This window comes from Henckelia pumila, chromosome 3 (genome assembly GCF_033568475.1).
Source record: "Henckelia pumila isolate YLH828 chromosome 3, ASM3356847v2, whole genome shotgun sequence".
NCBI lineage: Eukaryota > Viridiplantae > Streptophyta > Magnoliopsida > Lamiales > Gesneriaceae > Henckelia > Henckelia pumila.
The window spans coordinates 176,094,284-176,166,372 of NC_133122.1; the positions used below are offsets into that span (position 1 = coordinate 176,094,284).

Here is a 72,089-nt window from a genome sequence, read left to right on the forward strand (position 1 = left end):
AATAACTAATGGAAGCCCATGCCCCAATTCATCTCTCATCCTACATTATTATTGTTTAAAGGTATGAATACGGAGGATTATATGTTATATTTGATATTATATAAATATTTTTGATGTATTTTGAAAATAATTTTTTCAAATAAAATAGAAGGATAATTTTGTAATTTTATGTAAAATGTATAATCCAATGTGTAACCTTTTATGTACATGTAGCATTTTTCTTGTACAAATAAACCGAAAGCTTTCCTCCCTTAAACACAACACCCTTGTATAAATAAACCGAAAGCTTTCCTCCCTTAAACACAACACCCCAATTATTCCATTAAGCCATGGCCTCTCTTCAACTTCCATGCACACACTCCCCTTCGTGCTCCGACCACCGCCGCTCAACTCCTCACCGGCTCTTCCCCAAGCCCTCACACTTCAACACCCACCCAAAGCGCAGCCACCGCCTGCAAGTTTCCTGCACCGCCGCCCCAGACGGTGGCCAAAACCAAAATGTGGAAGGGAAGGTCGACAGAAGGAACATGCTTCTGGGTTTAGGCGGCCTCTACGGCGCCACCAACCTGGTTCCTACCCCTTCCGCCTCGGCCAATCCCATCCAATCGCCGCAACTAGACAAGTGTGGCGCCGCTACCAACTTGAATACCGGCAAGCAGCTAGACATCAATTGCTGCCCCCCGACTTCAGAAACTGTCGTTGATTACAAAATCCCTCCTTTTCTCCGCACCAAAACAAGGCCAGCGGCTCATAGAGTTTCACCCGAATACATTTTCAAGTACAACTTAGCCGTTGATCGGATGAAGCGTCTCCCGGCCGACGATCCACGTAACTTCATGCAACAAGCTAACATCCACTGCGCTTACTGCAACGGCGCTTACGATCAGCCCGGCCAAGGCACACTGGACCTTCAAGTCCATAATTCCTGGCTCTTCTTTCCTTTCCACAGGTGGTACCTTTATTTCTACGAGAGAATCCTTGGAAAACTCATCAACGATCCCACTTTCGCTTTACCATTCTGGAACTGGGACAATCCTAAAGGCATGACCATCCCACCCATGTTCGTCGATCCCAAATCTGCCATCTACAATGCCAAACGCAACCCGAAAAATCTGCCTCCCGCTGTGATAGATCTAGGCATGACTGGGAACACCGACACTCTTCAAGTTGTGGCCAACAACCTCACCGTAATGTACACCGAGATGATTCGTGGTAACTCCGACGCGTATGATTTCATGGGCAAGGCTTATAGAGAAGGAACCCCTGTCAATCCAGGCCCTGGTGCTTCCGAGCGTGGCTCTCACACAGCTGCCCACGTTTGGGTCGGAGATCCCAGAGAGCCCAGCGGAGAAGACTTGGGTAACTTCTACTCAGCAGGCAGGGACTCTTTATTTTACTGTCATCACGCAAATGTAGACCGAATGTGGACTCTATGGCAATACTTCTTGCCCAGCGCCAAAGTTCCAGACAAGAAGATCACAGACCCTGATTTCCTCAACACCTCGTTCCTGTTCTACGACGAGAATGCGAAGCTCGTTCGCGTGACTGTGAAGGACTGTTTAGATAATCTGAAAATGGGATTCGAGTACGAGAGAATCGATCTCCCATGGCTGGACTACAGGCCTCCACCCCAGACTGCCAAGGCTAGAATCGCCAGAGTCGCCTCCACGGCACCAAAAGCAGAGACTCTGTTTCCATTGGATCTGGACAGAGTGGTGAGGTTCGAAGTTTCCAAGACCAAGAAAGGGAAAGCCGACGAATTGCTGGTGTTGGAAAACATAACGGTGGACACATCCAAATTCCTCAAGTTCGACGTGTTTGTGAACGATGAAGACGACAATCCAGGGGAGCTGGACAAGGCCGCTTACGCAGGAACATACGCGCAGGTGCCGCACAAAACGAACAGCCCATCGGCCGCCACTTCGATCCGGCTGAAGCTGACGGATTTGTACGAGGACATGGATATCGCGGACGATGACACCATTGTCGTGACCTTGGTGCCCAGACATGAGGGTCCTGGTGTCACCATTGGTGGTATCAAAATCATCGAGAATCCTACTCCTACCACATCCAGTTAACTGATGTCCAGGTTTCCTCGGATCATTAATGTTTGTATGAATAAGACTTCGTGCAGTACTACTGGTCCTCTCTTGTTTTCTCCAATAAGTTCATTTCCATTGGCACAATGCAGTTCAGGTGCTTTTGTTTGATTCTGTTTTCTGTATCGATCGTTTTCTCTCGAATTAATGTTGCACTCTTCTACATATGTTGCTCCACTTGTCTGATGTTGAAATAAACTTTGGATTATTGTGCTCGAATTAATCATTTTGTTGCTAAAATTGGAATATCTATGTATTACTTCTTGGAGGAGTGTACTATAACCGATCTTTACTTTGAAAATGAATTAAGGGTTTCTTTAGATATTCTATGGTACGTCGTTCTTTTGTTTTTTCTCCATGTGTTTTTTGTGAGACGATTTTCTTGTAAACGTTTGGAGAAATATAAGAAATCATTGGGTTTCTTCCCGATCTTAGGATAGAAAATTCGACCCATGAGACATGAATATTATTCATGGGTATTGTCACCTACTCCGTTGGTAAGTTTATCCGTGAGTATTTCAAGTTTTCAACAATATTTATTTGATCTATTTCATTTTGATTAATTTATTCATATCTATGAATATATAGCTTTCATCATCGTGAATTTCTTCCCGCTTGTTATTTATGTTATATTTCGTTTTGTCTTTTCATCTGTCTTTAGTTATATAGTTTTATTAAGTTTACTTTATTAAATTAATATCGATTGCTACATGTATATTTTTCTTTAAATTATTTATATTTTTTTTTGTTTTTGAAATATTATTTAAATATTTTTTAAATAAGGACAAAATTTGAAATTACTTTATAAAATTTAAAATTCAACAATTTCTTAAACTGTATGAAAATACACACGTCTAAATGATCAATGAGATGGAAGGAATAATATTTGAACTCGCTAGATGTTTTGGCGATATCACACTTGATACTAATTATGTTGACATTCTTTTTTCAAGTGTGATGTAAGGTGTAAAATAATACATCAAGAGAAAGCATAGAATTAGCCGAATCGACATATATATATATATTTTTTTGAAGCACGTAGAATCAACATATAAATATATGCATGTATGTAAGTCAAATTAAAAGCAGAGACAAAAATTTCTCCACAATTCCAAATTAATATATTGAGCCATCTTAGAGTTTTCACATGCATATATATATATATATGCTATAATATATTATCAGATTTCCGTCATTCTTGACAGTTGCTAAGCGTGCTAATTAATGGTTATTTATATATTTGCTTCGGAGTACACAACCACACACCCCAACAGTTCATATACATATTTCTTTTTAATTCAATTTCGGGGTCGAAATATAAAAATTATAGATATTATTGAACCAAAACGTAAACCATATATAAATATATTTCTATGTTCTCTATTCAAAATATCAACATTTTTAGATGTTCGTAATATTTCATGGAAAATGGAGACGTAACATAAGTATATATAGGGGTGGTTTTTCGGTATACCGTACTAAAATACCGATATTAATTGAAAAAATTCATACCGATATCGATATCGAAATTCTGAAATTTTGATATTAAAAAAATCCATACTAATATACCGTACATATTTTAAAATAATTCGGTATACCGAATGCATGCATGTCATTTTTAAACGGCAATTAAGCTATAATAATATTTAAATTAATCACCTTCCATTATGATTAATATATGGATCATTTTGTTTTTTAAAAACTGGGAAGGAAAAGTGAATCGGAGTCACAATTGTAATGTGCAAAATAGGGCCCCCGTCACCTTTTTTCGAACAAATTTTTTTTATAAATTTTTTTTTCTGTATAATTCTTTAGATATATTAAAGTTTTCACTATATTTGTTTTTTTTAAAATAATTAGTTAACTTATTTGCAGGATTTTTAAGTATAATATCGCATTCATGTCGGTGGAGCTAAAACACGGTAATAAATTGGTAATATCGAAATAGGAAGGTTACGTTGCAAATTGAATTTAATGTGAATTTGTTTTAACTTTAAAATATTTTAGATAACGCGGCTAAAAACGGCTCAACATATAAGTCATCCAAGTCGATAATTTATTTTTTTTTTACTAAAGGGTGGGGTTAGTGGGCATAAATCGAAGACCTCTCCCAATTGTGATAGAGGTGATGCCCTTTGACCAAGAGGTTATTGGCCAAGTCGATAAATTAGTTAAGTAATGTTTTTCACTTAATTTATGTCCAAATAAATTGCTCGGGATTCGAGCTAGGGGGTTAGGTGGGGGACACTTTTATCTCAGGGTAGTTGTGTGCGCGATCCTAGCTAGCTATTTGTTATAATAATTGAGGGGATCAATTTTTATTTTATGATAAATTATAAAAAAATAGATAGATTATATTATTATAAATAACACTTTAAGACAATATCACAAGTTAATTTATGAGGTGGACTTCTTATTTGACATGATAAATGAAACAATGAAAATTTACTTTTCATCATAAGTGTTATATCGATCAATGTCAGATATTCACCCAACATTTCATATTGAAAAATCAAGAAAAAAATAATGAATTAATAAAATGAAATAATATCTCGATTGATACGAATTTTTTTTTTTGAAGTACAAAAACAAAACATCATTGTGTATGTTTAAAATAGACAATATTATATATCAAGAGATATCTAGTTTCCGTCGTATTGTAGAGGGACTACTCAACAAACAAATGTACTCTGTCACCAACGGTGCTTAATAATAACTTTGTGATTGTAAAATTTGGCAGATGGAGTATTAATGTAGAGAAGGTGGATCTTGACAAAAAATAGGGGAAATCTGTTGATTGATGGTGATTGGCTTGCTAGGGTTAGTGTAGGAGTAAAATGCAAAAGGATCAAGTGGCCGCATCTCACTTGTCAATTCTTCGCTTCTGGAATCGTGCCCATTATATCTAATAATAAAACCAAACTTTATGACCTTATCCATTCAATAATTTAAAGTAAAGTGCACCCGGTGTAGCATCTGACCTTTATTGGGCATGAGATTCATATAAATGTGTGAATTTCATACCCAATGAAGGGTCAAGATCTATCGGGTGAAGAGCACCCGGTGGAGCATAAAACATCCCGTTCTTATATCTTCAATATTCTTCTCTAGTTCTCTTTTTTTTAACGGATCATTCATCTTTAATTTGTTTATAAATTTTTATAGTAAATATTTGTACACACTAAATTCTTAATATCCATGTATGATGTACCAGGTTCATATATATATAACATGTATTCTTCATCCACTAACTTACATATGGTGTACACACACAATTTTATGTCGATACATTAAAAACAAGACCGGTTAACTTGATTGGTAGACATATAGAACTGATCAAACATCTAAGGTGATAGATCTTTTTCTTTTCTTGATCTTTATTTATATTTTTTATTTTGGCAAATAGTGTCCTAATTAATTGATATGCCAAATTAAACACGAACTCAGAAAATAAATAAATTTATAAAATATCCTTAATCGAACATTTTATTAAAATGATATGGCATCGTGATGAAAATTTAATATTGCATAGTTTATAAATAAACAAAACACGTAACGAAGCGTTCAATATAAAAATCCTAAAAACACACATGTATTTCAAATATTTGACCAAACCGCGACAAAAATAAAAGTTTCAAAATTTTGTTTAATATATATTTCTAAAACAAAAATTTTGTTTAATCAAAAAGTGTACACGTGGGTATGCATATCCACCTAACTCGGTCTATGCACGTGAATTCCCCAAGTGAAACCTAACTCCAATACATACATACAGACTATATATATGTATATATATTTTATTTTTTGAATATCGTACATAGTAGTATAAATTGAATGATAGTAATGGCCAATCGATTCAATTTTCAATGCACATGCCTAATGCCTTTACTAGATATTATTATTATTATTATTATTGAAAATGCCTAATGCCTTTACTAGATATTATTATTATTATTATTATTATTATTATAAGGTGAGAGCCCACAGACACTACATTTCGATGCGCACAGGATAAACTTTGGACTAGTGCAATAGTTTGCAAACTACATTAGCTAGGTAAATCGTGCAGACATTATCTTTCTATGTGCACTAAATAAACCGCACATACGCTATCTTTCGTGTGCACTAGATAAATTTTCAAACTAACGAATGCAATAGCCTGCAAACTACATTAGTCAGGTAAACCGATGACAATTCATGCGCGAGTCTGCGACAGACTAGTCCAAATAGATGTTGATAGTGGAATCGAAGTCCTAGCCAATGGCCTCTGGTCAAACGCTCACATGCTTCACCAACTCGAACACCCTCTTAAAGTCAATAATAATAATTATTATTATTAGCCATATGGTCCACAATTCTTATTATTCTTATTCTTTTTCACATAAATTCTTATTATTTTATTTGACATATAAATTATATGATACATATATTTTATTCAACATGATTCATGAAAAAATATTATTATGCATATAAAAAGTACTATTATTTATCATGGAACAATATATTAAATCGATCCCTTTGTGAGACTGTCTTGAACAACACTGTCAGCACATACTATTTGTTGTTTTCCCCACTCCAGAACATATGTTTCTTGAATGAGAAATTTGTACGGATGTAAACGAGCCGAGCCAAGTTTTTAAATGTTCAAGCTCGTTTCATTTATAACGAGCCGAGCCCGAGCTTATTTAACGAATATATTAATAACTCACGAGCTTATTCGAGCTTTTATCGAACCTAAACGAGCTTAATATATTTAAACTATAAATTTAAATATTCATTAAATTAATTAAAAACTAAATTATATATTTGAAAAAAAATATAATATTATTATTAAAATTTGTAATTTTATTCTAATAAATTAATTTTTATATATTTTTCAATATTTTTCATAAGTAAAGTGTAAATTTATAAATTAAATATCAATACTATTATTTTTTCGTCTAAGAGATGACTTACGAGCTTGTTAACGAGCATGTTCACGAGCTAACGAGCCGAATATTGTAAAGCTCGAGTTTGGTTCGTTTGCCTTAACGAGCCTCATTAAACGAGCTCGAACGAGCTTTTAACGAGCCGAGAGCCGAACAGTTCGCGAACTGTTCGTCTCATTTACATTATTAGAAATTTGGTTAAAATATTATGTCATGTTCTTTATTTTCAAGATCTCAATTTATGTGCATGCAAATTTGCTCAACGTTTCTAGTGGGGGAAAAATCGTGTTGAATTATTCAAAACTACGGACCTACATGTTTAAAGTTCATGTTTTATATATGTTAGATACATAATAAAGGGGCAATAGAATATGTAGATTGTTATATCACGAAAACTTTTGTAAGGGAATAGGGGTTGTACATAAACAGTTTGAGGTGTTGTCACAAGTTGTTGACAATACCTACAATAACACTTTGAGTAATTTGCAGCGAAATATAATTAAAGTATAACTAAAATAAACAAGCAACCAATAAACATACTCAATTGATTTAAGCAAGAGTATAAAATACTCTTGCAGCGCTCAGGGCAAAACTTCAGTAGAAAATTTTCAAAGAGTTTTACAAACCCTAACACTAGTGATTATTGTAAAATTTAATTTCTCAAAACAAGTGAGAAAATAAATAGTAAACGTTCTCCTAAAAATATTCTATATGAAATAGAATAATGAAAACACAGTAAGAAGAAAAACTATGCTGAAGCCAAAATCACACGAGCAGCACACTTCTTGATCTCCAATCTTCAAGTGTTCTACAAGGCTTCAAGTTGTCACAGCTTCAACTAAGCTTCAGAGAGATCTTCAGCTTTTCACAATGTACGTACTTAGGTTCTCACGTTTTTCTCTCTATCAATCTCTCTCTCTTGTGTACGCCTATCTCAAAATAAATAGGCCAAGAATCCTTCTTCAATATATTTTCTTGTAGGCATAGCATTCCTTTGATTTGATCATATCAAATCTACACAAATAAAGAATGATAAATATTAGATATGATATGTTAAATATTCTAATCAGCTTATCAATATCGCAAATAGGAAATAAATCACATAAATAAAGATTACTTCATGTCCAAGAAAGGCAAAAGATATTAATAAAATCTTTTTCAAAATATGATGATTTTAAGGAATAAAATATTCCTTTCAATCTCCCCCTTTTTGCCTTTCTGGAGAAAACATATTTAACTCACAAATATATCAACTAAACTCCCCCTTAATCAAAACTCCTCCTGAATAGATTCTTCCCCTAAGTATATCCAGAGGTGTTGTCGCGAGATGTTGGCAACATCTAGCTATGACACTTTAAATCAGAAATCATAAGAGCAAGGAGAAACACAATCAAGAAATCATATCAGAGTTAACACCACATAAAAGACAGTTTTGATTATGATCAGGAAAAAAACAAAACTAAACAAATAATAAACAAAAATCTAAACTAGCAAAACCAACAAAAACTAAAAACGAAGATTAAAATTGATTGCTCTCAGATTCAGCTTCTTCTGCTTCACTTTTTTCTCTCCCTTTTTGTTCAGAAGGGTCAACTCCGCTTAGTAGTGATTCATAGTGAGCCTTTAACCCTTCATAATAGGCCAGGTCAGCCTTTGCTTGTGCAATATTTTGCTCAGCATGTACCAATTGAGCTTGTATGAATGCAGGATCAACATCATGAGCAGTAGAGGGGGGGGGGGGGTACAAAAACAGAAGTGGCAGAGGAGGTGTTGGCAGCACCTGCCACAACACCCGCGGCATCAGCAGACTCAGACCAAGGAAGGTCTATCTTCCGATTTCCTTTGAGCAAAGCAGGTGAGATCTTTAGCAACTCTCCTGGAGCAATAAGTGCTTCATCATCATCCTTCTCAATCTCTTTAGATAGCAGCATAGAATAGATGAGTGATGGATAAGGCAGCTTCAATATAGGTTGAGCACCATCTGCAAAATCCATGACAATGTCATACACGAGTCGGCCGTAGTTGAATGCAATTCTAGTACCAACAGCATACAAGACAGGGGCTTGATGCTTGGTAACCACACTGGAATTTCCGGATGGAGTCCAAGTCTTCACGACAGTTTTATGGAGGACAGAGTAAAAAGAAGTGAGCTTGGCTGCTGGCAATTTCTTAGGATGAGCTGGGTAAACAGTGACATGTCCTCCAGTGATGACAGATGTCATCTCATCCATGGTAGGCAGAGCAGCATCATCAGAGGACTTTCCCATTTATAATGGCAGGGCTGAAAGAGAAGATCTGCCCATGCACATAAACTTTTCCATACTTCATGTATCTAGGATCCTTCACAGCTTCAGTGAGATTGCAGTAGAACTCAAGCACCAGTTCTCTGCAAAAAGGACCAGCAGTAGTAACAGTAGACAGTATGTTCCTTACCTCGAAAAATCTCACCATGTTCTGAGCTCCATAGCTCTCAACATCAATGTTATGCTCCTCCAGAAACTCTCGATCAGCATAATTCTCCCAGCAATCAGCAATCTCCTTGGAGTAAAAAGCAGATGAATAGGACGAGTTTACCTGGTATTCTTCATCTAAGGTATTGTCCAGGGTGTCGGCAACACCTTCCTCAGCACCTTCCTTTTCTTCTTCAGAGTCAACAGAATCGTACTCTTCTTCTAACTCCTTCTCAGCATCTGAATCTTCACTCGAATCAGAGCTGGAACTATCAGAAGGTTGAGGGCGGTTGTCAGCAAATTCTGCGAGCATCTCCTCGTCTGGTTCATCCTCAGATTCTGGTGCAGAAGCTGTAGCAGTGAATGAAGGCTTTTTACCTTTAGACTTCTTCATTTTAGCCATGAACTAGGCTATTGACATTTCTTATTCATCGGACATAACAGGAGGAACAATAGATGTCTCCTCAACAGTAGGACAGATACAGGTGCATCTTTCTTATCAGCCGCAGCAGCAACAGGTGATGAAGTTTTTGACTCTGTGGAGTCCTTATCAGAGGAATCACTTGCTGATTTGCTTTCAGCAGCAAAAGGAACCAGAATAGCATCTCCAGATGGTTCCTGGGTACTCGATTTTCCCCTTTTTCAGCGGACTAGATTAAAGTCTTCATCAGAGCTCTCATCTCTAGAGGTGAATTCAGTGTCCACCAGAGATGGTCTTGACGGTTGTCCTTTTCCACGGAATCGTTTGGAGGCAGTGTAATCTGGGTTGTATCCAGCTTGTCTCTTGGATCGACGAGTTAAGGGTTTCGTGGGAAACACCTTATTCACCACGATCATGTCTGGAAAATTCTCTACATCGATGGCATTGCCAGGCTCTCCTGGAGCGATGGAGTCCAGAGGCACAGGTTCCTCGGCAACAGGAATGATTGCTTGCTCAACCACAGGGTGTGGTGATGTAGGTGTTGTGACACCTTCCGCAGCATCTTCCGTGTATCCCATCTCAGAACGAATATCGTGTAAATCAAAACCTTTTCCTGCCATTAGAATGTGAAAGAGTGAACAGAGAAGAAATTTTAGGCAATGGAAAAACAGGGAGTACGGAGGATACAAAGGTGCGAAACAAAGCAAGGAGATAATATCTTTCCTTAAACAGATAAGTACACAAATATATAAGGCACCAAATCTTTTTCTATTCTAACTCGGATTCTGAGTAGACCCCAACGGTAACAAAATCTCCAACGGTAACTATGAGGAGAACGGTAATAAATCCGATTTAATTTGGCAATAAATATCTTCGATTTTCTCCGATAACTTCGGCCCAAATATTTCACCAAATATTTCCAAATTTAACTCCTCATCAGAATATAACACCACTGAAACAAAATCCAATCACATTCAAATTCAAAAATTCAGAGGATAGGGCAAAAATCACAAATTTTGTTCGATCAGAATTTTTAACCTTTTGGCTTAGTATATTCACAAAAATTAAATATATGCATGACCTAATTATGTCTAAAACAAAGTGTGACAAAAAATTAAAATGCAAAAAATATGCGCAAATAAATGTTGATACATGAGGTGTTATCCACGATGTTGGCAACATCTCCCAGCAGCACTTCAGGATTCAGAAAAATTTTGATATTTAATTCATTATTTTACAGAAGTGGTAGCCTGCACACTAAAGGAACGATCTTCATATGGACCCCTTTAGGTAGTTTTTTCCATTTGTTTCTGATTATCAATCAAATTTGATGATTGATTCAACTCAAGTTTAATCATTTTTTGTTCTTTTGTTATTCTGATTTTGCAATGTCACTTTTCATTTGGGACAAGATCATGAAATACACGAACGTCCCTTCACTACTTTGTGACAAAGTCAGAACTCTTCTTTGATTAATCCACATTAAGCTGTAAAATATTTTGATGAGAATCCTGAGTGAAAACTAGTCAATGGTTACAAAGTATCCAACACATCACAAAACAAAATGAATGCATGAATGCAGTATGCCTAAGATCCAAAAAAAAATGAACATGCATAAAAAAGTGTTGACACAGGGTGTTGGCAACACTCCTGACAACATTTAAGTTTTGTTTATAATGCACACATACTGAGAGACTTCCTTAGATTGAAAAATCTCTCGAAATCCAAAGCTTTTGTGAATATATCAACTAATTGGTTATTAGTTCCAAAAAACTCAATTAAGATCATGCTTTTCTCGACCAAATCTCGAATGAAGTGATGTCTAATGTCAATGTGTTTAGTTCGAGAGTGTTGTACTGGATTTGGATATATCAATGACACTAGAATTATCACAGTACACAATAGGAGTATCACTCTTAACACCATAATCATTTAGCATTTGATTTGACAGTTTTTCATTAGACCTCATAGGTATGCGCATGTGTTTAGTGTTGTCATTCAGAAACTTCTTTACAAGATTTTTAGCATACTTGTTTTGACACAAAAATATACCATCATGCATTTGTTTCACTTGCAAGCCCAAGAAATATGTTAACTCACCAACCATGCTCATCTCAAATGTAGACGACATGCACTTCACAAAATCATCAACAAGTTTATCATTTGAAGCACAAAAAATTATATCATCCACATAAATTTGGAAAATTAATATATTACCTTGAGACTTTTGCACAAACAAAGTCTTATCAACTTCACCTTTTTTGAAGCCAATATTGAGCAAGTACTCAGTAAGTCTCCCATACCATGCACGTGGTGCTTGCTTCAATCCATACAATGCCTTTTTTAACTTATACACATAATCAATATGATTTGGATCCTCAAACCCTTTGGGTTGTTTCACGTAGACTTCTTAATTTATGATCCCATTCAAAAAGGCACTTTTTACATCCATTTGATAAAGCTTCATTCCCATGTTACATGAAATAGCAAGAAAAAGTTGGACTGACTCAATGCGGGCTACAGGAGCAAAGGTTTCATCAAAATCCATCCCTTCAACCTGTGTGTACCCTTGAGCTACCAACCTAGCTTTATTTCTAATGATGTTTCCCAACTCATCAGTTTTATTTTTAAAAATCCATTTAGTTCCTATGACATTACCATGAGCAGGACACGGTACCAAGTACCAAACATCATTCCTAACAAATTGTTCTAACTCTTTATGCATAGCATTGACCCAAAATTCATCTTTTAAAGCCTCTTCAACCTTTTTGGGTTCAATATTTGACACGAAACAAGAGAATCTTACCTGAGAATATGTAGAACTCATGCACAACAAACCTGCCATCTTTCGATAATCCACTTTCTCTTTCCTTCGAGTTTGCAAGTCTCCATGCACATCTCCAATGACCTGTGAGGTTGGGTGATTCTTTTGAATTCTGCTTGAAACGTTCTTTCCAGCTTCATTTACCTCACTGTTCTCATCAATATTCTCATCAGTAGGCTTTTCAACTTTTGATTCTGCATTTTCTATAGGAGGTGTTGTCAGAGGTGTTGGCAACACTCCTTTGATAGCATCTAAATTTCCAAAATTTTCAAGCAGATAATTAACTTCATCCTCAGCTGTTTTCTTTTTTAGATCTGCAAAATCATCAAAAACAACATTAATTGACTCAAAAATAGTCCTTGTTCTCAAGTTGTACATCCTATAGGCTCGACTATTTGATAAATATCCCAAGAACATACACTTATCACTTTTTGCATCAAATTTAGCAAGATGATCTCTATCATTCAAAACGTGACATACACATCCAAAAACATGAAAATATTTAAGGTTTGGCCTCTTTCCCATGATTATTTCATAGGATGTCATAGTAGTACCATTCCTCAAATAAACTCTATTTGAAATATGACATGTAGTATTCAAGGCTTCAGCCCAAAAACGTTTTGAAATATTTTTCGAACTCAGCATCACTCTTGCCATTTCTTGCAAAGTCTTATTTTTCCTTTCAGCAATTCCATTTTGTTGTGGAGTTTTAGGAGCAGAAAATTCATGAAAAATACCTTTCTTATCACACAGACTAGTAAAAGAAGAGTTTTCGAACTCCTTACCATGATCAGTGCGAATACGGATTACCTTCAGATTATGTAGATTCGTAATCTTAGTGAGCAGTTTCTTGAAGGCATCAAATGTGTCCGATTTTCCTCTCATAAAATTTACCCAAGTATATCGTGAGAAATCATCCACACAAACAAAAGAATATTTCTTACCTCCAAAGATTTCAACATCCATTGGATCCATCAAGTCCATATGTAAAAGCTCAAGGCAACGTGTTGTCACAGATGTTGGCAACACCTCGTGTGACACCCTAGTCTGCTTCCCTTTCTGACATGCTTCACACACAAATGGAATACCAGATTTTAAGTTAGACATACCTCTGATAGCATCTAATTTACTTAAGTTCTTTAAAGTCTTGAAGTTTGCATGACCCAATTTTTGATGTCATAGATCAAACTCATTCAATTTTGTGTGCCTACAAGCCATCTCTTCTCCGAGTTGATAGCAGTTATCCGATGACCTTGTACCTGTCATGACACACAAATTTGAATCATCAAAAACTTTGCATAATTTCTTATCAAATTGCACATGCAAATTATTATCACAAAGTTGGCTTATGCTTATTAGATTTGCGGTTAATCCTTCAACATGAAGCACATTGTGAAGCTTGGGCAGACCAGCAACATCCAGAGTTCCCTTTCCAACAATGTTTCCCTTTGAACCTCCACCATAGGTTACTTTTCCACTTTTCTGCTCAACATAGTCAGTGAGAAACTTTTTGGAACCTGTCATCTGACAAGAGCTACCGCTATCAAAGTACCATGCACCTGAAACATTAGTTCTCAAAGCAGTATAAATCATATGACATTGAATATCAGCTTTTGGTACCCAAATCTTTCTTACATAAGATCTGTTTCTAAGGATGTTGTGGGGAGGTGTTGGCAACACCTTAGGCAACACCTTTGATGCAGATCTATACCTGTAGTCTTTCTGCAGCTTAAAATAGTACGGTTTCATATGACCAGGTCTATGAGAGTAGTGACATATGTACCTACGTTTCCTTCTAGACATTGAAGGAGTAACAGGCTGTGGCTTTGGTTTTGGAGGATCAATAGGTAAGGCCTTTCTGCTTGAGCTTTCTGTACTACTTCTTTTCTTGACAAACACAGGGCCTTTCGAACTATCACCAACCTAAAATATGCTGTTTTCAAAACCTAAACTAGTCGTACCATCTCTTCCCATCATGAGTAGCGAATCAAGCTTGGAAGTGCTTGAATTAAACTTGGCCAAAGTAGCATTTGCTTTTCCGAGTTCTTTCTTCACTTGGCTTAATTCTATGTCTTTCTTACTCAGCATGACTTCCAGTCTTGACACATCAGCCTTTAGATCAGAATTTTCCTTTGAAAGAATAGTATTCATCTTATTTCTTTCAACCCAATCAGTATGTAATTCTTCAAACATCATCCGAGCTTCTTCCATGGACATTGTCTCTTCATTTGTATCATTATCACACATATTATCAATAATGGAGGAATTCAAACAAACTGACCTTTGGGAGATGTTGTGGCCAGGTGTGGCAACACCTGCGGCAACACCTAAAGGATTGACTTGAAACTTTTTTTTGCTCTTCAGTAGGGCAGATAAGGCAGTATGGCTTTCTTCATCTTCTTGTTCTTATTCTTCAGACTCTCCATCACTCAAGGACGTGTTCATCCCTTTCCTAAGCGTGTTGGCACACTCATTTTCATAGTGTCCAAAACCTTGACAAGCATGACATTGAACAGTGTCCAACTTCTTTGACACAAACTTCTTCTTCCCTTCCAACATCAGTCGAGGCTTAGGAGTATCAACAGGTTTCCTTGGTGATTGTTTTGGTCCAGTAATCCTTAAAGGCTTGTTAGAGAACATTGGAGCCTTGAGTTTTTGATCCGTCTTTCTTGATTCTTTCATCTTCTTCAGATAATCATTGAATTTCCTAGTCATAAGAGAGATCGAATCATCTTCCAAGTCAGATTGATGAACTTCTTGATGAAATTGAACATACTCCTCGTATGAGGGTTTCGAGGTTTAAAGGGCTATTGATTTTCCTTTATCCTTCTCTTGTTCTGAATTGTTCATCTCAAAAACTTGAAGGATGCTAATCAGTTCAGTCATCTTCATCTTTGAAGTGTCTTTAATTTCTTCAAGCGCCCAAATTTTCCCATTAAATCTTTTAGGCAAGGATTGATAAGTGCATTTTATGCACTTAATTTGCATATGATTTGATTTGGCTTTTGTGATGTATCGAGTAGATTTTATGCGTATTTGTTGTTGTTTTTGTGAGATGCAAGGATTGGAGGAAAAGTAACGAGAAGAGATAGAAAAAGTAATTACGGAGATGCAAGTTTACAAAATTACTGGAGCTGATAGATACATCCAAATCCAATCTTCACCGTTCACAATGAAGTTTGGGATGATTTAAAGCTGTTGTCAAATTTCAGCTCAATCCAACGGCTAGAACTCAAGTTATGATTTTTGCAAGAATGCTGCGCGAGCTGGATGCGCTGTAGCGCACCCGCGCCCGGAACCGGCGCACCCGCGCCCTGTAGCTCTTATTTTGAGAAAATTATCGGCGATCAGCGCCCCTGCACCCTAGGACAGCGCACCCGCGCCTTGGAATCCAAAAACGCGGCGCACCCGCGCCTGACGTGTCGTATTTTTGGAAACTTTTAGTCTCGAACTTTAAAAGGACTCTTTGGCATATATCAGATTATTATCGAGGGTTTTCATTAGTTTTTGAAGGCTAAAGACGGCTAGAGACCTAGGAAAATGGAGAAGAAGCATTCTTGGCACGAAGACGGACGAAGCGACTACCGGAGACGGAGAAGCATCATCTACCTTCGTTTTTATTTCATTCATTCTCCTAATTTTTGAATGATGTTCAAGAACATGCTTTGTTTGATTTTTATTTTCATTATGAACTAATTCCTTTGTCTAGAGGGACGACGTAGCTTGACTTGAAACCATGTTTTTGATATTTTGATTGATATATTAGAATTATTCATTCGATTTATTTGTGTTTTCCTGAATTGATTGCTTCAATTTACTGGCCATAGATTGAATGATATTTTATTTAGAATCTATCACTCGAGATAGGAGATTTTGAATACGATATAGGAAAATACATCTTTGGTGTTTATATTGTTCGAGAGGCATATAACTCCATAGAAGTCATAGAAGAATTCTTGTGCTATTTACCGGATTTAATAATTGAACTTTGATAGAGATATTGAATTTGCTATTGAATACGAATTTCTGCTTGACACTCGAGAGAGGTAGTAGAAAATAATATGAATTCTTGGCTAATAAACTAGAAGAATTTATGATATAGATTTCTTTATGAATTAACATGATGGATGGTTAAGTGATGTCGAACCTCTAGAATTTGTCTCTCATTGAATTTTCGTCTTGTGAACTCGTCGTTAATTAATTTTATTTATTGCAAATTTTAGTTTGATATAACTCAAATCATTCTCGTAGCTCTACATAGGATTAAGATTTGATTAGTTGCAAATATTTAATATAATATCATTTTATTCATTCTCCGTGGGATCGACTTGGACTCATTTTCTATATTAAAACTTGACACTGTGCACTTGCGGGCACAAAATTACGCAACAAGTTTTTGACGCCGTTGCCCGGGAGTGAATTTTATTTGATTTATATTAAATTGTGCTAATTAGTCTTAATTTTGATTTAGAGCATTTTATTTTATTTTTTTGGTTCTAATTTTAAATTTTTCCTCTCTATGAAGTTTATGCGAAAAAGCCAAATGTTCGACTCACTGCTCTTTGATACGGAAATCGAGAAAACTGCCAAAGCTTTGAGAAAAGCTAGAAGAGAAGAGTTGCAACAAATGGCTGAGGAAAGGGAAAGAGCTGTCAATAATGCTCCGGTGCCGATCAGAGATAACTTTCGACCGGTGATCAATAATCATTATTCTGGGATAGCTAGGCAGAATATCACAGCAAATAATTTTGAGTTGAAGCCAGCTTTGATTAATATGGTGCAGCAAAATCAGTTCAGGGGTGTAGCTACTAAAGATCCAAATTTGCATCTGCGCACCTTTCTGGAGATTGTTGACACAGTGAAATTCATGGTGTTACTGAAGACACCATCAGAATACGATTGTTCCCGTTCTCTCTTAGGGACAATGCTCGTAGTTGGTTGCAGTCATTACCTCCTGGGAGCATCACTACATGGGAAGACATGACATCTAAATTTCTGGCTAAGTACTTTCCACTTGCCAAGTCTGCCCAGCTGAAAATTGAGATCACAACTTTCAAACAGCAAGATCATGAGTTATTGTATGAAGCTTGGGAGCGCTACAAGGAATTGCTTAGGAAGTGTCCGAACCATAATTTTCCAGATTGGGAGCATATCGAATTATTCTACAATGGTTTGAATGGGCCAACTTGTATTTCTGTGGATGCTGCTGCTGGTGATTCGATATTCTCTAAATTTCCTGCGGATGCATATGAGATGCTTGAACAGATGACTATTAACAGTTATCAGTGGCCGAGCGAGAGATCTGCGATAAGAAAGCCTGCTGGAATTCATGAGGTTGATGCGTTCACTGCTTTGACTGCTCAGATGGCTACTATTTCTACACAGTTGGCTGCACTGATCAAAGGAAATCAAGTTTCTATTAAGACAGCATCACTGGCGACTGCCGTAATTTCTGCTGATGGATTTGAGAGTGTGGAGCAAGCTCAATATGTGAACAACATAAATTACAACAACTATCGAGGTAATCCTATACCCAATCAATATCATTCTAGTTTGCGTAATCATGAGAATTTTTCATATGCAAATAATAATAATGTATTGAATCATCCACCGGGGTTCAATAATCAAAAGGATGAGGGTAGATCATCTTTGGAGGATTTGGTTGGTAATTTTATTTCTGAGTCCACAAAAAGATTTTTAATAGACTTGATAATATGGAGATACACTTGACCAATGTGGGTGCTTCTATGAAAAATCTTGAAATACAAATTGGTCAACTTGCAAATGCCTTGACAAATCAGCAGAGAGGATCTTTTCCTAGCAACACTGAGGTGAATCCAATAAAGCAATGCAAGGCTGTTACTTTGAAAAGTGGTAAGGAAGTTGGGGTAGATGAACCAAAAGTATTGGATGATGAGGATCGAGTTGAAGAGATTGGGGTTGAATCTGAAGAATCTGTCAGTAAAAATTCTAGCAAGTCTGCAGTTATGCCTGAGAAACCGCCTGTGCCAAAAACTGTTCTGCCATATCCTCAGCGGTTCAAGAAAAAAACGTTGGATGATAAGTTTTCTAAGTTTCTTGACATCTTCAAGAAAATTCATATAAATATTCCATTCGCCGATGCATTGGAGCAGATGCCACACTATGCAAAATTCATGAAGGATGCGATGACAAGAAAGAGAAAGCTTGAAGAATTTGAGACGGTGAATTTGACTGAAGAGTGCAGCGTCATCCTGCAAAAGAAACTACCACAGAAATTGAAAGATCCAGGGAGTTTTACTATTCCTTTTATTATTGGTAGTGCGACTGTTAATAGGGCATTATGTGATTTAGGTGCAAGTATTAATTTAATGTCTTTGTCTATTTTCAGGTCTTTGGAGCTTGGCGAGGTGAAACCAACCACGATTACTCTGCAGTTGGCAGACCGTTCTCTGACATATCCTCGAGGAGTTGTGGAAGATGTATTGATAAAAATAGATAAATTTATTTTTCCTGCTGACTTTGTAGTGCTTGATATGGAAGAAGATCAAGATGTCCCTCTAATTTTGGGGCGACCATTCTTGGCAACTGGAAGAGCTTTAATTGATGTGCAGGAGGGTGAATTAACTCTACGAGTTGGTGGTGAAGCGGTCACTTTTAATATTTATAAGACCATGAATTACCAAGATGAAGTACGTGCTTGTAATCACATTGATTTATTTGATTCTTCTGTGAATAATTTTGTTGTAGGAATAGAGTTGAAAAGTGGGCGAGATCCGAATGTGGCGAAGAAGGTGAAAGATAAAGCTAAGTTCAAGATGATTTTTGAGTATGTTTGGAGGGTGAAAGAGAGGAACAAAACCTCCAATAAAGTGACAGAAATTGGCTAAAATCAGCTTCAAGTCGGGCTGAAGACTTTAAACCAAGCGCTTGTTGGGACGCAACCCAAGTTTTATTTTATTTTTGTTTTGTTTTAGTATTTTTAATTTTTTTTAATTTATTTAAATTTTAATTTTTTTTGAGGGCATGTCTTGTTCACGAGCTAACATTGAATTTTCTACTCTAGGTCCTTGTAAAGAAATATCGAGTATCAATTTCCCTGCCCCAAAAATTATGATGGGCTATGACTACTGACGGTCATGCCACAGGTATGTGCATTCCTCCGTTCTTGTTTTTGAATTATCGTACATTGAGGACAATGCACATATTTAAGTTTGGAGGGGTGTTTAAAAATTTTGAAAATTGTGAAAGTTTTCATGAGTTAGTTTGAGTTAAACGCATAATGTGTAATTGTGTTGGCCTATGATGAAAATAATTTTTGTGCTAAAAAGCTTGTGTTAGCTTTATTTAATCTTGAGTTCTCACCCATATGAACTATGCATTGATTGTTGACACTCTAGTGATTAGAGAAGTTTTCTGATTTTGTGAGTGGATTGGATGATTTGATTATTAACTTTGGTGATTTGTATTCAAAACCGAGGTAGACTTCTACGATCTTAGAAATGATTTAGGCAATTTTTTTTAAAAAATGAATAATTAAAAAGTTGCCAAAGCAACATAAATATATATATATATATATATTTTCACAACTCCATCCGGGCCTGGAAAGAGATTGAAATCCTAATCACCAATCCATGGCTAAGTTTGCGGATAAAATGGGGTTGATGCTCCATCCGGGCTATAGACGAGGGGATTGAAATCCGAATCTTATCTTTAGTTATAGCTAAGTCTGCGGATAATTATTGGGGCTAAAATAAAACTTGGTGCAAAATCCAGCGATGTTATGAAAAAACTATGATATAACTTAAATGTCCTTTTGATCTTAGTAAGTAGAAGTTGAACTTGGTGGAGAGTGTTTTGAAACTAGAGAGCGAAATTTATGAATCTATGAAACAAACATGTTACATTAGTGTATCGAAAGCGAGGAGGATAGAAAAGATTGGCAAATCACACACACACACGAGAACTCTTGAGAAAATTAGCGGACATGTGTATTGAATCTTGGAATGTAAAAATTCGGAGGTCGACTATATTTCTCATTACTGTTTTGCTCGGGACTAGCAAAAGTATAAGTTTGGGGGGATTTGATAAGTGCATTTTATGCACTTAATTTGCATATGATTTGACTTGGCTTTTGTGATATATCGAGTAGATTTTATGCGTATTTGTTGTTGTTTTTGTGAGATGCAAGGATTGGAGGAAAAGTAACGAGAAGAGACGGAAAAAGTAATTACGGAGATGCAAGTTTACAAAATTACTGGAGCTGATAGATACATCCAAATCCAATCTTCACCGTTCACAATGAATTTTGGGATGATTTAAAGCTGCTGTCAAAATTTCAGCTCAATCCGACGGCTAGAACTCAAGTTATGATTTTTGCAAGAATGCTGCGCGAGCTAGATGAAAGAGTGGGTGCCCGGTTAGCCAACTTGTGGCTAAGGGCTTTGAATGACTCTATGTAAAACAATCTTTTGTTTAATATAATTTACACTTTTATAATGTCATTGACTTTATCTTTCTTCATATTGTTATATTATAATATACTATTGTTGTTTTGATAAAGACCTTGAATATACTATAGTGTATGATGTGGTAGCACATGGGGATGGCTATCATGAAACACATCTTATAGTCACTGTATATTCTAAACTGTTCCTAGTCAATTGAGTCGTCCGCAAATAAGGATAAGGATCGCTCGAGATTGAGACTAGCATTTGCGATGCCGAGTACCACGTTTCATTGGTATGGAACATAGAGATGTTCAAAGCATGCAAATGGATATTCATATGATGAATGATCGAACTAACCTATTCGGACTTTCCAAGTGGTTATCACTTATCGAGTGGATAAAGTCCGCGGTTTTGGTTGTACACCATTAGTCCTTATTACTTGAAACATCATTGAGACTCTATATGCTAGTACTATACTTTGACTCGTTTACCGACTTTATTGGGGTCATCAGGTGTCGGGATTGGGTACAGTTACGACACATATAGGAGTCGATGCTTTGTTGTCAAGGATTCACCACATACTTGCGAGTGTGGATATCCTATGCGATCTGAGGAGATATTAGTGTGACGAATCTCTGGCCAGAGTACATGATGTGTTTTAGGTTAATGGGTTATCCTAGTAACACATGCGATGTCACTATTTGATCTCCAAGATATAATGCATAGTTATCGAATCTCGAACGACTCTCGATGCACCAATGGTTGTTGATTCGATCGGGATATTTGGTTGAAGGGACCGTACTGTACGCTAACCAAAATCTACTGGTTCTTGCAGGCACTATCAGTAATACCTAGGGGCGATGTTGCTAGACGCTCTTACCATGATTCGATGGGTAAGTCGGAAATTATTGTTTCGAGTCTCAAGGAGTTGTGAGCCCACGGCTAGCTGTATTTCGAAATTTTTAAAATTGTTTTTTTTGGATAAATTTGAATTTTTGGAAAATTTATAAATTTTATCCGTTAAATTGAATTTTATAAAATTAATTATTTTGGTACAATTGATGATAAGATATGATCTTATGGATGGATAAGATAAAATATGATTTTATCTTTTAATTATGATGTCATTGCATGTTTATCCAATTATTTTAATTATTGAATAAAAGGATGATCGATTGCCATGACCAATATTTTAGGTGTATGTTAGGTGATTTACATTTGTCTTATTGTTGTTGGTGTTTATTAATGGGCTTGGTTTATAGCCAAATATGATTGTCATATGTAATAAAAGTGGTCCTGGTTTATGGCCCGTTCCCACCCCTAAAATGTATCCCATTTTTGTCATCGAAATTTATTGTAAATTTATTAGACTTAGTGGGAGATAATGTTTTGAAGAAATGGTGGGCCCAGCAGACAATGAAGACGAAGAAATATAAATTGAAAGCTCAATGTAATAGGATTGCATTGCATACTTGCATATCACCTAGGATTGGACTTAGACTCGTGATTGGCAACCACGGGTCGAATAGTAAATGGGATCGATCATCCTTAAATAATATATGATATTATTGATGTATGCATGTTTAGACATAAATTGTATGAATCCCGCAAGCATACATAAATTGCATGATGAGACAAATTTTCAAAATAAAATCTCTCATTTTAAATATGATTTAAAATTGATATCAAGATAAACAAAAGGGAATTTTAAATATTGTTTAAATATTCCTACCTTCAATCAACGATCAATGTATGTGATGCTACCTGCGGATATGGTCCGGCTCATATTATTGGGGGGCCCGTTCGTCGGAAAGCTGTACATTGGATCGACACATGTTGTAAGTTGGGTGGAACTCCCATGGGATTGGCTCATATTATTGGGGATCCACATGGCGACCGTCCATCACAACTTAATATTGATGGGTCATCTTGACATGTCACAATAAATGGCGTCATATTATTGGGCCCTTATTGGATATGAGGTAAAAACATGGAGGTTGCTTTGGAAGCAATTGAGCTCTACCTTTTGAAAATTATAGTTGGCTGATATTATTCGGGACTATAGTTTGTCAATTGGACTCCATGTTCCCACTAAAGAAAATGTTTCTCGTTTTCACTAGAGGGTAGTGAAATCGTCAAAATAGTGGGAGTGTAATTCATAAAATGAAATCTCGCCATATTTTATGTCTTAGTAAATTAATTAAACAATCATCGATAATTGTCTGTTTCATCTCAGTATATCATTATGATGAATCTTCGTAATCCACATGTTTCAATTCTCGAACAAAACAAACTTACTGGCGCAAACAATACGGAATGATTCCATAAGTTAAGATTGTCCTAAGTTCGGAAAAGATTTTCTAAGTGTTAGAAAAGACTTCTCCGAAAACAGCCCCGGCTGATGTAACTGCCGAAAGGTTGGCCGAACTAGAGAAATCGTTGGACCATGATCTCAAGGCCAAATGTTACATGCAAAATTGGACAAGTCTAAACAAGTTTGCCATCACTGCAAGAAACCCGGTCATTGGAAACGTAACTGCAAGGAATACCTCGAGCAGTTGGAACTGCAAAGGGTATGTTTTACATTGAAATAAATGTTTTTCTTAATACTACTTCTTGGGTATTGGATACCAGATGTAGATCTCACATTTGCAATGAGTTGCAAATGATGACAAGAAGTAGTAGGCTAAGGATGGGTGAGACCCAGTCAAGGCTCGGGAATGGTTCCAGAGTTAAATCCATAGCTATGGGAAATATTTGTTTAATTTTGCAAACCAATTTTAAGTTGTATTATGAGAAAGATATTTTTATTTGTGCAAAAGATTTCATTAAAACATTATTTCTATTTCTATGCTTGATAGAGATGGGTTTTTTTGTAATTTTGTGAATGAGATTTGCAATATTTACAAGAATGAATGTTTGATTTGAAGTGGACAATTTAAAAACGATCTATATAACTTAAAATTAAAAGACGTTCCAATTAATTATGTTGATAAACCGGTAACAACAAATAAAAGGAAAAAACGATAGTCAAAACCCGGCAAACCTTTGGCATGCTAGGTTAGGTCATATTTCCTTAAGGAGGATGAACAAGCTAGTGGGAGAGGGCATGTTTGATATGTCTGATATTAACTCTCTACCTACTTGTGAGTCCTGCCTAAAGGGAAAAATGACTAAATCTCCTTTCAAAGGGAAACCTGAGCGTAGTCAAAATCTGTTGGATTTGATCCATACAGATGTTTGCGGTCCATTTAGGATTGGTACTAAATGTGGCAACACCTACTTCATTACCTTTACTGATGATCATTCTAGGTATGGGTATTTATATTTAATGAAATATAAGTCTGAAGCATTTGAAAGGTTCAAAGAATTCAAGGCTGAAGTAGAAAACAAACTAGGTAAAAGTATTAAGGCACTTCGATCGGATTGAGGTGGAGAATACTTAAGTACCGAGTTTTTGGACTATCTAAAAGAGAATGAGATTCTCTCTCAGTGGACTCCTCCTATGACACCTCAGCTTAATGGTGTTTCGGAGCGTCGCAATCGAACTTTGTTGGACATGGTTCGATCTATGATGAGTTTCACTGAGCTTCCACCTTCGTTTTGGGGCTACGCGCTTGAAACGATGGTATTGTTGTTGAACAACGTCCACACTAAAGCAGTAGATAAGACACCATATGAGTTATGGAATGGCAAAGCTCCTAAGTATTCGTACTTAAGGATTTGGGGATGTCCTGCTTACGTGAAGCAGACAGTGGGAGATAAGTTGGATAGTCGATCCTCCTTATGTTATTTTGTGAGGTATCCGAAGAATTCAATCGGATATTATTTCTATCATCCTAATGAAACAAAAGTGTTTGTTTCAAGGAATGCCACCTTCTTGGAGAAGGAGTTCTTATTGGATAAGAAAGGCAAGATGATGGAACTCGAAGAAATTCGAGAAGAACCCGAGATACAAAATAACGATCCTACACCTCAAGAATCATCACAAGACACGCCTATTGCTAGAAGATCCGAGAGGACTTCTAGACCTCCTATTAGATATGGTCTTCTTCTTGAAGGGGATCAAGGTGAACCCGACATTGGATGTGATCCAAGAAACTTCAAGGATGCAATTTCTGATACGGATTCAAATTTATGGCTTGAAGCTATGCAATCGAAAATAGACTCGATGCATTCTAGCCAAGTTTGGTCTTTAGTATATCCTCCCGATGGAATTGTTCCAATTGGGTGCAAATGGATCTACAAGAGAAAGCTTGGGCCTGATGAAAAGGTATTGACCTACAAGGCACGATTGGTGGCAAAAGGTTATACTCAAAGACAAGGAGTTGACTATGATGAAACCTTTTCACCAGTCGCAATGTTCAAGTCCATAAGAATCCTTATTGCCATAGCAGCATGGTATGACTATGAGATATGGCAAATGGATGTAAAGACTGCATTTCTTAATGGAAACATTAAGGAAGAGATCTATATGATGTAGCCTGAGGGATACACATCCATGGGAAGCGAGCATAAGGTATGCAAGCTTCAGAGATCAATCTATGGTCTCAAACAAGCATCAAGAAGTTGGAACCAGAAATTTGATGAAACAATAAAGGATTTTGGTTTCATCAAGAACCCGGAGGAACCATGCGTGTACAAGAAAGTAGTTAAGGATGTGGTAACATTCTTAGTACTTTATGTTGATGACATTCTACTCATGGGAAATGACGTAGGGATGTTGCAGTCAACAAAGATATGGTTATCAGGTAGATTCTCGATGAAGGATTTGGGTGAGGCCTCCTATATTCTAGGAATTCAGATCTATAGAGATAGATCTAAGAGAATGATAGGACTTACTCAATCAACCTACATCGAAACCATATTGAAAAGGTTTTCAATGGATGGGTCCAAGAGAGGACATCTACCTATGTGTCATGGAGTTTCTCTATCCAAGTCTATGTGTCCTAAGACTGATGAAGAGATAGAGAAGATGACACACATACCATATACGTCAGCCATTGGTAGTATCATGTATGGGATGATATCTACCAGACCGGATGTGGCCTATGCTCTGAGCGTCACGAGCAGATATCAAGCCAATCCCGGTCAAATGCATTGGAAAGCCGTGAAGGATATTCTTAAGTACTTGCGAAGGACTAAGAATATATTCATGGTTTATGGAGGAAGAGAATTGAAGTTGGAAGGCTACACCGACTCTAGCTTCCAATGTGACGTGGATGACTCGAAATCAACCTCTGGATTTGTATTCGTGCTCAATGGCGGTGCTGTCTCTTGGAAGAGTTCCAAGCAAGACACCACAGCGGATTCCACCACTGAGGCAGAATACATTGCAGCATCAGCTGCTGCTAAAGAGGTGGTTTGGATAAGGAAATTCATCCAAGAGTTGGGTGTAATTCCTGAAGCTGTTGGTCCAGTCCCGGTGTACTGTGACAACACGGGTGCCATTGCTCAGGCAAAGGAACCAAGGTCTCATCAGAAGTCCAAACACGTACTGAGGAAATACCACATCATCCGGGAGATTGTGGAAAGAGGAGACATCACTGTCGAGAGAGTGGCCTCTGCAGACAATATCGCTGATCCGCTTACTATGCCCTTGCCAGGACCATTGTTTGAAAAACATCGCGAAGCAATGGGATTACGTAGTATGACTAGTTGGCTTTAGGGCAAGTGGGAGATTGAAAGAGTGGGTGCCCGGTTAGCCAACTTGTGGCTAAGGGCTTTGAATGACTCTATGTAAAACAATCTTTTGTTTAATATAATTTACACTTTTATAATGGCATTGACTTTATATTTCTTCATATTGTTATATTATGATATACTATTGTTGTTTTGATAAAGACCTTGAATATACTATAGTGTATGTAAGATGTGGTAGCACATGGGGATGGCTATCATGAAACACATCTTATAGTCACTGTATATTCTAAACTGTTCCTAGTCAATTGAGCCGTCCGCAAATAAGGATAAGGATCGCTCGAGATTGAGACTAGCATTTGCGATGCCGAGTACCACGTTTCATTGGTATGGAACATAGAGATGTTCAAAGCATGCAAATGGATATTCATATGATGAATGATCGAACTACCCTATTCGGACTTTCCAAGTGGTTATCACTTATCGAGTGGATAAAGTCCGCGGTTTTGGTTGTACACCATTAGTCCTTATTACTTGAAACATCATTGAGACTCTATATGCTAGTACTATACTTTGACTCGTTTACCGACTCTATTGGGGTCATCAGGTGTCGGGATTGGGTACAGTTACGACACATATAGGAGTCGATGCTTTGTTGTCAAGGATTCACCACATACTTGCGAGTGTGGATATCCTATGCGATCTGAGGAGATATTAGTGTGACGAATCTCTGGCCAGAGTACATGATGTGTTTTAGGTTAATGGGTTATCCTAGTAACACATGCGATGTCACTATTTGATCTCCAAGATGTAATGCATAGTTATCGAATCTCGAACGACTCTCGATGCACCAATGGTTGTTGATTCGATCGGGATATTTGGTTGAAGGGACCGTACTGTATGCTAACCAAAATCTACTGGTTCTTGCAGGCACTATCAGTAATACCTAGGGAATCATGGGGCGATGTTGCTAGGCGCTCTTACCATGATTCGATGGGTAAGTCGGAAATTGTTGTTCCGAGTCACAAGGAGTTGTGAGCCCACGGCTAGCTGTATTCCTGAACCATTGAGGGTTACACAAGTAATGGATTACTAAAACCCCGTAGAGATAGTTAAATTTAAAGAGTTAAATTTAATGAAAGAGAAGTTGGACTTCTTAACTAAAGGGAGTGAGATTTCCTAAAATGACATAGGGATGGGCATTTTTGGAAATAACTGAATTCGGATTCAGAAAAAATATCTTGACTCTAAAAGATGCAGAAATGGTTTCTGTGCACATTGGTAAAATCAGTTTATCAATCGGAGTCACGATGAATTTTATATTAATTTTTAGAACAACGGGCTTGGCTTGTTGGGCTTAAGTTATGGATTGTGGGTTTTAAGGAGTTAGAGTCCTAACACAATTATAACTTAACCTAGTCTAGAAATTATCTATAAATACATGTAGTGGGTTCGAAAATTGAGAGTAATTCAGTCTTCAAATTTTCGAACACTGCATAATTATTTAAAGGGATTTTTCGAAAATTCCTTGCCCCTTTTGAGAAAATTCGGATTGTGATTTTTGTGAAAAATTACAATTCTGAATTAACAGATCATATCTGTTTATTCTCTACGCAAAACTTCTGATTGATTTCTAGTGCAGTCAATCAGAGGGTTTCTGTTTTCTGTTCGTGGACCTTATTCCGGTGATTGATCGTGACGCCATCAGTTCCCGGGATTTACAAGAAGAGCAGATTAAATTTTGTTGGAGTCCATAATCTCGTTTCGAGATTTAAGGTAAAACATTAATTGTGATTATTTGTTTTACTTGTATGAATTTAATCGTAAAAGTTTTGATACCCAGATATGGAATCGTTCCATATTAATAAAAATAAAATTTTAAACTTTCGCTGCACCGGGTATCAATTCTAATTGATCTGAACACGGTTTTCCAACACTAGATGCGCCCCTGCACCCTAGGACAGTAGCTCTTATTTTGAGAAAATTATTGGCGATCAGCGCCCCTGCACCCTAGGACAGCACACCCGTGCCCTGGAACCCAAAAACGCGGCGCACCCGCGCCCGAGAGTAGCTCACCCGTGCCTGACGTGTCGTATTTTTGGAAACTTTTAGTCTCGAACTTTAAAAGGACTCTTTGGCATATATCAGATTATTATCGAGGATTTTCATTAGTTTTTGAAGGCTAGAGACGGCTAGAGACCTAGGAAATGGGAGAAGAAGCATTCTTGGCACGAAGATGGACGAAGCGACTACCGGAGACGGAGAAGCATCATCTACCTTCGTTTTTATTTCATTATTTCTCCTAATTTTTGAATGATATTCAAGAATATGCTTTGTTTGATTTTTATTTTCATTATGAACTAATTCCTTTGTCTAGAGGGACGACGTAGCTTGACTTGAAACCATGTTTTTGATATTTTGATTGATATATTAGAATTATTCATTCGGTTTATTTGTGTTTTCCTGAATTGATTGCTTCAATTTACTGGCCATAGATTGAATGATATTTTATTTAGAATCTATCAGTCGAGAAAGGAGATTTTGAATACGACATAGAAAAATACATCTTTGGTGTTTATATTGTTCGAGAGGCATATAACTCCATAGAAGCCATAAAAGAATTCTTGTGCTATTTATTGGATTTAATAATTGAACTTTGATAGAGATATTGAGTTTGCTATTGAATACGAATTTCTGCTTGACACTCGAGAGAGGTAGTAGAAAATAATAGGAATTCTTGGCTAATAAACTAGAAGAATTTATGATATAGATTTCTTTATGAATTAACACGGTGGATGGTTAAGTGATATCGAACCTCTAGAATTTGACTCTCATTGAATTTTCGTCTTGCGAACTCGTCGTTAATTAATTTTATTTATTGCAAATTTTAGTTTGATATAACTCAAATCATTCTCGTAGCTCTACATAGGATTAAGATTTGATTAGTTGCAAATATTTAATATAATATCGTTTTATTCATTCTCCGTGGAATCGACTTGGACTCATTTTCTATATTAAAACTTGACACCGTGCACTTGCGGGCACAAAATTACGCAACAAGGATCGAAGAACCTTGTTCACCATAGTTTCACTAGCAATAGGTCCTCCAAGAGCATGTGCCTCTGTAGCTATCTCCCTAAGTTTCTTATCATAATCAGCAATAGATTCTTTCTCATCCATCCTGATATTTTCAAATCTTGCGTTTAACAATCTCAATCTTTTTCTTCTCATGCTATCAGTTCTTTCACAGTGTTCTTGAAGAGCATCCCATGCATCTTAAGCAACAGTGCAATCAGCTATGATTCCATACATCCTCATATCAACAGTTGCAAAAATTGCATTGAGTGCTTTAGCATTGTAGCTTGAACTTTGTGTTTCCTCGGCAGTCCAAGTTTCTTCTTTCTTGATGATATAGTCTCCATCTTCATCTAACTGAAAGAGTGGATGCCCGGTTAGCCAACTTGTGGCTAAGGGCTTTTATGACTCTATGTAAAACAATCTTTTGTTTAATATAATTTACACTTTTATAATGGCATTGACTTTATCTTTCTTCATAATGTTATATTATGATATACTATTGTTATTTTGATAAAAACCTTGAATATACTATAGTGTATGTAAGATGTGGTAGCACATGGGGATGGCTATCATGAAACACATCTTATAGTCACTGTATATTCTAAACTGTTCCTAGTCAATTGAGCCGTCCGCAAATAAGGATAAGGATCGCTCGAGATTGAGACTAGCATTTGCGATGCCGAGTACCACGTTTCATTGGTATGGAACATAGAGATGTTCAAAGCATGCAAATGGATATTCATATGATGAATGATCGAACTACCCTATTCGGACTTTCCAAGTGGTTATCACTTATCGAGTGGATAAAGTCCGCGGTTTTGGTTGTACACCATTAGTCCTTATTACTTGAAACATCATTGAGACTCTATATGCTAGTACTGTACTTTGACTCGTTTACCGACTCTATTGGGGTCATCAGGTGTCGGGATTGGATACAGTTACGACACATATGGGAGTCGATGATTTGTTGCCAAGGATTTACCACATACTTGCGAGTGTGGATATCCTATGCGATCTGAGGAGATATTAGTGTGACGAATATTTGGCCAGAGTACATGATGTGTTTTAGGTTAATGGGTTTTCCTAGTAACACATGCGATGTAACTATTTGATCTCCAAGATGTAATGCATAGTTATCGAATCTAGAACGACTCTCGATATACCAATGGTTGTTGATTCGATCGGGATATTTGGTTGAAGGGACCGTACTGTACGCTAACTAAAATCTACTGGTTCTTGCAGGCACTATCAGTAATACCTAGGGAATCATGGGGCGATGTTGCTAGGCGCTCTTACCATGATTCGATGGGTAAGTCGGAAATTGTTGTTTCGAGTCACAAGGAGTTGTGAGCCCACGGCTAGCTGTATTCCTGAACCATTGAGGGTTACACAAGTAATGGATTACTAAAACCCCGTAGAAATAGTTAAATTTAAAGAGTTAAATTTAATGAAAGAGAAGTTGGGCTTCTTAACTAAAGGGAGTGGGATTTCCTAAAATGACATAGGGATGGGCATTTTTGGAAATCACTGAATTCGGATTCAGAAAAATTATCTTGACTCTAAAGGATGCATAAATGGTTTCTGTGCACATTGGTGAAATCAGTTTATCAATCGGAGTCACGATGAATTTTATATTAATTTCTATAACAACAGGCTTGGCTTGTTGGGCTTAAGTTATGGATTGTGGGCTTTAAGGAGTTAGAGTCCTGATACAATTATAACTAGAAATTATCTATAAATAGAGGTGTTGGGTTCGAAAATAACACACATTGTATATTGCAATTTTCGAAAATACACTCTAGAATTTTCAAGGGGATTTTCGAAATCCTCTATCCCTTTTTGGAGAAAATTTGACTTGTGATTTTTGTGAAAAATTACAAATCGAATTAACAGATCATATCTGTTTATTCTCTACGTAAAACTTCTGATTGATTTCTAGTTCAGTCAATCAGAGGGTTTCTGTTTTTCGTTCGTGGACCTAATTCCGAAGATAGATCGTGACTGTCATCGGTTCCCGGGATTTACAAGAAGAGCAGATTAAATTCTGTTGGAGTCCACGATCAAGCCTTTGCTTGACGAGGTAAAAATTTAACTGTGTTTTATTTTTACTTGAACAAATTTAATCGTAAAGTTTTGATACCCAGATATGGAATCGTTCCATATTAATAAAATAAATTTTTTAAACTTCCGCTGCACCGGGTATCAATTCTAATTGATCTGAACACCGTTTTCCAAAAGTGGTATCAGAGCCAGGTTGCTCAGATCAAACGATTAAATTAATCGATTGTACAAAATTTTTAAGCCTTGGTTTTTTGAAACAAAACGAAAATTTAAAATTAAATTTTAATGGGCGAATCGGGCAGCGAGCGTCACTGCCCAGGATTGTCCCGGGCAGCCCGGAAAAATTATTTTTTAATTTTTAATTAAAATTTTAATTTTTTGAAATTCTAGTTTTTGATCCGATCGAAAATTGTTTTTGATTGGTTCACGAGGCATCGGATCGAATTGTTCGAGTCCGAAAATTTTAAAATTGATTTTTGGATAAATTTGAATTTTTGGAAAATTTATAAATTTTATCCGTTAAATTAAATTTTATAAAATTAATTATTTTGGTACAATTGATGATAAGATATGATCTTATGGATGGATAAGATAAAATATGATTTTATCTTTTAAATTATGATGCCTTTGCATGTTTATCCAATTATTTAATTATTGAATTAATTAATGGATAAATGATGATCGATTGCCATGACCAATGTTTTAGGTGTATGTTAGGTGATTTACATTTGTCTTATTGTTGTTGGTGTTTATTAATGGGCTTGGTTTATAGCCCAATATGATTGTCATATGTAATAAAAGTGGGCCTGGTTTATGGCCCGTTCCCTCCCCTAAAAATGTATCCCATATTTGTCATCGAAATTTATTGTAAATTTATTAGACTTAGTGGGAGACAAAGATTTGAAGAAATGGTGGGCCCAGCAGATAATGAAGACCGAAGAAATGTAAATTGGAAGCACAATGTAATAGCTTTCTACGTGTTAGAGAAGCCGCCTCCGAAGGAAGCCCCGGCTAATACAAGTCCGGAAGAGTTGGCCAAACTTGATTTATGGTGGGACCATGATATCAAGGCCAAATGCTACATGCAGGCTTCGATGTTTGATGAGCTTCAAAGGAGATTCGAGGATACCGTGAATGCTGCTGACATTCACAAGAACCTCAAGGAACTCTTTGGAGCTCAGTCAAGGTCGGAGAGGTATGCCACCGTCAGAGAGCTCATGACGAGCCGCATGCGAGATGGGACTTCGGTCCGTGAGCATGGGGTGTGCATGATTGGGCTCATTGAAAAGTTGGTAACACTCGACTTGACTTTGGAGCATGAATTTAGCGCGGACTTGTTGCTTCTATCACTTCCTTCATCGTTTGACGGTTTTGTGATGAACTTCAATATGAACAAGATAGAGGCCACCCTTGAAGAGATGGTCAATATGCTTGTCACATATGAAGCCACACTAAAGAAGGATAAACCAGTACTCTTGGTTGGCTCCTCTTCTAACTCTAAGAAAGGGCCAAGTGGAAAGGGTAAGAAACGTTCTGCCCCGCCCAAGAAGAATGTACCAAATAAGAAGGGAATGACCAAGGTTTCAAATGTGAATAAATATGATAACGTTTGCCACTACTGCAAGAAACCCGGTCATTGGAAACGTAACTGCAAGGAATACCTCAAACAGTTGCGAACTGCAAAGGGTATGTTTTACATTGAAATAAATGTTTCGCTTAATACTTTTTCTTGGTTATTGGATATCGGATGTGGATCTCACATTTTCAATGATTTGCAGGTGATGACAAGAAGTCGTAAGCTAAGGATGGGTGAGACCCAGCTAAGGCTCGGGAATGGTTCTAGAGTCGAAGCCAAAGCTATAGGAGACATTTATTTAGTTTTGCAGAACAATTTTAAGTTATTTTTGAGATATGTTTTATATGTTCTGGATTTGGTCAAAAAAATTATATTTATTTCTATGCTTGATAGAGATTGTTTTTCTTGCAATTTTGTGAATGAGATTTGCAATATTTACAAGAATGAATGTTTGATTGGAAATGGACAACTAGAAAACGATCTATATAGCTTAAAATTAAAAGACGTTCCAATTAATTATGTTGATAAACCGATAACATAACCCGACAAACCTTTGGCATGCTAGGCTAGGTCATATTTCCTCAAGGAGGATGAACAAGCTAGTGGGAGAGGGCATGTTTGATATGTCTGATATTAACTCTCTACCTACTTGTGAGTCCTGCCTAAAGGGAAAAATGACTAAATATCCTTTCAAAGGGAAACCTGAGTGTATTCAAAATCTGTTGGATTTGATCCATATAGATGTTTGCGGTCCATTTAGGATTGGTACTAAATGTGGCAACACCTACTTCATTACCTTTACTGATGATCATTCTAGGTATGGGTATTTATATTTAATGAAATATAAGTCTGAAGCATTTGAAAGGTTCAAAGAATTCAAGGCTGAAGTAGAAAACAAACTAGGTAAAAGTATTAAGGCACTTCGATCGGATCGAGGTGGAGAATACTTAAGTACCGAGTTTTTGGACTATCTAAAAGAGAATGAGATTCTCTCTCAGTGGACTCCTCCGATGACACCTCAGCTGAATGGTGTTTCGGAGCGTCGCAATCGAACTTTGTTGGACATGGTTCGATCCATGATGAGCTTCACTGAGATCCCATCTTCGTTTTGGGGCTACGCGCTTGAAACGGCGGTATTATTGTTAAACAACGTCCACACTAAAGCAGTAGATAAAACACCATACGAGTTATGGAATGACAAAGCTCCTAAGTATTCGTACTTGAGGATTTGGGGATGTCCTGCTTACGTGAAGCAGACAGTGGGAGATAAGTTGGATAGTCGATCCACCTTATGTTATTTTGTAGGGTATCCGAAGAATTCAATCGGATATTATTTCTATCATCCTGCTGAAACAAAAGTGTTTGTTTCAAGGAATGTCACCTTCTTGGAGAAGGAGTTCTTATTGGATAAGAAAGACAAGATGATGGAACTCGAAGAAATTCGAAAAGAACCCGAGATACAAAATAGCGATCCTACACCTCAAGAATCATCACAAGACACGCCTACTACTAGGAGATCCGAGAGGACTTCTAGGCCTCCTATTAGATATGGTCTTCTTCTTGAAGGGGATCAAAGTGAACCCGACATTGGATGTGATCCAAGAAACTTCAAGGAAGCAATTTCTGATGCGGATTCAAATTTATGGCTTGAAGCTATGCAATCGGAAATAGATTCGATGCATTCTAACCAAGTTTGGTCTTTAGTAGATCCTCCCGATGAAATTGTTCCAATTGGGTGCAAATGGATCTACAAGAGAAAGCTTGGGCCTGATGGAAAGGTATTGACCTACAAGGCACGATTGGTGGCAAAAGGTTATATTCAAAGACAAGGAGTTGACTATGATGAAACTTTTTCACCAGTCGCAATGTTCAAGTCCATAAGAATCCTTATTGTCATAGCAGCATGGTATGACTATGAGATATGACAAATGGATGTAAAGACTGCATTTCTTAATGGAAACATTAAGGAAGAGATCTATATGACGCAGCTTGAGGGATACACATCCATGGGAAGCGAGCATAAGGTATGCAAGCTTCAGAGATCAATCTATGGTCTCAAACAAGCATCAAGAAGTTGGAACCAGAAATTTGATGAAACAATAAAGGATTTTGGTTTCATCAAGAACCCGGAGGAACCATGCGTGTACAAGAAAGTAGTTAAGAATGCGGTAACATTCTTAGTACTTTATGTTAATGACATCCTACTCATGGGGAATGATGTAGGGATGTTGCAATCAACAAAGATATGGTTATCAGGTAGATTCTCGATGAAGGATTTAGGTTAGGCATCCTATATTCTAGGAATTCAGATCTATAGAGATAGATCTAAAAGATTGATATGACTCACTCAATCAACCTACATCGACACCATATTGAAAAGGTTTTCTATGGATGAGTCCAAGAGAGGACATCTACCTATGTGTCATGGAGTTTCTCTATCCAAGTCCATGTGTCCCAAGACTGACGAAGAGATAGAGAAGATGACACAAGTGCCATATGCGTCAGCCATAGGTAGTATCATGTATGGGATGATATCTACCAGACCGGATGTGGCCTATGCTCTGAGCGTCACGAGCAGATACCAAGCCAATCCCGGTCAAATGCATTGACAAGCCGTGAAGGATATTCTTAAGTACTTGCGAAGGACTAAGAATTTATTCATGGTTTATGGAGGGAGAGAATTGAAGTTGGAAGGCTATACCGACTCTAGCTTTCAATGTGACGTGGATGACTCGAAATCAACCTCTGGATTTGTATTCATGCTCAATGGCGGTGCTGTCTCTTGGAAGAGTTCCAAGCAGGACACCACAGCGGATTCCACCATTGAGGCAGAATACATTGCAGCATCAGCTGCTGCTAAAGAGGCGGTTTGGATAAGGAAACTCATCCAAGAGTTGGGTGTAATTCCTGAAGCTGTTGGTCTAGTCCCGGTGTACTGTGACAACACGGGTGCCATTGCTCAGGCAAAGGAACCAAGGTCTCTTCAGAAGTCCAAACACGTACTGAGGAAATACCACATCATCCGGGAGATCGTGGAAAGAGGAGACATCAGTGTCGAGAGAGTGGCCTCTACAAACAATATCGCTGATCCGCTTACTAAGCCCTTGCCAGGACCATTGTTTGACAAACATCGCGAAGCAATGGGATTACGTAGTATGACTAGTTGGCTTTAGGGCAAGTGGGAGATTGAAAGAGTGGGTGCCCGGTTAGCCAACTTGTGGCTAAGGGCTTTTATGACTCTATGTAAAACAATCTTTTGTTTAATATAATTTACACTTTTATAATGGCATTGACTTTATCTTTCTTCATAATGTTATATTATGATATAATATTGTTATTTTGATAAAGACCTTGAATATACTATAGTGTATGTAAGATGTGGTAGCACATGGGGATGGCTATCATGAAACACATCTTATAGTCACTGTATATTCTAAACTGTTCCTAGTCAATTGAGCCGTCCGCAAATAAGGATAAGGATCGCTCGAGATTGAGACTAGCATTTGCGATGCCGAGTACCACGTTTCATTGGTATGGAACATAGAGATGTTCAAAGTATGCAAATTGATATTCATATGATGAATGATCGAACTACCCTATTCGGACTTTCCAAGTGGTTATCACTTATCAAGTGGATAAAGTCCGCGGTTTTGGTTGTACACCATTAGTCCTTATTACTTGAAACATCATTGAGACTCTATATGCTAGTACTATACTTTGACTCGTTTACCGACTCTATTGGGGTCATCAGGTGTCGGGATTGGGTACAGTTACGACACATATAGGAGTCGATGCTTTGTTGTCAAGGATTCACCACATACTTGCGAGTGTGGATATCCTATGCGATCTGAGGAGATATTAGTGTGACGAATCTCTGGCCAGAGTACATGATGTGTTTTAGGTTAATGGGTTTTCCTAGTAACACATGCGATGTCACTATTTGATCTCCAAGATGTAATGCATAGTTATCGAATCTAGAACGACTCTTGATATACCAATGGTTGTTGATTCGATCGGGATATTTGGTTGAAGGGACCGTACTATACGCTAACTAAAATCTACTGGTTCTTGCAGGCACTATCTGTAATACCTAGGGAATCATGGGGCGATGTTGCTAGGCGCTCTTACCATGATTCGATGGGTAAGTCAGAAATTGTTGTTCCGAGTCACAAGGAATTGTGAGCCCACGGCTAGCTGTATTCCTGAACCATTGAGGGTTACACAAGTAATGGATTACTAAAACCCCGTAGAGATAGTTAAATTTAAAGAGTTAAATTTAATGAAAGAGAAGTTGGACTTCTTAACTAAAGGGAGTGGGATTTCCTAAAATGACATAGGGATGGACATTTTTGGAAATCACTGAATTCGGATTCAGAAAAATTATCTTGACTCTAAAAGATGCAGAAATGGTTTCTGTGCACATTGGTGAAATCAGTTTATCAATCGGAGTCACGATGAATTTTATATTAATTTCTATAACAACAGGCTTGGCTTGTTGGGCTTAAGTTATGGATTGTGGGCTTTAAGGAGTTAGAGTCCTGATACAATTATAACTAGAAATTATCTATAAATAGAGGTGTTGGGTTCGAAAATCACACACATTGTATATTGCAATTTTCGAAAATACACTCTAGAATTTTCAAGGGGATTTTCGAAATCCTCTATCCCTTTTTGGAGAAAATTCGACTTGTGATTTTTGTGAAAAATTACAAATCGAATTAACAGATCATATCTGTTTATTCTCTACGTAAAACTTCTGATTGATTTCTAGTGCAGTCAATCAGAGGGTTTCTGTTTTTCGTTCGTGGACCTAATTCCGAAGATAGATCGTGACTGTCATCGGTTCCCGGGATTTACAAGAAGAGCAGATTAAATTCTATTGGAGTCCACGATCAAGCCTTTGCTTGACGAGGTAAAAATTTAACTATGTTTTATTTTTACTTGAACAAATTTAATCGTAAAGTTTTGATACCCAGATATGGAATCGTTCCATATTAATAAAATAAATTTTTTAAACTTCCGCTGCACCGGGTATCAATTCTAATTGATCTGAACACCGTTTTCCAACACTAACATCTTTGGAGGAGTCCAACAAGTCAGAATACCTTGCCAAGAACGAACATCCATAGCTTTGATAATATATCGCATCCTATTCTTCCATAGTGCGTAATTCGTGCCATCAAGGACCGGAGGTTTCAGGAACGAGTTCGCAATAGACGATGAGTCCATCTTATTCCCTGTAATAAAATAAACAAACCAAGATCAGTTCTTAGTGTATCAAGAATATGGCTCTGATGCCACTTGTAAGGGAATAGGGGTTGCACATAAACAGTTTGAGGTGTTGTCACAAGGTGTTGACAACACCTACAATAACACCTTGAGTAATTTGCAGCGAAATATAATTAAAGCGTAACTAAAATAAACAAGCAACCAATAAACAGACTCAATTGATTTAAGCAAGAGTATAAAATACTCTTGCAGCGCCTCAGGGTAAAACTTCACTAGAAAATTTTCAAAGAGTTTTACAAATCCTAACACTAGTGATTATTGTAAAATTCAATTTCTCAAAACAAGTGAGAAAATAAATAGTAAACGTTCTCCTAAAAACATTCTATATGAAATAGAATAATGAAAACACAGTAAGGAGAAAAACTATGTTGAAGCCAAAATCACACGAGCAGCACACTTCTTGATCTCCAATCTTCAAGTGTTCTACACGGCTTCAAGTTGTCACAGCTTCAACTAAGCTTCAGAGAGATCTTCAGCTTTTCACAATGTACGTACTTAGGTTCTCACGTTTTTCTCTCTATCAATCTCTCTCTCTTGTATACGCCTATCTCAAAATAAATAGGCCAAGAATCCTTCTTCAATATGTTTCCTTGTAGGAATAGGATTTTTTTGATTTGATCATATCAAATCTACACAAATTAAGAAAGATAAATATTAGATATGATATGTTAAATATTCTAATCAGCTTATCAATATCGCAAATATGAAATAAATCACATAAATAAAGATTACTTTATGTTCAAAAAAGGCAAAATATATTTAATAAAATCTTTTTTAAAATAAAATAATTTTAAAGAATAAAATATTTCTTTCAACTTCTTTAACCGTAGTGTCAAATATTGAATGAAATAAAAAGGGAAAAAAAAAAAAAAGACTGCTAGAGACTACCTACATGGGCCAGAGAAAGCCCAAATAAAGCTATCCAATTCAAAATTCATAAATATATTCTTGGACTTTTAGCTTTGTATTTGGGCAAATTATTAGATATCTGAAATTGCAAATGGACGCTCAGCATTTGGAAGTTAGAACCAACTCGATTCCTGCGAAAGAACCGTGTTTACATTTTTGTAAAATTATGATCGTGCCATGCAAGACAGGTTTTTATGCTAAAAGTGTTTTGACTAAACTTATTTAAAATATATTATAAGTTTTTTATATCTTATAAATTTGTTTTAGAAGTTTATAAGCACATAAATCTTATGTTATAAATAAATTGTCAAAGTTTTAGATAAAATAAGATAATGAAATTTAAAGATGTTGATGTGTTTGATTTTAATTACCAAAAAGAACATAACAATATAAAAATAATACGATAATTATTTTAATATATATTGATTAAATACTAATTATAACTATATGGAGTCACCTTGTAATTTTAGATTTATCAAACTAACTACATGTTTTTATACATTATTAGATTTTTATTTTTATTTTATTTTTCTCTTCTACTATTTCAATTTTAAAAATTAATAATTTTATTTTACTCTTTTTTTAAAAAAAAACTCATTCATTTTTTTCGGAACTCACGCATCGCGTATGATACAAGCCGCTGGTAAGATAATATAATTATATATGAATACAATACTAAAATAATTGTAATTAAAATGAAATATATTGGTAATAACTATTTATTGTAATCAAATTTTAATTTTAATTTTAATACTAATAAAGATATTATGTATAATAAACAAATAAAAATTATAACTACTATTTGAAATTAACTTGTATGATATATTATATGAAAGTATATTTTAAATGTATTAAAATTAATAGAGATAGTTTTGTCTTTAAAGATGTTAACAAAGATCTTATAAAATAATTTGGGGTAAATAATTTTTTTTATTAAAAAAATAGCTAATAAGTTGTTTTAAAATAAAGAATTCGAATAACTTATAAGCTCCAAAAAAATTTATAAATATTTTTTTTAGAGCTTATTAGTTGTTATTGTTAAATATTAAAAACAATTATTATTATTATTATTAAAAGTAATTAACGATAAGTTTTAAAAATTAACTACATTTAGGGAGGCTGAGAGGGGCAAGGGCAGATTTTTTCCCAAGTTTATTTGGTTAAAAAAGAAATATTTAATATTTTTTTCTTATTTTCCTTCTCCCCAATTCATTTTTAATTTACGTGTGCTTTTTCAAAAAGAAAGTATGTGATCAAAGTAGTGGAATCGTGTTCTTTAGATCAGCTTGGAAAAACAATTATTTTGTTTAATGTGGGACTTTTATGTGTTGAACTCGTCTTTTTGTTAAAAAAAATTCTTTTTTCAAAAATATATATTTACATTGCATTAATGTTTATATCCATTTTTGTGCACGCTAGAAGTTTTTGTAAGAAAGTCTCTTTGATTTATCATCGGCCATGTCTAATCAATGTTTGGCACCGATTCTCGAAAAACAGTACAATAATTGTTGAGAAAAAACACTTTTATCAGTTTTATGTAATGTGTATGAGTGTGAAATATATATTTCCAATATATAACCTGTGTACCGTCCGTAAATTTCTTAAATTAAATACAGAAAATTTTTTGTTTTTGTTTTTAAAAAATAAAAATGATATATGGCCGAAATATGCATATCAAATACATACATAAAAATTTGTGCTCATTAACCTTCAAATAATACATATAACAATATTAAATTTTCATTCTAAAATTTGTGCATCAAGAATGACATACATAAACGTATTTAACCGATTCAAAATTAAAAGATTCAAACATATCTTATATTCCACCAATATTTCCTTAAACTTAACCAATAAAATTTATACAATTAGAACAGTTTGCGGAAACATAAAAGGTTCAGATAAGTGCCCCTCAAATTCGAACTATCAATCCTTGTCAACCGGCACTATCTAGTCAACCTCACCAATACCGATCAAACTAGTAAGTTTAAAGGCCCAACAAATAGTTTTAGAGATAATAAATAATACACAATAAAATTCGGCTTGGAATATTTTTTTTCTTAAACTTTAATTTTACCATCATATAAAAAACAATTTCTTCTCTCACGCCTCGGAACCGCGTTGGTCGCATCGGAGTTATTTTCAAATTATTCGTTCGAAAATAACAAGCCTTAGAAGACAGAAGTAGTACTAAATTCAAAAATTAATACCAGTATATTGATTTATTACGAAAACATTAATATCATTCATAATTATGGAAATACAACGTTTTTACAAAGTCAAAACGATACATAAGTCTAACGCATCGGATTACATAATAAATTGAACTATAACAGAAGAAACTAAACATCAGATATAATTGGTCTTCTTCACCAGTCTCATAACTTGTTTAGCTCTTTCTCCTCTATCTACTCTTCATTCTTATAAATTTTCTCTTCTACTATTTATTTTGAATGAAAACTTGTAAATTGATTCAGAGACAGTTCAATACAAATTTAACGAACCAAACAGAAAACTCCTCATTCATTCAAACAAAGTGTGAAGGCGAAGAAAAAAAACTATGCTAAACAGTGAACAACCAATTTTGACGAGCGACACACATGGCAATGCCGAAATTCACTGGCTCTCTTTAAAAACTTCTTGACATCTGAGGCGCAAGTCTCCATGTAACTAAGATTCTCTTTATTGGACTTGACTTTTTGCATCGCCAATTGAGAGTAAGAGACAACATGCACTTTTTTCTCCTGTAGAAGTCGAACCCTTCACGAATAACCAGTATTTCTCCATGAGCTATCAAGATCGACTTATTTATCTGTTTTTCAAACGCCAACAACAATCTTCCTTGGTTATCTCCCAATCCTCCTCCCACGCTAAAAAGTTTTGGTATTCATTGAAACACACATATAATGTATGCCACGAATTATATATACCCACACTATTACATATAATAATTATAGTTACAATTAAAATGTATTGTTAATAAGTTGATTTAAAATAACAAATTTGAACAGCTTATAACCTCAAAAATAACTTATAGATATTTTTCTGAGGTTATAATTTGTTATCATTAAATCTTATAAATAATAATTATCTATATTCTATACTATATATAAGAGTTGAGCCCCTTAGAGCCGAGAGGGAGGACACGATTTTTTTTTTTGAAATTTCTCTTATAATTCATTTATGTAAATTGACTTTATTTGTATATATTTTTTCATATTTTTCTCAACGACTAACAATTATAGATAAGATAAATAATTTTCAAACTTATTTATACATTATTTAGAAATATAAATATTCATAATTAAATTAATTATTGAAAATAAAAATATATCTTTTATATAGAGCATATAACATTAAATATATCATATTATTCTACTAACACACATAGCGTGTGCACGGTAATGTTAGTATTATCTATACCTATATATGAAATAAGAAGGCCTTATGGTTTCTTGGTATGCCAATAAATTGAAAAAAAACAAAAAAAAAAAATTGTTCCCTCCACTATCTAATTTTTTTTCCTCCATTATGATTTATTTATTTTTTAATTTAACTATTACTTTTCTTTTCACCTCAATTTTTGTATTTAATATATAATACAATCATTTTAACTGACAATTTTAATTGAAATATAATTTTATTATAAAAATAAATTATTTAGCACGCAATGCGTGCAACAAGTTGCTAGTTATTATCTATACTATATTATAATACTTGAGGCACCTAGAGAAACCGCTCATATGAGCACCATCTTTTGTTTCATTTTTGCCCCTCCTTTCCTTCTTATATTATTCCATAATTCAATAATAATTACCCTTCCTACCCACAATCCCCATTAAAAAACCTCCCACTAACTCCACTTTCACATAAAATAAAATAAAAACTTATTTTTTTATAATACATTAACTTCAATCATACGACTTTTCAATTTTCATCATATTTTTTATTTGGCTTCTACATTTCTTTTTTCATCTGATTTTTTTCCCAATAACATGTTAAGCAAAAATACAAAAAAAATCAAAAAAATAAAATAAATCGTAACTGAAAATTTTTCGTTGCACACGCATGCAGTATAAAGAAATTAAGAGGATTTTATACTAACTAATTTGGTCCGACCTAATTATATTTATGTAAATATCTCAAACACCATAATAATATTCACATGTTTTGACAGCAAAATGGTTATAACAGTCGCTCAACTTTTTTCTCCCACTCTTCTAACTGCAATGCAGTTTTTCTCCCACAAAACTCTCTAATCTTCCATTTTTTTTACGTTTTGTTTATAATTTTTATTTGCTCTCTTTCATTTGTACTGATTTTACAAATAATCCAGTTGTCCTCATGATTTTGCAAATATTGCAATGCAAAAATTTTGTTTTTTTAAAATAAAATGAGACTCGAACCTAACTCATCCCAAAAGCTAGCTCAAAGAAGAAGAGATGTTCTTATCTATATTAAAGATTTTCAGGATATTTATCTAACCGATATAAGACACAAATTAAAACACCAACATTCTCATTCATTTAAATTTACATGTGCTCTTTTAAAAAGCAAGTAATAATCATAAAAGTAGTGGAATCGTGTTCTTTTCCTTTGGAAAGGCAATTGTTTTGTTACCGTGGGATTTTATGCGTTAAACTCTTTTTTCTTTTTTCTTTTTTTTTTGCCCAACCCCTCAATTTTTTTTTAATTCACGTTAATTACGTTGTTATTTCCATTTTTGTGCACGTAGATTTTTGTAAGAAAGTCTTTTTAATTTGAGCAATGCTACAAGTACATCCAAATTTGTACACACAAAAAATTCAATACAAAAATTTTATTTATCAAAATCTCATGATAAATTGTATGTAAAATATCGCGATATAATAGCAAAATCTCACGATATATTTGTTATAAATATTGTTGCACACAATATATGTTGTATTTCTAGCATTATTCTTTTAATTTTCCATAGGCCATGTCTAATCAATGTTCGACACTGGTAATGGTGCGCAGGCCCTTTGGCCTCTCTTCCCCTCTCCCTTCTTTGCATGCAATTCGAAAAATTCGACATGGTTTTTGCCCTCCGTGAAAAAGGGGTGAGACTATGCTCCACCAGGTGTGCTACACTTCGGTGGAGCTAAGCCCTTGGATTAAGGGAGAGCCTACATGATAACATGTGGGTCCCACATGTTATCAAATGGGCCCTACTGATCCAAGAGCTATGCTGCACCTGGAGTAGACCTGTGAAAAAGGGTTCTTGGGCTGGTCTTAAATGGTTTTCGTACCATCGCTGAATTCATCCAGCGACCGATGGTTTTAAACATAATCATTGAATTAATTCTATCATCCCTTGCTAATTTTAGCTGGAGCTCTTCTAAAGCAAAAAGTTTTTTTTTTATATTATACAATGTATTATATCTTTTCCAAAAATAATATCAAAAAACAAATATTTCATAGGTGAAATAAAACATCACCTCGATTGTCTCCAATGATTTTATCAAAGTGATCGAGCTATTAAAATTCGAGAGTCCAGCAGTAATATTGAATAAAATTGTTTCCGTGCGTCAATCTTTTCTTTGACCGCAAAATATTGATATTATATACTATATACAAATTACAGGGTAATACAATCAAAATCAAATATATATTTTTAAATAATAATAATAATAATAATATTAATAAAAAAAATAGTACAGGGTAATACAGGGCTCTACCGGGCCACATCACATGTTTTCCATCCGTATGATATGAAAAAAGCTGGCGGACAATTGATTCCACCTAGTCAAAACCTACTATAATTAAAGTTGAGAATCCACACTATTCATACTCTAGACTTCAGGGTCCAGTCCGGTCCTACTCATTCAATTTTTTTTTCATTCGTCTCAATTTTTCGTATTTAGTATTATTTTATTATTATTTTTAATCCATTTACTTTTAAAACTTTTTGATTTTACTAAATAAGCCATTTTTTTGGTAAATGTGGTTGATTTTATTATAAATGGATCAGAAAAACAAGATGAAAATCTATAAATCATTGGAGCAACGTATGAAAAGCATGCTTGGACTCTTTTATCTAAGTGACTCACTAGTGATTCGAAATTCGGTGGGAAAATTATGGCCCGAGGGTAGGTGTACGTATACCACTAAATGATTGAAATTTAAAGGGAGGTAAATTTTATTTTGGGATATGAATAATGGGTAAATTATCGAATTAGTCGATAAATTATAGTGACATTATCTATATCAAATAAATATTACAATAATTATAAATAGTTTAATGGATACATTATTATTTTTCAAGAAAACTTCTCAATTTCGTATCAACATCTCCGTCTCTGTTGATATAATTAGAAGTGGAGAAAAATATCTAATTTTCGGTATACTGAATTTATCGTACTGAAAAAATATCAAATTTATCAAATTTTCTGTATGTCGAATATTTCGGTATGGTACGGTAATGATACTGAATTTTTCAGTACGGTGACGATATGAAATTTGAAATTTTTGGTATATATAAGTTTACAGAAATATCGAAACAATATAAATTTTTTTTAAATATATAATATTTATAAACAATAAATTTTTAAAATTTAAAAAATATAAGATTTTTTTGGGTATAAAACAGTATCTATTGATACCGTACCGAAATTTCGATATACCGTAAAATTTCGATATGATCGATATGCTATTTTTATATGTATCAAAAATTTTGGTATACAGAAAGTTTCGGTACGGTATCGATATAACATTTTCTTATACCGAAATTTTTGATACGTTATACGATATACGATTTTTGATATGGTATACCACCCCTAGATATAATCACAGGCTCCAAAAGCTTTCATAAATGTAATATTTTATCATTCATAATTAATTTTAACATCGTGTCGATCAAACGTTTTCTGATAAATATAATTTTAGTCTAGCAAAATAAATGTTGTGTAAATGTGGTCGATCAGGCTGATAGCTGAGTTACTTAGATACATTATGTTTTGCATAATTGTTTGTTATTGTAATTATTTTTTGGAATGAAATCAGTAAATATATAAAATTATTCATGAAATTATATCGCATATTAACATTTATAACCACTTTCAGAGATGATCTCTCGCATAATTTATTATTAATTAGAATAATTCATTATTATTACTATTATTATTAGTTAATACAAGGTTATTTTGAATCTTTTTAAAGATTTGTGATATTGATATATACCAAGCAATAACCAGTATATTATTTACAAATAAAAGGAATTTACTAGCTTGTGCCTCGGTAGATTTAATATTTTGCAGCCATAAGTTAAATCATTAGGCTATCTCCAATCGCAAAATCTATTTTGGTGCAAGTTCTGCACTAAAATAGTGTAATTTTCGCATCAAATTTTGATCTATCTTTAATACATTTATGTTAGGATCGGCTGAAAGTCTAGAGGAGGGAGAGGGGGGGGGGGGGGGTTGAATATACTTTCAAATAGTTTAGTAGGAAATATTGAACTCAATCGGTTTAATGAATGAGTTCGAGACTTATCTTAGTGTCGAATGCAGTTTGGCAAACAAAATATGTGCTGAAATATATCAAGCTGCAGATTTAAAACACTGAGTGAATATCAGTTTAGGGTGTGTGTTAATGGTGAGTAAACTGAAATGACACAAGTAGTTGTTTATGGATGTTCGGAGATTTCAAACACTCCTACGTCACCCATTCTTCCACATCGGAAGGATATCACTAGAATACTTTGATTTATACAAGTAATTTGCACAAACCCAATCTAGTTTAGAACTTAAACACTGCCTAAACAAGAACTCCTAGTATAACACCTTAGTTTCAGTCCTAGACTGATATAACAATAGAGTAAATATAACTCGAAATTCTTAGCACAAAGATCGACACTTCAATGATCAAAATAATGCTTTTGAACGTTTGTGCTTCGAGTTCCTTGATCGAATCTTGATCGTAAAGAGCTTTTTGTGTTCTCGTAAGAATGACAGAGTTTTCAGTGCGTCGAGAGGCCCTTCTTGATGTTGATCAAGATCTCTATTTATACCCTTTGGATTACCAACGGTCATAGATTCAAATTGTCCTTCAGATAGAATTTAAATTATTTCCGTTGGATTTGTCACCATCATCAACGATTTTTGGATCCGACATTCCCTTAGTATCGCGGCACTACCTCCTGCAGAGTTGTCAGAGTACAGATGATCTTATCTAGAAATGGCATTGTAGTAAACTGTTGTGGATAAACTGATACAGTCAGTTTGGCAGGGGTAAACTGATAGAATCAGTTTAGCGAGGTAAACTGATTTACATTCCTTTAGCCAGTTGTCTGCGGTTGTTGTTGACTCAGTTTAGCGATTCAGTTTAGCAAAGTAAACTGTATCACTTAGTCATGTGGTAGTCGATAGTGACGTCATCTTTTCCGAATATCAGTTTCTCAAGTAGTTTGGCTTTCTTTTGTAAATACCAAAACTAAATTTCCCAACAATTTCCCCCTTTTTGGTGTTTATCAAAACATTGCAATTTATTATATGATAAACTGATATATATTGTCATCATGATAAGTTGATATTCATTGTTATGCAAAGTCAGTTTCAATCATGATCTAAGAACTCTCCTCCTTTTTTGATAAACTGAAAAGTATAGATCCGGAAGGAGAGCTACAAGAGTAGATAACATAATAATCTTGATGTGATAAAAGATAAACTATCTTCGATCGGAAGAGGATCTGTGAAATGATGAAATACGAGATTGTTGATGAGCTGCTGAGGTATTATGTTGTAGAGCTTGAGCTTCATGTTGAGTTCGCAAGATATTCTGAGATAAGCTTGCCAAAGTTTTGAGTTGCCGAGAAATTCCTTGAAAATTTGATTGAACTGATATGTGAAGAGATTGAACAAATCCATTCAAGTTGTCAACTTTTGTCTCCAAAGACTGATGAGAGTTTTGCAGTTGAGACAGTGAGCTAGTCAGTTGATTTGAATCTACTAGGATGTTATCCAAAAGTGCAAGATTTTCTTGAAGTTTACCGAGCTCAACATTCATTGATTGTCTCAAAAAAGAGATGTTGCTGGTTGTTGTTTGTTGATTTTCTTTGAGACTAGTGACAGTCTTAGATATGACATAAACTGAGTTTTCAATCTGAGAAAGTGCTTGATACCAATCATCATCAGTCGTGGAAGTGGGAGATGGGAGTCCTTTGTCAGTGAATGAGAGGTTTTCTTTGGTAAAATCTTGCTTCTGTCCTTTAGGAGGTGATGGAGGTGCAACTGAGATTATTTCAACCTTTTCTTTCCCTTTGTCCTGATGAGTTGAGGATTCAGGAACCGTATGAACAGTCATTGCTAGAGTTTGAGATAAAGTCTCAGTCTCAATAGCTTTGTCATGAGGAGATGGATCATTGATGATTTGTACATGTGGGGATGATTCATGTACTGGTTCTTGCAGCTGTTTATCTTCAATAAGAATTGGTGTGACTAATGAATCATCAGTTGAGTTGGTTGTCCGAAGTGCTTCTTCATTACTAGGCTTGGTTGGAGCAGGTGTGTCATCAAGTTGGGATGAGATTTCCAACGTTTGAGAGATTTCCTTGGATTCTGTTTGAACTTGTTCGGTGGGAGTTGATAAGGATGACTCAACTGCTTGAGACAATAATGGTTCTGTGATTTCCTTATGAGAAAAGATGAGTGTCTCGTCTATGAGGTCTAGAATTTGAGATGATGGTACTTCCATAGTGATCGGTTGAGGTTCTTCAAGTTCCTCCTGGAGAGATATTGGTGGCACACTTTCTTCCATGGATGATGTTGTTAATAAAGGAGTTGAGCGATCTTCAGTTTCAATATGAGAGATGACTTCATCAATATTCATAAGTTGAATCTCAGGTAGAGTATTTTCAGTTTCTGATATATGCAGCTGCTGCTCAATGGATGTATCTATTGTATTGGGGGCAACTGAAGTTTTTCTTTGAAGTTCTTCAAACACCTGATCAATTGAATGGTTGGAGGATTCAGTGGAAGTATGACTTTTCTTTCTTTTCTTGTGTTTGGATTTGGAAGTGGAGTGTGATTTGTGTTTTTTTCAAACAAAGATCTCTGGAGTTTCCAACGTTTGACCAGTCTCCCAAAATTTTACTTCTGTTTGTATATTGATGAGATCAGTTTGTAGTTGAGTGAATATGACTCTGTCTTCATAAGAAGTTCTGGCACGTGGATCGTAATTGCTTTGAAATTCATCAACAATTTCTCCCAGTTTCTTTATACTTAAGAGATCATAGAAGTATTTTCTTCTTGTAAATGCATCTTGAATGTTGGCAGTCTTGACAACTCTCAGTTCAATTTCTTCAAGTTTGACAAATTTTGACAGCTCATTCTTTTTGATGAGATGCCTGACCAATGTAGAGACCCTGTATTGGTGCCAAGTATCAAAGATTTCAGCAGTACGCTTCTCATCATATTCAAGTACCTCATCCATGGTTAAGTCAATTTGTAGTTGAATAGCATTGGATGGTCTGTCAGGATATGAGGAGAATGCTATTTGAGAGCTTTCTGCTACTAAGTCCAAACCTGAGTGAGTATATTCAACAATATGTTTTGAAGATAAACCATCGATTGGTATTGCTTGAGGCAGGACTACGATTGGTGAGATAGACTGCAGAGGAGCTTTCTGAGTTTTAACGACTGTTCCCAAGTCTTCACGTGTTGGAGTTTTTAGAGATGGTTGAAGACTCTGAAGTGGTTCAATCATCATAGGTTGCTTTCCCTTGGGATCAGTTTTGGTTTGTAGCTCCTCAGCTGTTTTATCAACGAGATGTGCTGAGGCCATATTTACTTGTTTAGGAATCACAGAAATGATCAGTTTAGATGGAGATGAGATAGCCTTTGCTTGTAGAGTTTTTGTACGCTTGGTTTGAGGCAGTTTAACAACTTCTTCACTATCAGTTTCATCACTGTCATGTATCACAAAATTTCTCTTCTTCTTGGTTGATTTTTTATTGGTGTTTTCTGCACTTTTGCGATCACTAAGTCACTAGATTCTCTGGATTGAAAGTTTGTGAGATACTCATAATTCAGAACTCTAAGCTTGTGCAATTAAGAAGATGCTTGAAGAGTAAGTCCGAGACTTTCAAGGAGTTGACTAGCTTGTAGAATATATCCAGAAGATTGCTTTGTTGGTGTCATTATTTGAACAAAGATATTAAAAAGGATATTACTCCAATTGATCTTCACACCTTTCATGATAACAATCATTACTTTGAACTTTCCAACAGTTAATTTGGCGAAGGACCCTCCTTTTGCCAAAATACTCTTGGCCACAATATCAGCCAACATTTGATATTCAGGCTTTAAGTCTCTTTTGAATCCAGACAAAGAAATCGGTTGACTTGAGCCAGAAAATATGCTTTCCATTTCAGTGATATCAGTATTTGATATAATATTGAAGTCAGTGTTACCAGAAGTAGGTAAACTGAAGGTGTTGACAAAAAATTCTTCAATGATTTGAATGGTGTGTCCGCCGAGAAAAAGTAATAGTATGCCATCATCTTTGAGTGTACAGTTGTGATATAACGATAACAAGTCCGTTTGATAGATATTCAAATTTTTGATATCCAGAAAAGGGCAAAATACAGTTTGTTCAAGAGCGGTGCAGACCTTGGATATGCCTGGTTTATCCATTCCATACAGAGATTCAAAATTGACGGCGAGAGCATTGAGAATGTAAACTGCAGATGAAGTGGCCATTTGAAATGGTTCCTGTGAATCAATGAGGCAATCGTAAGAGAAGTTTAAGATAGATTTAGGGTTTATGATAGACTGAATTGTTGTCTTTTGGGTGACTTGGTCAATACGACATATTTCCCTCTAAAAATGCTACACGTTACAACTATAAATAGTGAAATATAGTAGTATAATCGATTTTGTAATTTCAGTTGAGCAAAGAAATATGAGTAACAGTGTTCCCTTGTTTGGTTTTGGTCAAAGTCCATATGTGGCATGTGAGGCATGTCGTGAGAGTTACTTTGATATTGAAAAGAAAAAGATCGAGGAGAGGGTGTTTGAAAAGGTGATGAAGGTCTGGTTGAAGATAGAAGAGCTCCACATGTATCATCATGCTCAGTTGCCTCCCAGGAAATTTGAGGATTCAAAGGAAATAGCTCAGAGGGCGATGTACTACATGATAGCACTGGATACATTTGAGCCCAGAGACATTTTTAAGGAGAAAAATGTTCTCTATATGATGCTCAGTAAAGAGTATATCACATTGGTTCGTATTGCAACCGATGAGCTAATGGATCCTTCAGTTGCTCCTCTACGAGCATGGGTGACTAACTGGAGCTTTGAGATTTTTCTCAAGATGAGGGAAATAAAAAGTGTGTGGTTGTAGCATATTAATTTCAAGTATTAATAAATGAATTTTTACTTAAACTGAATTTTGTGCAAAAACTGTTTCACTTAAACTTTATCCATGCAACTACTAAGTAAACAAAGGTAAACTAAAATAGTAAGCACGAAAATCCATGTTATCAGATAATGATTACATGCAATCAAATTTCAGAGATTTTTTTGTCATAAACAGTGCCTTATTTCATGAAAGTTATACGTAAGAAACTCTTGATATTTTTAATATTTTAAATGTAATAAATGCTAGAAACTCTTCGATATATGGGTTGTTAGTCTATATATAAAAAAATGAAGATATGCAAGTAGACATTCAATCAAGTAAATAATGGAGAATTGGAGAATTGCTCATGAAGATTTTGTCGAGGAGAAGCTTGCTCGTCTTCGAGCAAAACTGATACGGATGCAGTTCAGAGGCCCGAATGCCCTTGGTCCTGATGAGGTTTGTCGTCTTGTAAAATATAAGCAGGTGCTTGGGATTAACAACCCTGCGTATGTCCTTGGCCGAGAGGGCATACGACTGCTGCTCCTGAAGAATGAGTTAAGGGTGGTGACCTTTTCCATGGCTTGGAGGAGGTGGAAGATGGCCCGCTGGAGGAACATCTTCGCCTTTGAAAAATGGCTGTGGAAAATGAAATAAATATTGTAAATGGAGTTTATTAATAAAATATGCTATTTTGTTGGATATATTGTTATCTATTTTTGATGTCTATTATAAGCCTAAAAATCTAAATTGCAAAAGAATTATCAGTGTTCCCCCTAAATGTATGCTTATATCGTGGTAAGCAGATAAGAGGAGTTTTAAAGCAACTTAATCAAGTACAATAAAATATCAATAGAGAATCAGTTTAATAGCTTTGCGAAGAATTCAGTTTAGGTCATGCTAAACTGTTTAGACATATTACAATGTATAAGATTAATTCTAATTTAATTCAATAAGTCCTAGAATATTTCGAAAGTAAGAAAACTTAGACTCTGGGAGTGGTTTTGTAAAGATGTCTGCAGTTTGTTTCTTCGTTGATATGTTCTCCAGTAGAATATTCTTCTTGAGTGCATGATCACGGATAAAATGATGTTTAACTTTGATATGCTTTGTTCTTGAATAAAGGATGAGGTTGTAAGTGATTGCAATTGTGCTGGTGTTGTCACAGAATATTGGTGAATCCTGTTCTTCAATTCCATAATCCCTCAACTGTTGTTGAACCCAAAGCAGTTGAGCACAACAACTTCCAACAGCTAGGTATTCAGCTTCTGTTGTAAAGGTTGCAATGGATGTTTGTTTCTTACTGCACCATGAGATCAGTCTATCCCCAAGGAATTGACATGATCCACTTGTACTTTTTCTATCCAGTTTACATCCAGCATAATCAGCATCTGATTAGCCAACTAGATTGAAGGAGTAATGCTTAGCATACCACATACCAACATTCTGAGTCCCTTTAAGGTACCTTAGTAACCTTTTGCCATCTACGAAGTGGGACTGCTTAGGATTTGACTGAAATCTAGCACATAAGCAAACTGCAAAAACAATGTCAGGTCTACTGGCTGTTAAATAAAGTAATGACCCTATTAGACCTCGATACATTGTTGCATCAACTGATATTCCCCCTTCGTCTTTGTCAAGCTTAATCGATATGCCCATTGGAGTTTTTGCAACTGTGCAGTTATCCATACCAAACTTTTTGATTAATTTTTTGGTACAATTATTTTGGCTTATGAATGTCCCATTTTCCATTTTACGAACTTGTAATCCAAGAAAGAAATTCAGTTCACCCATCATGCTCATCTCGAATTTTTCCTGCATTAGCTTCGAAAATCTTGTGCACAGTTTGGGGTTAGTTGACCCAAAGATAATATCATCAACATATATTTGAACTAATAAAGTGTGATCACCTTTCGTGAATTTGAACAAAGTTTTATCAACTGTGCCTATTGTAAACTCGTGTTCAAGAAGAAATTTAGTTAAGTTGTCTTACCAAGCTCGAGAAGCCTGTTTCAGTCCATAAAGAGCTTTGTTTAAGTGAAACACATGGTCTGAAAATTGATGATTTGTGAATCCCGATGGTTGTTCAACAAAGACTTCTTCTTGAAGTTTTTCATTCAAGAAAGCACTTTTAACGTCCATTTGATAAACTTTGAAATTTTTGAAGGAGGCATACGCAAGAAATATTCTTATGGCTTTCAGTCTAGCTACTGGTGCATAAGTTTTATCATAGTCAATTCCTTCTTCTTGTCTGTATCCTAGAGCTTCTAATCTTGCCTTATTTTTAATTACAGTTCCTTCTTCATTAAGCTTGTTTTTGAAGACCCATCGAGTGCCAATAACTGATTGATGTGTTGGTCTAGGAACAAGATCCCAGACTAATTTTCTATTAAACTGATTTAATTCTTCTTGCATTTCCTCTATCCAACAGCTTTCAGCCAATGCATCTTCAATTTTCTTTGGCTCTTCTTGGGGTATAAAAGCTGCATGCAGAAGTTCTTTAATCATTTGTCCTCGAGTCCTTAGTGGTGCCGTATGATTACCTATTACTGAACTGAGTGGATGCTTTTTGGACCATTTGAGTCTAGTATTAGACTGATTTCCACTGATCACTTGTGCCTCCAGATCTTGATTAGTCATGTTGTCTTGACCAAGCTCTGTGTCTTCAAAATGAATATGGTGATATCGAGTCTCATGATGTTGTTCTTCAATATTCACAACTGTATGGGTTTGATGAATATCAATTGGTTGATCAATGTTACGATCCTCAACTACTGAGTCCATTAGTTCAGGTTTAGGAGATTGAAGTGTTCTTATAGGTGGTGAAACTTCGTTTTCACTTTCATCCTGACTATCATTGTCTAACTGTATTTCCTGAAATAGATCTGAGAGTTGATGAGTGTTAGTTGCAATATCATCAGTTAAATCTTCATAAAAAATAACATGAATTGATTCTTCAACATTTAGAGTTCTTTTGTTGAAAACTCTATATGCTTTGCTAATTGAGGAGTATCATAGAAATATTCCCTCATCTGAATTTGCATCAAATGCAGTCAGATGACTTTTACCATTGTTGTGAATGTAGCATTTGCTCCCAAAAATTTTGAAATATGATACATTGGGTTGTCTGCCATTCCAGATCTCATATGAGGTTTTAAAAAATTTCTTGCATATCATTGATCTGTTCTGAGTATAGCAAGCAGTGTTCACAGCTTCTGCCCAAAATCTTTGAGAAACTTTGGAGTCAGCTAACATGGTTCTCGCAGCTTCTTTAAGAGTACGATTTCTCCTTTCTGCAACACCATTTTGTTGTGGTGTTGTAGCTACTGAGAGTTCATGTTTGATTCCAAAATGTTCTAAAAAATATGATAAAGTTTGATTGACAAATTCAGTTCCTCTATCACTTCTGATTCTCTCAATCTTACTTGATTTTTCGTTAAAAAGTCTTTTAAAAATCTTGATTAGTTGAGAAGCAGTTTGGTCTTTTGATTTTAAGAAAATGACCCCGGTAAAACGTGAGTAGTCATTAATTATGACAAGAGTATACCTCATTCCCCTAAACTTGTTACTGGAATTGGACCAAATAAGTCCATGTGCAATAGTTCCAAGCATCGGGAGGATGAGTTATAGCCCTTATTTTTAAAAGATGACCTAACTTGCTTTCCAAATTGTCAGGCTGAGCAAACTTTGTCTTTGGAAAACTCAATTTTAGGCAGGCTGTTACTAGCTCGAGCATACTCAGACTGGCAATAGTTTTGAAGTTAAGGTGATTCAATCTCTTGTACCAAATCCAGTTGCGCTTAGAATTGGAAGCTACGAGGCAAACTGGTTGCTAGACTGAATGTTCCAACATACTTTATATGTGTTTCCATATCTGTTTCCTGTCAAAATAATGTTACCAGAGGCATCTTTAACAATGCAGTTTAGCTTTTGAAATTCAACGAAATGCCCATCATCACACATTTGACTAATGCTGATTAAATTATATTTCAGATTATCAACCAATAGAACATCTTGAATGATAATGTTGTCGTGGATAATCTTACCCTTACCCACGGTCTTACCCTTTGAGTTGTCACCAAAAGTGATAGTGGGACCATGGTATTTAACGAGTTTAGACAGTAGTTTATAATTTCCAGTCATGTGTCTTGAACATCCACTGTCTAAGTACCATGATTCCTCCTCATTTTCCTTGGTACCTGCTACCTGCATTCACAAGGTTGAATAACTTTTCGTACCCATATCTATTTGGGTACACGAGGGATTAATCCTTTAGGAACCCAAACCTGGAATACTTTAACCAGTACCAGTTTCTGTGTTCCTATAGGTGCGTACTAAGTTAGATGATCTAGATGGTGGAGTGTGAAGTGCTTGTGAAACTATATGCTGTTTGCCTTTTTTAGTATCCTTGAAGTTTCTATATCGCTTTTGAACTGGACGTTGATTATGGTATTGACTTCTATTTCCTCTCATGGGATTAGGTTGATATGCATTAGTCCGTTTAGGACTTTTAGCAATCTCTACCTTAGTTTCATGAGGGTTGAAGCCAATACCAAATCTTTTTCTGTTCATTTGCTCTATTTGCTGCCAAGTCATCAGGATAGGTTTTTCATTTTCATTTTTCCAAACTGTTCGTACAAAGTTTATGTATTTGCCTTTGCACATGTTCAGTTTGGGTAGAGTACTTGATTCACCAGTTTCCATCATCTTACCATATCCAAGACCAGTTTTGTCATGGAGAGGTATTTGTGAATCATTCATTTCTGTCAACAAGCTCGAAGATTTATTCCATGATCTTACTAATTCATCCATGTTATGTTTTTCTGTTGTAAGATTCATGAGATCGATCTTGAGTTGTTCATTCTCAGTTCGGAGCACAACAATCTCTGTTTCAAGACAGTTTATCTCAACTGATTGTTCCTAGGAGGGTTAAGTTGAGATATCTTGCAGATCCTTTTGCTTGGCTCTGACTTCATCGAATGCTAAGGACAGTTGATGATACTCATTTGCCATATCATGAAGAGCTTTGATCAGTTCCTCTCTGGTAAATTCCTCAGAGCTGAAATCAAATACCTGTTCACTAGTGGATGGAAGCTCACGATCATCTGCCATAAGACACTTGACCTCTTCTTCATCATCACTGTAACTGGATGAGCAATTTGATTCCTCTGAATCACTATCTGTTTCTTCCCACTTGGTTTTGCTGTCCTTTGAAACCAATGCTTCATGTTTCTGTCTCGAGGTGTGTCCGTCATTCCTTGAACTTTTTCTTTTGTCAAAGTTCTTTGGTTTGGGACAATCAGCAATGAAATGTCATGTTTTCCCACAGTTGAAGCAACTTCTTGATTCTTCGACTGTCTCTTTCTTTTGGAAATTTCTTCTGTGGGATCCTTCTTTGTTTCTTCTGATGAATTTTCCGAACTTCTTCACAAACAAAGACATGACATCACTGCGTTCTGCTGATTTTTCTGATTTAGCTGGTGACTCAATTTTTACTGCAGTCAAGGCCTTGGTCAATTGTGACGTAGACTGATCTTCTTCTCGAGTTTGCAACTCGAATTCATAGGCTTTTAAATCTGCAAATAAGTCATGCAACTCTAATTTATTCAAGTCCTTCGATTCTCTCATGACCATTGTTTTTACATCCTATTCTTTGGGAAGGCCTTGAATTACCTTGAGAATAACTTCCCTGTTGGGATATGTTTTTCCCAGTCCATTAAGCTCAATTACAATGCTGCTTACTCTCTCATCAAATTTTGTCATTGATTCTCCTGGCTTCAACTTGATGTTGCCAAATTTTTGAGTGGCGACATACAATTTGTTTTCTTTTGTCTGTTCATTTCCTTCACAGAGTTGAATCAACTTCTCCCAAATTTCTTTCCCGGTTTTGCATGTCTTGATTTTGCTAATGGTGTTCTTGTCAAGAGTTTTATACAAGATATCTTTAGCCACATTATCAAGATTTTCCTACTTTTTGTCTTCAGCAGTCCATTCGATTATTGGTTTCTCAATGTATTGTGGACCACCTCCAGAAAGAGCTATAGCAGTATTGACCTTGGTGATCGCAAGAGGTCCATCAGTGATGAGAAACCACATGTCATTGTCTAGTGCTGATAGGTATGCTTGCATACGAATCTTCCAGTTATCAAAGTCTTCCTTTGAGAAGATAAAAATTTTGCTGAATGAAGTCATTTTGGTTCAGTGCTTTAAGAGTAAGATAATAACCTCTCTGATACCACTAGTTAGGATCGGTTGAAAGTCTAGAGGGGGGGTGAATATACTTTCAAACAGTTTAGTAGGAAATATTGAACTCAATCGGTTTAATGAATGAGTTCGAGGCTTATCTTAGTGTCGGATGCAGTTTGGCAAACAAAATATGTGCGGAAATATGTCAAGCTGCAGATTTAAAACACTGAGTGAATATCAGTTTAGGGTGTGTGTTAATGGTGAGTAAACTGAAATGACACAAGTAGTTGTTTATGGATGTTCGGAGATTTCAAACACTCCTACGTCACCTCTCTTCCACCTCGGAAGGATATCACTAGAAGACTTTGATTTATACAAGTAATTTGCACAAACCCAATCTAGTTTAGGACTTAAACACTACCTAAATAAGAACTTCTAGTATAACACCTTAGTTTTATTTCTAGACTGATATAAAAATAGAGTAAATATAACTTGAAATTCTTAGCACAAAGATCGACCCTTCAATGATCAAAATAATGCTTTTGAACGTTTGTGCTTCGAGTACCTTGATCGAATCTTGATCGTAAAAAGCTTTTCGTGTTCTCGTAAGAATGACAGAGTTTTCAGTGCGTCGAGAGGCCCTTCCTGATGTTGATCAAGATCTCTATTTATACCCTTTGGATTGCCAACGGTCATAGATTCAAATTGTCCTTCAGATAGAATTTAAATTATTCCCGTTGGATTTGTCACCATCATCAACGATTTTTGGATCCGACATTCCCTTAGTATCGCGACAATACCTCCTGCAGAGTTGTCAGAGTACGGATGATCTTATCCAGAAATGACATGGTAGTAAACTGTTGTGGATAAACTGATGCAGTCAGTTTGGCAGGGGTAAACTGATAGAATCAGTTTAGCGAGGTGTTACCATTGGTGGTATCAAGATTATTGAGAACCCTCCAAAATCGGCCACTTAATTATCCTCAAGACTTCATGTGTATGTAATGTGAGAATAAGATTTCGTTGGCACCATGCATGCATGCGACTGGTGCTCTTGCATGTTTGATTTCGTGTGTATTAATTAATTGTATCGTTTTCTCTATGTTCGGCTTGCACGTGTTGCTTCACTACTTGGATCATGGGAATAAACTGTTTGGATTATTACCCGAATCATTTTTGTTGTACATTAATTTGCCAAATCACATTTTAATAAAAGGCCCAAAATAGAATCATCAAGTTAATTAATATACATAATTTTGATATAATAAGCATGTGTGGATGAAACTAGTCGAGTTTCCACCTACAAATTTCTCCATATTTTATATTTCAATCTACTATACATGCATTTTTTTTACACGATGACGATAAAAGGAGGGTTACACGTTGGGTTACTCGTTGTATTTGAAATTATATAAATATCTTTAATGTATTTTGGAAAAAGTTTTTTCAAATTAAATAAAGGATAATTTTGTAATATCATGTGTATTGTGTAACCCAACGTATATATACATCATTTTCTTTTTCTTTTTTAAAAGTACTAGTAAACATGAATCATGTTACAAGTAGGGGTGGGATACCGAATCAAAATACCGACTTTTCGATATACCGTACCGAAATTTTTTCAATATATAAACATTTTTTTAGTATATCAAATTTTTTTTCGGTATTTGTACGGTATCAATATGGATTTTTTCCATATCAAAATTTTGAAATTTCGATGTCGGTACTTATATGAATTTTTTTCATACCAATATTTTAGATACGGTATACCAAAAATCCATCCTAGTTACAAGTACAATGTGATTTACATATTAAATTACAAAATACATTTGAAAGTACAAACATATCATAAATACACTTTGGGATGATTTTTTCCGAATTATAATATTGAATAATTTTATAATTACAAATTATCTTTGTAATTTTTTTGTATATATAGCACGGCATGGACAGACTACAGAGTAGGCTCATTCTGTTCTACTCCATTATTATTATAATCAAATTTCCACCGGTTTCACCCTTTCTATTTATGACATCCGTGCCGTGTGCTATCATTATTTAATTAATTAAAGTTGGGGCATCTACTTCTCTGTTTATTCACTCTTTTATTTATAACATCCGTACAATAAATTATTATTGTTATTGTTATATATTACTACTGTACTACCACTAATTATAATTATTTAGCTTCCTTTATTTGAAAATTAATTAATAAGATAACATCCACACCATTTATTATTATTATTATTATTATTATTAAATTTATTAATTAAAGTTGGAGCATCTCTCTAAAATAAAAAATAAAAAAAACCCACCGGTTTTGTAACGCCCTCAACCGATGAAGATGTTACCAAACTAACATGACCATAAAACACTGTGCGGAAAAAATTTTTTTTGAAAGATGTATGCATACATCAAATCTTACTTAAAAATATTTCAAAATAGTTTACAAACTAAATCATAACAATTTGAAACAATTAAAGCGTATTTTCTTCAATCAACCTAACAATATTTAGTTCATTAACTTGACACAAACATACTCAGTACGTAACACACTCATCACATAACACACTCATGCATCACCCGCCGGTCCGACTCCTTGCTCTTCTTCATGTCCGGCATTGAACTCGTCGACATATGCATAAATGTCTTCCTCATTACCTGCACCATTCAAGTATAGTGAGTCTAAAAACTCAGCAAGAATATGCAGTAAAAATCACGAGATTTCAATTATCAAATAAACGTAACATAACATAAACTTATCATTTGGTGACAAATTATGCGAAATTGTGGCAACCGTCATAATGGGCACATTCATATTTTCTTGTTGATCAACAATCATATGACATTACGTCTCGTAACATTCTTTCATTTTCGGAGGCCCATCCGGAGCTCATCCCGGAGGACCTAACCCGTACATTGAGCCATATTTGGAAAGGTCCCTTCAGAGCCCAAACCGGAGAACCAGTCCCGTATAGCCACCACAAAGACACATAAAACATCAAAATATTTTCATGCATCAACATATCATATCTTCATGCTTCATCATAAAATTATTCATTTGCTTCATCATCTTTCATTTCATCATTATATCATTATAACATATCATTTTCTTATGAAGCATCATCATATCATCGTAATTTTTGTCATAACTTTCATTTCATTAACATTAAACTTTACTCGATAACTTCATGCACGTCATAAGTGATAAAAATCATACTTTCATATTGAACATAGGTTTCATGAATGAAATATAGATATGTACATGCGTCACATAACGTAATCGATCCACGTAAGTCGTTCTTGACTTAAAACTTGAAACTTTTTGCATAAGAATTCTTAAATATACTTTATAAGCCTTTAAAGATCATAACCATGAATTTAGGACCCCAAAATAACATAAATAAAGCTTCAAATCAGAAGGCCATGCGCGGGGGCGCGCATACCCTGCTGATGGGTCTGTTTGTTCATTCTTAAACTCTATTTTGCAGTCGGAATTCGAAAAAGTGGTAAACATAAAAGTTTTAGCCCTTGATCTTGGCTTTCTAATGCCGAAAACTGCACCTTAATTGAAATTTTCAGTAAAACGTTATGCTCATTCACCCCAGATGTGTCACTGCCAGGAAATCAAAACACTCGACACACTTTGGGATGATTTTGACCAATCTTCCAAAATGATTTTGACAAAACTCAAAACATGAAAGTTGTAGATAAATAAGTTGTTTTTCAAATACAATTGGCCTCATATTATTTGGATCTATACTCTAATTTTGATCTTCAAAATAGTAACAAGTGCCGCTAATCCAGAACAATCCAACATAAGTAACATTTCAAAACTTTCACTTAAACTAATTCAATAATTCAAAATATGATATTTTCTACTCCTCCAGCTATATCCTTTAAATAAAACATCCCTTGAAACTTCAAGAACACATAAAAACTTAGATGAAAAATGTAGCTCTTGAATCAAATTCAAGAACATGACAAGAACGACGTATACTTCACGATTTCATACTATCACATAACATGCTCTTCAAACCCTTAAAATCTAAACTTCATGCTCTTGAAATTCTTGAAAATCATGCATACATATCTCAACATACATATTTTCATATAAAAATAATTATAATCTTGAATGGGTTTCAAAAACTTAAAATACTAGTTGAAAAACTTGCCTTGAAATGAACATGGAGTTGATCCGGATTTTTGGCAACAAGCTAACCACGGCACGAACGAGATTTGGAACTTGGATGGTGAAGATCTTGAAGAAATCGATTGATGAACCAAGAAGAAGAAGGAAGCAGAAAGTGATGAAGGAAACGTGAAGTGAAGGAATGAATAAGTCAAGGAGACATGCAATTGATGATGGGGTAAGTGGTGGTTGAGTGCAATAATCAAAATTCAATACGTAATGTGTGTCGGCTACTAAAACGCAGTCAGCCCAACATGTCTCAACTCGGGCTGATAATATTTCCTTTCTTGGTTCGTACATTATAAACATATGAATATTATACTTGAAATTCTCGTAATAATATTTCTTACGATCTCGTGCATAGGTTAGTCTCGTTCCATGAATCCAGAATCAAACTCGCCCTGAAATCATAAACTTAATTGAAAGCGTTAAACATAAAATAATTATATCATGAAACCATAATCATTAAATCATAACTTAAATAATTTATGGCATAAAACCATAAAAATATTTAAAAATCATCTTAAGTGAGTTTAGTGGATTTGGACCTTACAACTCTACCCTCCTTAAAAGAATTTTGTCCTCGAAATTCGACTCACCAAATAATTTTGGGTATCGGCTACGCATATCTTGTTCAGTCTCCCAAGTAGCCTCTTCCACTAATTGATTGCGCCATAAGACCTTTACCATCTTGATCTCTTTGTTTCTCAACTTTCGGACTTGTGTATCCAAAATTTGGATAGGTACCTCTTCATATGACAAGTTTGGTGTCCACTGAATTGGTTCATGACGAATGACATGGAAAGGATTTGAGATATACTTCCTCAACATCGAGACATGGAAGACGTCGTGTACTCCTTTTAGATTTGGAGGCCATTCTAATCGATAAGCTCTTGCTCCAACCTTGTCTAGGATCTCGAAAGGTCCTATATATCTCGGGCTCAGCTTTCCTTTCTTCCCAAATCTCAAAACTCCTTTCCAAGGTGACACTTTCAAGAACACATGATCACCTACCTGAAACTCCAAGTCTCTATGCCTCTTATCGGCGTAGCTTTTCTGTCGACTCTGTGCTGTCACCATTCTGTCCTTGACTTTTTCTATCAAGTTGATTGTCTGTTGCACTATTTCTGGCCCCAATATAGCTATTTCTCCAACTTCATCCCAATGCAATGGAGTCCTACACTTTCTCCCATACAAAGCCTCATAAGGAGCCATTCCAATAGTAGCTTGATAACTATTGTTATATGTGAACTCCACTAAAGGCAACTTCGATTCCCAATTTCCTCCGAAGTCAATCATGCAAGCCCTAAGTAAATCCTCCAGTATCTGAATCACTCGCTCAGATTGTCCATCTGTTTGTGGATGAAAAGCTGTACTGAAGGCTAACTTTGTCCCCAATCCATGATGTAGACTCTTCCAAAAGTTCGATGTGAACCTGGGATCCCTGTCAGAGACTATCCTTGCTGGAACTCCATGCAATCTAACTACCTCTCGAATATACAACTCTGCATATTGATTCATCGAGAAGTTGTTTCTAACTGGTAAAAAGTGAGTTGACTTCGTCAACCTGTCAACTATTATCCATATTGAATTCATTCTTCGTTGTGTAATTGGCAGTCCAATCACAAAGTCCATGGTGACATCTTCCCATTTCCAAGTGGGAATGTGTAATGGTTTCAGAAGTCCTGTTGGCCTTTGATGTTCAACTTTGACCTGTTGACATGTCAAACATTCGCTAATAAACTTAACGATGTCTTTCTTCATACCTGGCCACCAGTATAGCATCTGTAAATCCTTGAACATCTTTGTATTCCCTGTATGAATAGAATATGGTACAGTGTGAGCCTCAGTCATCACATCTTCCCTCAGTGAATCTACTGCTGGTACCCACTTTCGCCCTTTGTGATACACGATCCCATCCTTCACTGTATACAATGCACCCCCTTTAGCTTCATCTTTAAGTTTCCAAGTTAATAATTGCTGGTCTGAAGCCTGACCTGTTCGAATCTTGTCGAGCAAACTTGGAACCATTGTTAAGGCTAATAGAGCACAAACTTCCATCGGCTCAACTACTTCAAATCTGAGTCGTTCAAAATCTGCAATCAACTCTTGTTGAGTTGTCATTCTGTTCAAGATTGCAGATTTACGACTCAAAGCATCTGCTACTACATTAGCTTTACCCGTATGGTAGCTAATATCACAGTCATAATCTTTCACCAATTCGAGTCATCTTCTTTGCCTCATGTTCAACTCCTTTTGGGTGAATAAGTACTTCAAACTCTTATGATCAGTGAAAATTTGACACTTCTCACCATAAAGGTAATGTCTCCACAGTTTGAGTGCGAAGACAACTGCTTCCAATTCAAGGTCATGGGTAGGGTAATTCTTTTCATGAATCTTCAACTGTCGTGAAGCATATGCTATCACCTTTCCATCTTGCATCAAGACAGCCCCTAATCCACTCTTGGAAGCATCTGTATAAATTACGAATCGACCTGTTCCTTCTAGTATGGCTAGTACTGGTGCTGTCATCAACTTTTTCTTTAACACTAAAAAGCTTTTCTCACACTGATTATACCATTCAAACTTCACAATTTTGCGAGTTAATGACGTTAGTGGCAGCGCTATCTTGGAGAAATCCTGAATGAATCTCCTATAGTAACCCGCTAATCCCAAGAAACTCCGTATCTCTGTAGCATTCTTTGGAGTAACCCAATTTTTAATTGATTCTATCTTTGCTGGATCAACCTCTATTCCCTTAGATGAAACTATGTGACCCAAAAATGCAATCTGTTCCAGCCAAAATTCACACTTATTGAACTTAGCAAACAATTGTTTTTCTTTCAGAATCTGCAAGACTGTAGTTAGATGCTGACGATGCTCATCTGAACTACGAGAGTAAATCAGTATGCCATCTATGAATACTATGACAAACTGATCTAAGAAAGGCTGAAATACTCTGTTCATAAGATCCATGAATACTGCCGGTGCATTGGTAACTCCAAATGGAATGACTAAAAACTCGTAGTGGCCATAACGAGTCCTGAAAGCCGTCTTATGAATATCTTCATCTTTCACCTTCAATTGTGTTGGAGAACGCGGCGATCAGATCAATCAGGATTGATACCCGGTGCAGCGGAAGTTTAAAATTTTTTATATGGAACGATTCCATAATGAGTATCAACCTTACGATTAAATTGTGTGTGTAAAAATTAAATAACGATTATAAAATTTTTACCTTCAATCTCGAATCGAGATTTTGGACACCAACAGATTTCTCTACTCTTGTTGTATATCCCTGGAACTGATGGACGAACTGTTCTTCAATCAGGTCCACAAACGGATATTTAAACCCTCTGATAGATTGCACTAGAAAATCTATCAGAAGTTTCTACGAAGAGATTAACGATTTTGATCCGTTAAACCAGACTGTAATTCAAAATCACAGGCTGGATTTTCCCGAGTAGAGAGGGGAGGGGGGCGGCCACTATTGAGAGAAAAAGCTAGGTTTTTCGAAAATTGTGACCTTGTTGTGTGTAATTTCTGTACTACAATAACTTATTTATAATGTAGGCCACTAACAGCTTAGGGCCCATTAGTCATAAGTTCAGGCCCGACAAGCAAAGCCCGCATGTTCAGAAATTAATATAAAATTCATCGTGACTTCGATTGATAAACCGATTTCACCAATGTGCACAGAAACCATTTCTGCACCTTTTAAAGTCAAGATAAATTTTTCTGAATCCGAATTCAGTGGTTTCCAAAAATGTCCATCCCTATGTCATTTTAGGAAATCTTACTCCTCTACTCATAATTAAGAAGTCCAACTTCTTTGTTCATTAAATTTAACTCTTTAAATTTAACTATCTCAACGGGGATTAAAAATCCATTACTCTGTGTGACCCTCAATGGTTCAGGGATACAGCTAGCCGTGGGCTCACAACTCCTTGTGACTCGGAACAACGATTTCCGACTTGCCCATCGAATCATGGTAGAGCGCCTAGCAACATCGCCCCATGATTCCCTAGGTATCACTGATAGTGCCTGCAAGAACCAATAGATTTTGGTTAGCGTACAGTACGGTCCCTTCATCCATATATCCCGATCGAATCAACAACCATTGGTATACCGATCGAGCGAGCACAAAGGCCCAACTCTCGGGTGAGAGTAAAATTGGCCTCGCTCGATCGGTCATTTCCTACCGATCGAGCGAGTACAATTGCTTATTTTCTGAACGAGAGTCGTTCGAGATTCGATAACTATGCAATACATCTTGAAGATCAAATAGTGACATCGCATGTGCTACTAAGAAACCATTTCTTAAATCACATCATGTACTCTGGCCAGAGATTCGTCACACTAATATCTCCTCAGATCGCATAGGATATCCACACTCGCAAGTATGTGGTGAATCCTTGACAACAAAGCATCGACTCCTATATGTGTTGTAACTGTACCCAATCCCAACACCTGATGACCCCAATAGAGTCGGTAAACGAGTCAAAGCACAGTACTAGCATATAGAGTCTCAATGATGTTTCAAGTAGTAAGGACTAATGGTGTACAACCAAAATCGCGGACTTTATCCACTCGATAAGTGATAACCACTTGGAAAGTCCGGATAGGGTAGTTCGATCATTCATCATATGAATATCCATTTGCATGCTTCGAACATCTCTATGTTCCTTACCAATGAAACGTGGTACTCTGCATCGCAAATGCTAGTCTCAAACTCGAGCGATCCTTATCCTTATTATCGGATGGCTCAATCGACTAGGAACAATTAAGAATATACAGTGACTATAAGATGTGTTTCATGATAGACATCCCCATGTTCTACCACATCTTACATACACTATAGTATATTCAAGGTCTTTATCAAAACAACAATAGTATATCACAATATAACAATATGAAGAAAGATAAAGTCATTGCCATTAATAAAAGTGTAAATTATATTAAACAAAAGATTGTTTATACAAAGAGTCATCAAAGCCCTTAGCCACAAGTTGGCTCACCGGGCACCTACTCTTTCAATCTCCCACTTGCCCTAAAGCCAACTAGTCTACTACGTAGACCCATTGATTCGCGATGTTTGTCAAATAATGGTCCTGGCAAGGGCTTAGTAAGTGGATCAGCGATATTGTCTGCAGAGGCCACTCTTTCGACAGTGATGTCTCCTCTTTCCACAATCTCCCGGATGATGTGGTATTTCCTCAGTACGTGTTTGGATCTTTGATGAGACCTTGGTTCCTTTGCCTGAGCAACGGCACCCATGTTGTCACAGTACACCGGGACTGGACCAACAATTTCAGGAATGACGCCCAACTCTTGGACGAAATTCCTCATCCAAATGGCCTCTTTAGCAGCAGCTGATGCTGCAATGTATTCTGCCTCAGTGGTGGAATCCGCTGTGGTGTCCTGCTTGGAACTCTTCCAAGAGACAGCACCGCCATTGAGCATGAACACAAATCCAGAGGTTGACTTCGAGTCATCCACGTCACTTTGGAAGCTAGAGTCGGTATAGCCTTTCAATTTTAGTTCTCTTCCTCCATATACCATGAACATGTTCTTAGTCCTTCGTAAGTACTTAAGAATATCCTTCACGGCTTTCCAATGCATTTGACCGGGATTAGCTTGATATCTGCTCGTGACACTCAGAGCAAATGCTACATCCGGTCTGGTAGATATCATCCCATACATGATACTACCTACGGCTGACGCATATGATACATGTGTCATTTTCTCTATCTCTTCATCAGTCTTGGGACACATAGACTTGGATAGAGAAACTCCATGACACATGGGTAGATGTCCTCTCTTGGACCCATCCATTGAAAACCGTTTCAATATGGTGTCGATATAGGTTGATTGAGTGAGTCCTATCATTCTCTTAGATCTATCTCTATAGATCTGTATCCCTAGAATATAGGATGCCTCACCCAAATCCTTCATCGAGAATCTACCTGATAACCATATCTTTGTTGACTGCAACATCCCTATATCATTCCCAATGAGTAGGATGTCATCAACATAAAGTACTAAGAATGTCACAGCATCCTTAACTACTTTCTTGTACACGCATGGTTCCTCCGGGTTCTTGATGAAACCAAAATCCTTTATTGTTTCATCAAATTTCTGGTTTCAACTTCTTGATGCTTGTTTTAGACCATAAATTGATCTCTGAAGCTTGCATACCTTATGCTCGCTTCCCATGGACGTGAACCCCTCAGGCTGCTTCATATAGATTTCTTTCTTAATGTCTCCATTAAGAAAAGCAGTCTTCACATCCATTTGCCATATCTCATAGTCATACCAAGCAGCTATGGCAATAAGGATTCTTATGGACTTGAACATTGCAACTGGTGAAAAGGTTTCATCATAGTCAACTCCTTGTCTTTGAGTATAACCTTTCGCCACCAATCGTGCCTTGTAGGTCAATACCTTACCATCAGGCCCAAGCTTTCTCTTGTAGATCCATTTACACCCTATTGGAACAATTCCATCGGGAGGATCTACTAAAGACCAAACTTGGTTTGTATGCATCGAATCTATTTCCGACTGCATAGCTTCAAGCCATAAATTTGAATCCGCATCAGAAATTGCTTCCTTGAAGTTCCTTGGATCATCCAACATCGGGTTCATCTTGATCCCCTTCAAGAAGAAGACCATATCGAATAGGAGGTCTAGAAGTCCTCTCGGATCTTCTAGGTGCAGGCGTGTCTATCAATGGTTCCTGAGGTGTAGGATCGTTATTTTGTATTTCGGGTTCTTCTCGAATTTCTTCGAGTTCCATCATCTCGCCTTTCTTATCCAATAAGAACTCCTTCTCCAAGAAGGTGGCATTCCTTGAAACAAACACCTTTGTTTCAGCAGGATAATAGAAATAATATCCTATTGAATTCTTTGGATACCCTACAAAATAACATAAGCTGGATCGACTATCCAACTTATCTCCCACTGTCCGCTTCACGTAAGCAGGACATCCCCAAATCCTCAAGTACGAATAGTTAGGAGCTTTGCCATTCCATAACTCGTATGGTGTTTTGTCCACTGCTTTAGTGTGGATGTTGTTCAACAATAATACCGCCGTTTCAAGCGCATAGCCCCAAAACGAAGGTGGAAGCTCAGTGAAGCTCATCATAGATCGAACCATGTCCAACAAAGTTCGATTACGACGCTCCGATACACCATTCAGCTGTGGTGTCATAGGAGGAGTCCACTGAGAGAGAATCCCATTCTCTTTTAGATAGTCCAAAAACTCGGTACTTAAGTATTCTCCACCTCGATCCGATCGAAGTGCTTTAATACTTTTACCTAGCTTGTTTTCTACTTCAGCCTTGAATTCTTTGAACTTTTCAAATGCTTCAGACTTATATTTCATTAAATATAAATACCCATACCTAGAATAATCATCAGTAAAGGTAATGAAGTAGGTGTGGACATATTGAGTACCAACTCTAAATGAACCACAAACATCTGTATGGATCAAATCCAATAGATTTTGACTACGCTCAGGCTTTCCCTTAAAAGGAGATTTAGTCATTTTCCCTTTTAGGCAGGATTCACAAGTAGGTAGAGAGTTAATATCAGACATATCAAACATGCCCTCTCCCACTAGCTTGTTCATCCTCTTTGAGGAAATATGACCTAGCCTAACATGCCAAAGGTTTGCTAGGTTTTGACTATCGATTTTCCTTTTGTTTGTTGTTGCCGGTTTATCAACATAATTTATTGGAACGTCTTTTAGTTTTAAGTTATATAGATCGTTTTCAAGTTGTCCATTTCCAATCAAACATTCATTCTTGTAAATATTGCAAATCCCATTCACAAAATTGCAAGAATAACCATCTCTATCAAGCATAGAAACAGAAATAATGTTTTTAATTAAATCCGAAACAAATAAAACATCTCTTAAAAGTAACTTAAAACCGTTCTGCAATATTAAACAAACATCTCCTACGGCTTTAGCAACTCTGGAACCATTCCCGAGCCTCAGCTGGGTCTCACCCATTCTAAGCCTGCGACTTCTTGTCATCACCTGCAAATCATTGCAAATGTGAGATCCACATCCGGTATCCAATACCCAAGAAGTAGTATTTAGTGAAACATTTATTTCAATATAGAACATACCCTTCGCAGTTCGTAACTGCTCTAGATATTCCTTGCAGTTACGCTTCCAATGACCGGGCTTCTTGCAGTAATGACAAACATCCTTGGATTTTTCCATGTTTGAAGCCTTTGTCTTGTGCTTCTTCTCGGGTTCGATTTTCTTGGGTGGGGCAGAACGTTTCTTAACCTTCGTACTTGGCCCCTTCTTAGCAGAATAAGAGGAGCCCACCAAGAAAGCCGATTTATCCTTCTTTAATGTGGATTCATATGTCACAAGCATATTGACCATCTCTTCAAGGGAGGCCTCTATCTTGTTCATATTGAAATTCACCACAAATCCGTCAAACGAAGAAGGAAGAGACAGAAGTAGTAAGTCCACGTTGAGTTCATGCTCCAACACCAAATCAAGGGTTACCAACTTCTGTATGAGCCAAATCACTCGTACCCCATGATCACGGACCGAAGTCCCTTCACGCATGCGACACGTCATTAGCTCCTTGACAGGAGCGAACCTTTCAGCCCTCGATTGATCCCCAAAAAGTTCCTTGAGTTGAACGTGAATGTCAGCAGCATTCACGGTGTCCTCAAATCTCCTCTGGAGTTCATCAGACATCGAGGCTTGCATATAGCATTTGGTCTTGATATCATGGTCCCACCATGTATCAAGTTTGGCTAACTCCTCCGGACTTACGTCAGCTGGTGCTTCCTTCGGAGGAGATTTTTCTAACACGTAGAGCATCTTCTCCGAAGTCAAGACAATCTTCAACTTACGGAGCCATTTCGTATAGTTTGCGACAGTCAACTTATTTTGTTCGAGGATCGAGAAAAGTGGATTACGCGAATTCATCTTATGAAATACTGAAAAGAAACAGACAAATATCAGTGATTGTTTAAGCAATTTACTAAGACATAAAATAGGCGAAATTTATTTTATGAATCTCACTCCCACTATTTTAACGATTTCACTACCTTCTAGTGAAAACGGAAAACTTTTTCCTTAGTGAGAACATGGAGTCCAATTGACAATCTATGGTCCCGAATAATATCAGCCAACCATAATTTTCAAAAGGTAGAGCCCAATTGCTTCCAAAGCAACCTCCACGTTTTTACCTCATGTCCAATAAGGGCCCAATAATATGACGCCGTTTATTGTGACATGTCAAGATGACCCATCAATATTAAGTTGTGATGGACGGTCGCCATGTGGATCCCCCAATAATATGAGCCGATCCCATGGGAGTTCCACCCAACTTTACAACATGTGTCGATCCAATGTACAACTTTCCGACGAACGGGCCCCCCCCCAATAATATGAGCCGGACCGTATCCACGGGTAGCATCTCATACATTGATCGTTGATGGAAGGTAGGAACATTTAAACAAATTTAAATTTCCTTTATTTATCTTGATATCAATTTTAAATCATATTTAAAATGAGGGATTTTTAATTATTAAAATTTGTCTCATCATTTTAAAAGTTTTGTATGCTTGTCGGATTCACACAATTTTGTCTAAAACATGCATACAACTATAATATC

General features: G+C 36.0%; 1 protein-coding gene and 1 non-coding gene across 2 annotated transcripts; one reads left to right on the plus strand and one right to left on the minus strand.

Annotated features, from left to right (window-relative positions):
- The first annotated feature begins 269 nt into the window (after nt 1-269).
- LOC140890659 (polyphenol oxidase I, chloroplastic-like) lies at nt 270-2,318 on the plus strand. Its single transcript, XM_073298602.1, has one exon. It carries the CDS (start codon nt 330-332, stop codon nt 2,076-2,078), a length of 1,749 nt encoding a protein of 582 aa, XP_073154703.1. The 5' UTR covers nt 270-329; the 3' UTR covers nt 2,079-2,318.
- A 15,433-nt stretch (nt 2,319-17,751) lies between these two features.
- Nucleotides 17,752-17,857, minus strand: LOC140893946 (small nucleolar RNA R71). The gene has a single exon (XR_012153504.1). It is a non-coding gene; the product is annotated as a small nucleolar RNA R71 (small nucleolar RNA).
- Between the last annotated feature and the right edge of the window lie 54,232 nt (nt 17,858-72,089).

Bases quoted from the DNA above. Each gene is read 5' to 3' on its own strand.
- LOC140890659 (XM_073298602.1), top strand. From the start codon at position 330: ATGGCCTCTCTTCAACTTCCATGCACACACTCCCCTTCGTGCTCCGAC.